Source organism: Pinus tabuliformis, chromosome Q (genome assembly GCF_031772625.1).
Source record: "Pinus tabuliformis cultivar Carrire ecotype Pingquan chromosome Q, CPIR1, whole genome shotgun sequence".
NCBI lineage: Eukaryota > Viridiplantae > Streptophyta > Pinopsida > Pinales > Pinaceae > Pinus > Pinus tabuliformis.
Window position 1 is genome coordinate 639791467 of NC_142296.1, and position 72089 is coordinate 639863555.

Sequence of the window (72089 nt, forward strand, 5' to 3'; positions counted from 1 at the left end):
TTATATAGTTATGTTATGAACTATAGTTATAATTATGTTAATTATACCATTATTATTATTATTATTTAAATATGTGTTATGTTAAATAGTTATAGAACTATGTTATATTATAGAATTTATAATAATTATATATATATATATAGTTGGAGTTTTTTTATTTTACAAATAATATTTTATTTAAGTAATTAATTTTTAAAATTAATTGTAACATATTTATTATTAAGAAATATTTAAAATATAAATTAATTTTAATTTAAAATAATAAAATGAAACATTTTTTTTTATTTGATAAATGGAGATTCATCACGAGTAATCATATTCATTATGTCAATTTTAAGTTCTTAATGTATTTATTTATTGGTTAAAGTTTGGTTGTTTTATGTTTTGGAGTGTTTTTGGGTATATTTTTTGACAAATTTGTTTGAAATTTAAAATGCATTTTAAATAATAATAAAAAATTGAAAATTTATTTTACTAAAAAAAATTTTAAAACCTAAAATAATTAGAAAATAAAGTTTTTACCATTCAAAGTTAGAAAAAATATATAATAAACTCGCTACCATTGCAAGTAAGAGAAAAATTAAAACCTAAATTATGGTTCTTTTGGTGGTTTTGGAGCATTTTATTGGTGGTTTTTTGTGTTTTTCTAGGTTGTTTTTGTGGTTTTCTAAGTTGTTTTTTTGTTGTTTTGAAGGTTTTTTTGGGTGGTTTTTTTGTGGTTTTCATGGTTTTTAAGTTTTTTTTTTTCAATTTTTTTTGCAAGAAAAAATAAATAAAAAAGACAAAAATGATAGAAAACCTACCTTGGCATGAACCTTTGGGACGTTGGAAGGGTTGTTGGGGAAGTTGTAATTTGTATCTTGTGGGGAGGCCCCCAATATCTAAAAAAATGAATTGGATCTTGGGGGGAGAGGCCCCCAAGATTTGAAAAACTGAAATTCCAAAAGCAAAGAGTAGAATACACAATAACAAAACCACAATGAAACTTTTTATTAAAACATATAATAACTGCAAAGGCTACATTGTGGTGGACAATCTGTCCTTTTACAAAATGTGACTTGTTACTTATAGAATTTTTTGGTTACAATACCACAGGTAAATTCCATGGATGGGTAAATACTATGAGTGAATGAATACCATGGGTTGATGTTGCATACAACACCATGAGAAAATACCATGGGTGAATGAATACCATGGATGGATGCCACTTACAATACCATGGGTAAATTCCATGGGTGGATGAATACCATGGGTATATGCCATTTTCCATTCGGATCATGTTGGTAAGGTTGCTCCATGGCTGGATCCCTTGATCAAGCTTCAAGATCCTTGGTTGAATGTTAAAGTTTCAGTCAAGCTCTCATTCAACACAAAAATGACTTGCGTAGATCGCGAGCATGCCTTTTAATACAACATAGGGGCTCGATCAAGCTTCTATTCTTGATTGAGTCCTAATGTCGGGTCAAATGATAACTCGATCGAGCTCTCTTTTTTCACCTAAATGCACCCTCCCTTGCCAAAAAATTTAACCTAGCTCCATGCTTTTACGAAGAGTATGGAAAATGCAATCAACACATAGAGAGAGTGAAAAGAAAGACAAGCATTAGTTGTAGTCAAAATCCTATCAAATCCCATGAATACCAGTTAGTCTATTAACCTATGAAAATATTATTTAGGTATCTTTATCTGAGAAGGTACACAACAACTAGTAGTTGGGAAAAAGGGAAAATGTGAATTTTCCCATCAACTGTGCTTTTACAACAATGGACAAGAAACATGGATATTTTTTTTAAAAGGAAATGAAAGGAGAAGTTGCTAGTTGGTATAGTGTGCTGGCCATTCACTACAACCAATTAAAAATAGCATCTAACAAATTGATAGCAGATATGAAAGTGGCACAAATTTCATTGACAGACAATATTGGATATCAGGGAAGTTGCCTCACCGATTCCCAAGGAAAAGAAAAATTGAATTTTGGCTAGGACAATATAGAGGAAGGGGAGGATGGTTTGAATTGCAAGAGAAAAGACAACAACAAGGGAGGACATTCGAATTGTTGAAGCAGAGGAAAAGAGAGTTTTATTTTTACCTAAGAACAACACAAAGAACATGAAAGAGACTGGAATTGCTGAAGAAAAGATTAGGTTCGAACTACAAAATAGAGAGAGAGAAAATTGAACTTTGTAGAATAACATTTCATTAGAGAAGCAAAGTAAAGTCATAGAGGGCAATAGAGAATCAATTTTTGGTTGGCAGGAAGTTTGGAAGAAAACATTTCAGGTGAGAAGTTATTTGCCTCTCGAATCGCCATGATCCAGAGGGTGGAGATGGTATTTCTCAGAAATCCCTGAGGGCTAGCGTGGAGGAAATACTCACGGGAATAGTCCTGAAAGGTTTCTAAAGGATCATTGTTGTATATTTCATTTGGTTTTGTTCTGAAGTCCCTAGATTTGGGTGGAACCACTGTGTCCATGTGCATTGGTTGATTGCAACTTAGTTAGAGGGAGGAGGTGGTAAAATCTTTGAGTGCCTGATTAAACTGGTAGTTGTGCAAAAATCCTTGAGCAAAGGACCCCCTAGTCTCTAGAATCTAGCTTGGGGGTGATAGTTGCAAGTGAGAACTGGTTGCAACTATATATGATTAGGTGGAGAGTCATTGTCCCCGAATCAATTTCCCACAAGATTTAAATATAAGTGTTCTTCTAGTGTTTCCATTGTAATGAATGTATGTGTTATGTTTATAATATGGAATGGATATATTCATGTATGGAACTTGATTGCGGCTTATGACCTACAAAATTAACTAATGTATTGTTGTTTCCCTTATTTAGAGGTGATGGAACAATATATGATTGTTTGATCATGATTTTATAATAAATGGCATGGAGATATTTGTACAATTACAATGGTAAAAATATTGAATTTGCTTTAAACTCACACTAGAACTATGCGTATTTCTAAATAATAATGTTGACTACTTCTTCCTTCTTGACCCTGAAGTGGCATGTCTAATCCTCGCGGATTTCATTCCAACTCTCCAGTGATGTACACCTTGGTTCTTGGGCCTATAATTCATTTCGTCATATTCAGGGATCAATAAACCTTACTTTCAATATAGTGAAAAGGGTCAATCCACATGTCTGTTACCCTGGTTTAATCTATTGGAATGGGCACGGTAAAAGTACCTAGGACATATCTATGGTGAGATTTGAATCTTCCATAATGAATGCTATGTCCTATACAAACACATATCTATATCTAGCAATGTTATAATGATGTGAAAGTATGAGTTATTAAACTCTGGCAGGTCCCTTGCCCTAGAAGGGTTGTTTTCTTTCATATGTTAAACTTGTTGATGAGTTGAGCCCAAAGGTAAAGGTTGACAATCATTGTTTAAACTACAATGTAGATTATAACTGTATGCGTTATGCTATGGCAGAGTTATTGGCATGAACATATATTGTATTATAATACCATGGTCTTATCCTTCGTGAAAAGTTAATAATAATAGGCTTCGTATCTGTAGTATTTACTGCATATATTCTTCCTCCAAGGTCTTAATTTTTGGAAACTAGCCATATATTTTTTAACAAGACTTCAAGATGTTGAATGAAATCTCCGTGCATTAACCAATTTTTTACATTAAAGAGCTTGGAAGTAAGGGGTGGGTTGTCATTATAGTCCTGAAAAAGTCCCGCAACGTGCTTGCATTAATAATAACTAATCCCTTATTATACCTGCTGCTGACAGGATATAACGTATTTAGTTTTTCATTGACTAAAGAAATTTAAAATCTATCCAAAGTTTAACATTATGAAATTAAATTTATTATTTTTGAATAAAATTTATTTCTATTTATCTCGAATATGATTGGTTGAAATGTCTCCCTTAATATTGTGATATGATGGCAATAATTGACTTTTGTGTACTATATTATTAGTTACTATGTACTAAATCACTAATTACTACATACAATAAATATAAATAATTTGAAAATATCATTATATATTAATTACTATGTACCATAAACACAAATGGTTTGTATTTAAATTCAAAAATTCCATTTTCACATTGGTGTAAAGTATTGAATAGACAATTTTTATGGGTTTTATTTTTTAATTTACAAAAAAATAATTAAAAAATATAAATTTGAAAAAAAAATGTAAAAATAACATGTGTACAATTTGTACAACTCTCATTATATCAATCTATACTCTAATGACATGACATGTGTACTATAATATGAGCATTATATAAAAAAATTGCCATCATTTAATATTAAATAAATAATTATTTACTTGTTATCATTTTTTTCAATGTCAATTATATATTAAAAAAATTAATTAAAAAAAGTTTTAAAATATTCATATAACTCATTTTACAATTTTGTTATTGTTTGGAGTACATACAACACATCATGACATTAAAATATTTTATTAAACTAAGCCGCAAGAAACACTAGCTATGCAGCTTTGTTTATCGTATCAATATACTCAGTTTTCGTTAAACTACTCAAAGGTTGTTGCCACACTTAATTCTAAGTTCATTGTCGAATGTAGTGTTGGGATGTGTTATCCACCGTGGCCAAATGGGGATTACTTCATTGCAATATAAATGTAAATATTATGGTGGCTAGTAGCATTTGGGGCGGGGTTATTTTCGTGTTAATACATATGCAAAGAGTGTATATGGTATACAAATATTCATATAAATACATTGAACGTCGCATATATGCACCATATTTGTGTACACCTCATCATTCACCCGAATTAATAGATGTTACAAGGCGTCATCACCTACAAGTAAGGGCATGATATGAACTAGAATGTCCACACCAGCATTGTGTCCCATGCGTTGGGCCACTTAGAACCGTGCAGAAATGTTGAACAATCACTGCTGGTCCTGTAGCGCATGTCAAACAACACACATATATATGTTGTGGTGGGTAAACACATGTTGTAAATATCGAGTACCAAACTTGGAAATATAATTCACCATGACCAAAGGGACCCAAGACTCCATGTTTCATTAGCGTATCATATAAATATATTTACATATGAATGCACTCTCGGGACTACGACATGTCGCCAAGTGAGGACACACACATATGTATATATAAAGGTTGTATATATTAAAAGAGGTCCGGGAACACTCGAGTTGTTGTGAACGACATTTGACAATGGTAAGCCCCATTACTTGATAGGTGTTATATATGTGTTCTATTTGTTAATATATATATATATATATATTCTTGATGAAAAGAGTTTTATTAGTTAAATAAAATTGTACAAAAGATATATATGATAGTTCTTGCTCTATTGGTTTCACCCTTATTGGATTTGTTTGCTAGAAGAACATAACAAAATTTGAGAATAATTTTTCAGGATTTACAAAATATCGACTAGTAAAGAGAGCATAAAGCCCAAAAAATAGAGAGGATGAGAAGACAACTGGTATGCATCAAGGTACAAGAGGTAAATCAAGACCATTACTAACTCCATGCACATGCAGGGGCCGAGGATCACCATGAGCATGAAACTCCACATGTTCTAAGCACGCCTCCATTTGGTTTATGCAATAATTGGTACGTCATTGGATCCTTTGTATGGAGCCCAAACAGTATAAGATATCCTACTGGTTCTGTTGCAGGTCGTTCAAGAAGGAAATGCCTTCGTTGTGGTCAACGTGCCTTTGTTGTTGCATCTCCTCCAGCATTGCTGGAATATACCTCATTTGAGAATTCAATTGTTCTAGAGTGGGAGGTTGGTCCACACAACCCAGGGAGAGGTCCCGGTCCTAAGCTAATTCCCTGTCGAAACTAGCCCTCACACCCCCATCATTTGCCATTGCTCCGCCACGTCCTGTTTGTTGGCCTCACGAGCCCATCCCCCATCGAGCTCAACCCCTATGCCTGAGCATTGCTATAGGCACACCAAACCACCGGAAAAGAGACCTCGCGGTAACACATGACCAAAAATTATGCTCGATAGCCCTAAACCACTTGACCCCAACAACAGGCTTAGTGGCACTCCTTGCCATATCTACCTGCATCACCAAAATGCGGCTCCAACTCTGCCACCTCCCATAAAGCACTGAACTCCTGCAAACTTCCCCTGGGAAGCCTACCTCGCCCCGACCAAACCCAAATAACACCGAAAAAATCACTACTCCCAGCACCACCTCCAAAAACAAGAAACAAAAGGGGTCCTTGGCGAAGGATCCCCTAATTCACTACACCCCACTAATAAACACAAGAAAATCCATACCAAAGACCCGTTGTTGGGAATGAAACCAAAATCAACAACCAAAGGAAACCAAACTGCACAAACATACTTACCTGAATGACTATGCATGAGCAAGAAAGCGTCACCAAAATCACCACTAAGAATCCCCAAAACGCCAAGAGTTCTAGCACCACTGTGTAACCCTAAGACGCTGAGAGTTCCAGTGTTCACTCATGCCTGGATCCCAAATTATGTGTCATGTATTTAACGCAAAACCATCGAGAGAGTCGTGCCTTAACATTGCAAAAATTTCCCATAAAAAACCAGAGTATCAAGCATGCACAATTTGACAACCTGTGCATACCCAACGACGTATTCGCTACCCTTCTGTTCTCCCATACCAACAAAACTATAATGTACAAGTATGAATAGGGCCATTGTATGAATTTAAATAAACAAAATTTTCAAAAGAGTAGAATTTAAAAACCATGAGTCCAAATTCGGTGAAATTAGAAACAAAAAGAAATTATCCTATTTTTCTAACCGTGCAAGAGAAATTGGATTAACAGGTGAGCACTTCATTGAGACAAGTGAGGTGTTTACAAGTGTTATTAGAGCTTCCAAGTTCAACACTTAGACAAGATGGGCTTTGCCATGGAAAAGTATCAACAAATCCCTACAAAGGAATCTCAGGGTGATTTAACAAAAAAATCTTGATTAACAAAATATGGCTCAAAAAACTTTAAACTTATCCTTTTCAAATAACTCAAAAAACCCTAAACTTATCCTTTTCAAATAATAACAAAACCCCCCTTTTTCTTATAAAAAACTTTTATAAACCTTTATTTTTAAAACTTTTATAAGGCCTTTTAATAAACCCCCTTTTGTTTTTTTTATACATTAAAAGTGAATCTCGTTGAAGTAGTGGTCATGTACTAATAAATTACTTTAATATGACTCAAAAGGCCCACATGACCCTTTTAACTTAAACCTTTTAAACCCACTCGACTTGTTCTAACCTTAATTTTTTTAAATTTTCCCGCACGACTCTTTAATGGAAGGAGGCCCGACACACCTTTCGATAGGAAACACCCGCGACGAAAATAAAAAATTCACCATCTGCTAACTTTCCCCAAAAGATTACAACTTTACTTGCTAGAGGAATGCAATTTTGCATTAAGTTGTCACACTTTTAGTGTTTTAGGGTTGCGTCGATCCTTGTTTGTGTTTCTTTAAAAAAAATATCGCAGATGTCTTCTTCTCACTACTTATTCTCTTTATTGATACGATGACAACTCTGCAATATGCTCACCTCCTTTTGGCTCCTTGGATCTTGTAACTCTTCCTCGATTTCGATACCAATTTGATGGAAAGGAAGAGAGGGAAGCACATATTTCACACAAAACACATGAGTTGTTGCTCTCTATTAAACACAAAAGCTTGATTGATCACAATTGATTCCAATATCAGGTATTTATCCTTTCTAAATAGCATCTTAACTAAAGCTCACTTAGACTAACTTCATAATGCAAACTCCAACTAACTTGACTTCTCTAAATTTAGATTGAACTCAAACAAACACTCTCTAACTCAAATTAACTCAGACTCTTTCTCTAGACTACACTACATGCAGGAGTAATTAGTTATTTTTAACACTCCCCCTTAATTACCACTGCTAAACTAAGACATGACTCATCGTAACTTAACATGCTTGTTGGTCTATGTCTCAGATAGGCTTACAACACCTAAGTTTCATGTATGTAACTCAAGTACATATTTTGCTAATGGCTTAGTGAATATATGAGTCAATTGATCACTTGACTTACAAGGCTCTAAATAAAATTCTCCATTGCTCACAAGTTCTCTTATAAAATGATATATTGTGTCTATATGTTTACTCTTTTGATGGAACACACTATGATTCTATAGTGCAATTGTTGAGGTGTTGTCACAATAGATTATTGTTGACCCTTCACGATTCTACTAAATTCCATCAAAAAGTATTCGCAACCATATTGCTTGACATGTTGTTGATGTCGTTGCTACATAATTTTCTTCTGCGAATGAAAGTGTCAATATAGGTTGCTTCATAGATGCCCATGAGATTTCTTTAGAGCCAAGATGAAACACATAACCAGAAGTGCTTTTCCTATCATCCAAACTTCCTGCAAAATCACTGTCAGTATATCCAACCAAATCTTTCTTTTTTGTACTTGCATACAATATGCCACAATTTGTAGCTCTTGCTATGTATCTCAAAATCCTTTTGCCAACTTTCCAATGTGACTCTTTTGGTGATTCCATAAATCTAGAAATTAGACTAACTCCATGCATAATATTTGGTCTTGTAGTTGCGAGATACATAAGTCTGCCAACCAATCTTTTGAACAAATTTGGATTAACATGTGGTCCTTCATCATTCTTACTTAACTTTGTACTTATCACTATTGGTGTAGGTGCAAGTTTACAACTTTCCATTCTAAATCTTTCAACAATTCTTTAGCATATTTATTTTGACAAATAAAAATCCTTTTCTCTGATTTCTCAACTTATATGCCAAGAAAATATTTAATAATACCAAGATATATCATTTCAAATACTTTCTTCATTGCTACTTTAATATGTTCTAGTTAAAGATCACCAATTAAATCATAACATCTACATACAAACAAAAAATTAAAATTTGACCATGCTGATTTGCTTTTGTGTTCATATTGCTTCTATTAAATCCATTCTTGATCATATAAATATCAATTTTGCTATACCGGGTTCTCAGAGCTTTTTTTAGTCCATAGAGCACTTTTTTCAGTGTGCAAACTTTGTAGCCATGATCTTCAACTTTATAACCTAGAGGTTTCTATAGATATATTTCCTCTTCCAAAATGCAATTTAAGAAGTCTGATTTGATAGCCATCTGATAAGCTTTCAACTTATTATGAGTTGTTATTGCCAAGACTACTCTTATTGTATCCAACCTCTCTACAACAACAAAAGTTTCTCCAAAGTCTATTCTTGGTTGCTGTGAGAACCCTTTTGCTACAAGCCTTGCTTTAAATCTGTCGACCTCTCCTTTCTCATTCAACTTCGTCTTGTAGGCTCATTTCACACCAATGAGATTTTCATCCTTAGGTAACTCAACAAAATGCCAAGTATCATTTTTCTCTATAGATTATATTTCTTCATCCATAGCGTTCACCTAATTCTCCTCTTTAACAACTTCTTCAAATGATGAGGGTTGAAACAATCATAATTCAAAATTTGAACCGATATCCAAATATTCATAAATATCCCGCAATCTTCTCATTTTTATCTTACCATTACTTGATTCATTACCAGTGACTAATAGTTGGGATTATTTCTATCTATTGACCTACTTGATGATCTAGAATATCGTGGAGTCCTTGTTGGTGTATCTTTGATTGGTGTCATATCTTGCAATGCTTGCTGCTCATTTTCATCTACATCTTCTTCTTCTATGAGTGGTACTATTGCATCAACAATTTTGTCTACACTCCCATTCCATGACTCTTGTTCCTTGAACACCACATCTTTGTTGATTATAGTCTTTTTTGTGACAGGTTTATATAATTTATATGCCTTTGAATGCTCACTATAACCAATAAATATACACTTTTCACTTTTATCAACAAAATTTCCTCTTAGCTCTTTAGGTACATGTGCATATGTTATGCATCCAAACACTCTAAAATGAGATACACTACAAGGCATACTTTACCATGCTTCTCATGGAAATTTATTCATCGCACTCTTTGTAGGAGATCTGTTTATCACATAAATAATGCATGCAAACCAATTCTACCTAATACTCATTTGACAAGTTTCTTCCTTTCAAAATTATCCATGCCATGTTCATAATCGTTTTGTTCTTTCTGTTTACTATACCATTCTACTGTGGTGTATATCTGGTTTTAAATTTCCTTATGATTCCATGTTGTTTGCAGTAAGCATCAAATGCCTACAAATCATATTCTCCACCACAATCTGACCTCAATACTTTGATTTTACGATCACTCTGGTTCTCGACTGGGGCTTTGAATTCTTTGAACTTTTCAAAAGTCTCATACTTCTACTTCAAAAAATAGATCCACATCTTTGCTTTATATGAAACTCCTTTTGAAAAGCTTTCACGATGTTGCTTTCCTAAGATACAACATTCACAAGTACTAAAGGGTTATTTGATGGGAGGTAATCCTCTAACCATTCCTTTCCGCTGCAAGGCTCTTAAACTAGAAAAATGAATTTTCCAAATCAAAAGTGTGATAACCAATAATCATTAACACATGCAACCTTAAAAATTGACCCAATTTTTGTAATTCATGATGAGAGGGAACAATATGTTCCTCGTCATTTGCTCATTTTCTATTAGTTTCTTGCTTGAAGGCTTGTCATATATGAGTCAATTTTGTCCTTCAAAAATAACTTTGTATCCTTTTTTGCATTTATTGACCAACACTTATCATATTATGTTTTAGACCGAGAACATCATATATCTCTGAAATTGTCTTCAGCTCCCCTTGCTTGGTCAATATGTTGATGACTCCTTTGCCATCTACATCAACAAAATTTTATGTTCGCAATTTTACCTCTGTCTTGACCGATTCATCCAAATATGCAACTTGATTCTTGTTTCCAGTAATGTTATTGCATCCACTTTATGAAAACCAAATATTATCAGAGGGTTCATGCATGGTATTACAAGCTAGGAACATGGATTTAGTATTTTCTATAGATATATTATCTCTCTACTTTCCTTGATTAGCTATCCTCTTCCTACAATCATGTGCATAGTGACGAAATTTATTGAAATAATAACATATTCCCTTTGATTTATCAATTATTTTATTATCTTTGAAGATTTTGTTATTGCTTCCATTCTCTTGTTCTTGATCTTCTTTTCCATCTATCTGACAACCATTTCTTCTTCCTCAACCTCTGCCTCTCGATATTCCTCTGCCTTGACCTTTGTCTCTTGAGATATAAACCTAGCTTTCAAAAGCATTTTCTATGGAGGAATCCTTATTTCTGTCTATCCTCACCTCATGGGATAGAAATTATCCCATCATTTCATCAACTCTTGGCTTCTTCAATGGCTGCTACTAAAGCATCAAATTTAGTAGACAAATATCTGAGGATGTTTTCAATCACTATTGGATCTTTAATGTCCCCACCATATATTTTTAACTGATTTACAGTGGTAAATTAAACCCAATTCATTGATGAGTTGATAATATTTGTTTTTCATCTATATACTTTCAAATTCTCTCTTAGTATTCTATAACTTAACAATATTCACTTTGGCCATACCTTGATAGATCTATTCCAATATCTCCCACGTTTTCTTTGCTGAAGTCATGGTCATAATTTTCTGGAATACTGCTTCGTCCACTGTTTGTTGGATAACTTGCAATGCATGTGCATTCTTATTTCTATTTAGCCTCAATTGGTCCCTATGTGCATTTGTGAAGGCTTGTTATGTTGTGTTATCTACAGGTTCAACAAATTCATTCTTGATGTAATCCAAAACATCTTGAGCACATAACATAGTTTCCATTTTAATAGCCCACATATCATAATTCTTCCCTGTGAATAGTGGAAGTTGCAGTTGGAAGCTCGTTGAAGCCATATATTCTTCTTTTTTTATTTTTTAAATCTCCAAAAATAAAAATTCTTAATTAACAAAATATGGCTCCAAAAACCTTATACTTCTCCTTGTCAACTAAAAAGAAAACGCCCTTTTTATTTATCAAAAAACTTTTATAAACCTTTATTTTAAAAAAATTATAAACCCTTTTAATAAACACCCTTTTTCTTTTTTTATTCAATGAAACAAACTCTTTGTTGAAAAAGTGGTCGCGTGCTAATAGAGTACTTTAATATTATTCATCTGGGCCCACATGATTCCTTTTAACTTCAACCTTTTAAACTTCCATAACTCGTTCTAACCTTAGCTTAAACTTAGGTACCCCCTGTAAAAAAATTAAAAAAAAATGTGTTTTTTTAACTTTTCCCAAAACACCACACCTTTACTTGTTGGAGGGATACACCTGCACATCAAATTGTTGCACTTTTAGTGTATTACATATACGTCAAACCCTGTTTCACAATTGTCTTCTGCTTATGGCTTCTTCTCCTTCTTGATACAGTGGCAACTCTGTAGGCTACTCACCTCCTTCTGGCTCCTTGGATCTTGTAACTCTTCCTTGACTCTGATACAAGTTTGATGGAAAGATAAGGGAGGGAAGCATAAATTTCACACAAAACACATGAGTTGTTGCTCTCTCTATTAAACAAAAAAACGTGATTACTTACAATTGAACCCAATGTCATGTTTTTATTTTTTCTAACTAGCGTCTTAATTGAAGCTCACTCAGACTAACTTCATCATGCAAAATCACACTAATTTGACTTCTCTAAATTTAGACTGAACTCAAACTAACTTGCACTAACTAAAATTAACTCAAAATCTTTCTCTAGGCCGCACTACATGTGGGAGTAATTAGCTACTTTTAACACTCCCCCTTAATTACGTTCACTAAACTAAGATATGACTCATTATAACTTAACATGTTTGTTGGTCCATGTCTCAACTAGGCTTACAACACTTAAGTTTCCACTATGAAACTCAAATACATATTTTTCTAATGGCTTATTGAATATATTAGCCAATTGATCACTCGATTTACAAGGCTCTAAATAAACTTCTCCATTGCTCACAAGTTCTCATATAGAATTATATTTTGCCATCTATATGTTTACTATTTTGATTGAATGCACTATGCTTCGATAGTGCAATGGTTGAGGTGTTGTCACAATAGTTTGTTGTTGGTCCTTCTTCTTTCTGCTAAAGTTCATTAAAAAGTCTTCGTAACCATACTGCTTGACATGTTGTTGATGTCACTTCTACATATTCTGCTTTTCGTGATGAAAGTGTCAATATAGGTTGCTTCTTAGATGCCCATTAGATTACTCCTAAACCAAGATTAAACACATAACCCAAAGCGTTTTTCCTATCATTCAAAATTCTTGCAAAATAATTGTCAGTATATCCAACCGAATTTTTCTTTGCTATCCTTGCATACAATATGCCACAATCTGTAGTTCTTGCTATGCATCTCAGAATCCTTTTGCCATCTTTCCAATGTGACTCTCTTGGTGACTCCATAAATCTATAAATCAGACTAACTCCATGCATGCTATCTGACATTGTAGCTGTGAGATACACAAGGTCACCAACCAATCACGTTTGAATAGATTTCGATTGACAAGTGCTTCTTCATCCTTCTTACTTAAATTTGTGAATGTCGCTAGCAGTGTAGGTGCAGGTTGACAAATTTCCATTCTAAATCTTTTCAACAATTCTTTAGCATATTTATTTTGACAAATAAAAATCCCTTTCTATGATTGCTCAACTTCTATGCCAAGAAAATATTTCATGAGACCAAGATCTATCATTTCAAATACTTTCTTCATTGCCACTTTAAACTATTTTAGTTAAAGATCACCAATATAAATCATATCATCTACATACAAACAAAAAATAAAAAATTGACCATGTTGATTTACCTTTGTGTACAAGGCTCTCAGAGCTTCTTTGCGTCCATAGAGTGCCTTTTTCAGTCTCTAAACTTTGTATTAATGACTTTTAACTTTATAACCTAGAGGTTTTTGCAGATATATTTCCTCTTCCAAGATGAAATTCAAGAAGTCTGATTTTACATCCATCTGATACACTTTCAAATTATTCTGAGTTGTTATTTCCAATACTACTCTTATCTTATCCAACCTCACTACTAGAGAAATTTTTTCTCCAAAGTCTATTCCTAGTTGCTACGAGAACCCTTTTGCTACAAACCTCACTTTAAATATGTCAACCTCTCCTTTCTCATTCAACTTCATCTTGTAGACTCATTTCACACCAATGATATTTTTATCTTTAGGTTATTCAACCAAATCCCAAGTATCATTTTTCTCTATAGATTCTATTTCTTCATCCATATCTTTCACCTAATTCTCCTCTTTCACAACTTGTTCAAATGATGAGGGTTGAAATGATAATAATGCAAAAATTGTACCAATATCTAAATCTTCATAAATATCTTGCAATCTTCTCATTTTTCACTTACCATTACTTGATTCATTACCTGACTGATAGTTTGGAGTATTTCCATCTATTGACCTGCTTGATGATCTAGAATATTGTGGTGCCTTGTTTTTGTGTCTCTGATTGATGTCATCTCCTACAATGCTTGCTGCTCATTTTCATCTACATATTTTTCTTCTATGAGTGGTACTATCGCATCAACAATTTTATCTACACTCCCATTCCATGGCTCTTGTTCTTTGAACACCATATCGTTTTTTATTATAGTCTTTTTGGTGACAGGTTAACATAATTTATATGCTTTTGAATGCTCACTATAACCAATAAATATACACTTTTCACTTTTATCAACAAACTTGGCTCTTATCTCTCTAGGTACATGTGCATATGTTATGCATCCAAACACTCTAAAATGAGATACACTACAAGGCATACATGACGATGCTTCTTGTGGAAATTTATTCATCGCATTCTTTGTAGGAGATCTATTTATCACATAAATAATGCATGAAACCAATTCTACCCAATACTTATTTGAAAAGTTTCTTCCTTTCAAAATTCTTTGTGTCATGTTCATAATCCTTTTATTCTTTCTCTTTACTATAACATTATACTATGGTGTATATCTAGTTTTAAATTTCCTTCTGATTCCATGTTGTTTACAGTAAGCATCAAATTCCTACAAATCATATTCTCCACCACGGTTTGATCTCAATACTTTGATTTGATGCTCATTCTGGTTCTCTACTAGGGATTTGAATTCTTTGAAATTTTAAAAAGTCTCAGACTTCTGCTTCAAAAAATAGATCTACGTCTTTCTCCTAAAACCATTAATAAATGTGAGGAAGAAACAACTTCCACCAATCGACAATGTTCACATGGGTCCACACAAGTCTTTATGAACCAAATCTAGTGGTTACTTTTCTCTATATGAAACTCCTTTTGGAAAGTTTTCACAGTGTTGCTTTCCCAAGATACAACACTCACAAGTACTAGAGGGTTCTTGGATGGGATGTAATCCTCTAACCATTCCTTTCTGTTGCAACAATCTTAAACCAGAAAAATGCAAATTTCCAAACCGAAAGTGTCATAACCAATAATCATCAACACATGCAACCTTTAAAAAAGTAGCCAATTTTTGCAATTCATGATCAGAGGGAACAATATGTTCCTTGTCATTTTCACCTTTGCTATTAGTTTCTTGATTGGATTCTTATCATATATGAGATAATTTTGTCCCTCAAAAATAAATTTGTATTCTTTTCTGCATTAATTGACCAACACTTATCATATTATGTTTTAGACCGAGAACATCATATACCTCTGAAATTGTCTTCGGCTCCCCCTGCTTCGTCAATATGTTAATGAATCCTTTTCCATCTACATCAACAATTTTTTCAGTTCCCAATTTTACCTCTGTCTTGATCAATTCATTCAAATTTGCAACCTGATTCATATTGTCAGTCAAGTGGTTATTGTATCCACTGTCTAATAACCAAACATATCAGAAAGTTCATGCATGGTATTACAAGCTAGGAACATGGATCAATATTTTCTCTCTGCTTTCCTTGATCAACTATCCTCTTCCTATAATCACATGAATAGTGACCAAATTTATTGTGATAACAACATATCACCTTTAATTTATTATTTGATTATTGATGAAGCTTATGTTTTTTCTTCCATTCACTTGCTCTTGATCTTCTTTTCCATCTCTTTGACCACCAATTCCTCTGGCTCTCGATTTTCCTTTGCCTCGACCTTTGTCTCTTGAGATAGAAACTTAGATTTTAAAAGCATTTTCTATATAAGAATCCTTCTTTTTGTCTATCCTTGCCTCATCAATTCATCAACTCTTGGCTTCTTCAATGATAGCCACTAAAGCATCAAATTTAGTAGACAAATATCTGAGGACCTTTTCAATCACTATTTGATCTTTAATGTCTTCACCATAAATTTTTAACTTATTTATGGTGGTCAATTAAACCCAATTCATGAATGAGTTGATATTTTTCATTTCTTTCAGCTATAGACTTTCAAATTCTCTCCTAGTATTCTATCACTTAACAATATTCACTTTGGCCATACCTTGATAGCTCTATTCCAATATCTCTTATGTTGTATTTGCCGAATTCATGGTCATAATTTTCTGGAATATTGCTTCGTCCACTACTTGTTGGATAACTGGAACTGCGCGTGCATTATTCTTTCTATTTAGACTCAATTGGTCCCTATGTGCATTTGTGAAGGCTTGTTCTGTTGTATCATCTGTAGGTTCAACAAATCCATTTTTGATGTAATCCCAAACATCTTGAGCTCATAACATAGTCTCCATCTTAATAGCTCACATATCATAATTATTCCCTGTGAATAATGGAAGTTGCAGTTGGAAGCTCGTTGAAGCCATATATTCATATCTTTTTATTTTTTGAATATCCCAAAAAAATAAATCTTAATTAACAAAATATGGCCCAAAAAACCTTAAACTTCTCCTTTTCAAATTACTAAAATAAACCTAAACTTCTCCTTGTTAACTAAAAAGAAAACATTGTTTTCCTTTGACAATTTTTTTTATAAACCTTTTTTTTTTTAACTTTTATAATCCCCTCTTAATAAACCCTTTTTTCGTTTTTTTTATACAATAAAAGAAAGTCTTTTTGAAAAAGTGGTTACGTACTAATAAAGTGCTTTAGTATGACTCAATCAGGTCCACATGACGCATTTTAACCTCAACCTTTTAAACTTTCTTAACTCGTTATAACCTTATATTTTCTAAACTTGCTCATGCAACTCTTTAATGGAAGGGTTACACTTGGGCATCAAATTGTTACACTTTTACTATTGTACGACTGCGTTGAACCCTATTTCACAATTATATTCTACTTATGGATTCTTCTCTTTTTTGATATAGTGGCAACTCTATAGGTTACTCACCTCTTTTTGGCTCTTTAGATCTTGTGACTCTTACTTGACTCTCATACAAGTTTTATGGAAAGGTAGAGGAGGAAAGCACAAATTTCACACAAAACGCGAGTTGTTTCTCTCTATATTAAACACAAAAACTCAATTAATTACAATTGAACCTAATGTCATGTATTTATCCTTTCTAAATTGCTTCTTACTGAAGCTCACTCAGACAAACTTCATCATGAAATCTCACACTAACTTTACTTCTCTAAGTTTAGACTGAACTCAAACTAACTTGGACTAACTCAAATTAACTCAGACTCTTTCTCTTGACTACACTGCATGTGGGAGTAATTAGTTACTTTTAACACTCCCCCTTAATTACGACCGCTAAACTAAGACATGACTCATTATAACTTAACATGTTTGTTGGTCTATGTCTCAGCTAGGATTACAACACATAAGTTTCCACTATGAAACTCAAACACATATTTTTCTAATGGCTTAGTGAATATATCAACCAATTGATCACTCAATTTACAAGGCTGTAAATAAAATTCTCCATCGCTCACAGGTTCTCTTATAAAATGATATCTTGTGTCTATATGTTTACTCTTTTGATTGAAAACACTATGCTTTGATAGTGTAATGGCTAAGATGTTGTTACAATATATTGTTGTTGATCTTTCTTGTTTTTGCTGAAGTCTATCAAAAAGTATTCGTAACCACATTGCTTGACATGTTGTTGATGTCAATTCTACATATTCTACTTCTGCTAATGAAAGTGTCACAATAAGTTTCTTCTTAGATTCACATGAGAATACTCTTGAACCAAGATCAAACACATAACCTGAAGCGTTTTTCCCGGTCATCCAAACTTCCTGCAAAATCACTGTTAGTATATCTAACCAAATCTTTCTTTCCTTTACTTGCATACAATATGCCACAATTTGTATCTCTTGCTATGTACCTCAAAACCCTTTTGTTAGCTTTCCAATGTTACTCTTTTGGTGACTCCATAAATCTATAAATCAGACTAACTCCATGCATACTATCCGTTCTTGTAGCTGTGAGATACATAATGTTTCCAACCAATCAAGTTTGAACATAGTTGGATTGACATGTGATCCTTCATCATTCTTACTTAACATTGTACATGCACTACCAATGTAGGTGTAGGTTTACAACTTTCCTTTTTGAATCTTTTCAACATTTCTTTAACATATTTATTTTGACAAATAAAAATCCCTTTCTATGATTTCTCAAATTCTATGCCAAGAAAATATTTCATAAGACCATGTTCTGTCATTTCAAATTCTTTCTTCATTGCTACTTTAATTTTTTCTAGTTCAAGATCACTAATATAAATCATATCATCTAGATACAAAAAAACAATCAAAATTTGACCATGTTGATTTACCATTGTGTACAAGGTTGATTCAATGTTTCTTCTGCCAAATCCATTCTTGATCATATAAATGTCAAATCTACTATCCCAGGCTCTAGGATCTTGTTTGAGTCAATGAAGTGCTTTTTGTAGTTTGTAAACTTTGTCTTCAGAACCTTCAACTTCATAACCTAGAGGTTTATGCACATAGATTTCGTCTTCAAGAATTTAATTCAAGAAGACTAATTTCACATCCATCTGATACACTTTCCACTTATTCTGAGATGTTATTGCTAGGACTACTCTTATCGTGTCTAACCTAGATATCAGGGAAAAAGTTTCTCCAAAGTTTATTCTTGGTTGTTGCAAGAACCCTTTTTCTACAAGCCTTGATTTAAATCTTTTAGCCTCTCCTTTCTCATTCAACTTCGTCTTGTAGACTCATTTCACACTAATGAGATTTTTATCTATAGGTAACTCAACCAAATCCCAAGTATCATTTTTCTCTATAAATTCTATTTCATCATCCATAGATTTCACCAATTCTCCTCTTTGATAGCTTCTTAAAATGACGAGGGTTGAAATGATAATAATGAAAAATTCAAACTGAGATCTAAATCATCATAAATATCTCGCAAAATTCTCATTTTTCTCTTACCATTACTTGATTCATTACCTAGATGATAGCTAGGAGTATTTCAGTATGCTGATCTGCTTGATGATAGAGAATATCATGGAGTCCTTATTGGTATGTCTCTAATTGGTGTCATCTCTTGTGGTCCTTGCTGCTAATTTTCAACTACATATTATTCTTATATGAGTGGTACTATTGCATCGAAAATTTTGTCTACACTCTCATTCCATGACTCTTGTTCTTTGAACACCACATCTCTATTGAGTATAGTATTTTTGGTGATGTGGTTATATAATTTATATGCTTTTGAATGCTCACTATAACCAGTAAATATAAACTTTTTTCTTTTATCATCTGACTTCCCTCTTCTCTTTAGGTACCTATGCATATGCTATGCATCCAAACACTCTAAAATGAGATACATTATAAGGCATACCTGACCATGCTTCATGCATAACTTTATACATGTCACTCTTTGTATGAGATTTGTTTATCACATAAATAGCACATACAACTGCCTCTACCTAGTACTCATTTGACAAGTTTCTTACTTTTATCATGCTCCTCGCCATGTTTGTAATCATTATGTTCTTTCTGTCTACTACATGATTCCTTTTTGGTGTATATCTAGTTTTAAATTTCCCTCTAATTCCATGTTGTTTGTAGTAAGCATGAAATGCTTTCAAATCATATTCTTCACCATAATCTAATATCAATACTTTGATCTGGCAATCACTCTGGTTCTCTACTAGGGCTTTAAATTATTTGGACTTTTCAAAAGTCTCAGACTTTCGCTTCGAAAAATAGATCCACATCTTTTGGCTAAAATCATCAATAAATGTGAGGAAGTAATAACATCCACCAGTAAACTATGTCCTCATGAGTCCACACGGGTCTACATGAATAAGATGTAATGGTTAATTTTCTCTATATGAAAATCCTTTTGGGAAGCTTTCATAGTGTTGATCTCCCAAGAAACCACACTCACAAGTACTAAAGGGTTCTTGGATGGGAGGTAATCCTCTAACCATCCCTTTCCATTGCATCAATCTCAAACTAGAAAATGAAAATGTCCAAAACAAAAGTGCCATAACCAATAATAATCAACACTTGCAACCTTAAAAGAATTGACCTCATTTATGTAATTCAAAATCAAAGGGAACAATTTCTTCCTCATCATCTGTACCTTCGCTATCAACTACTTGCTTGGAGGCCTGTCAGATATGAGACAATATTGTCCCTCAAAAATAATTTTATATCCTTTTTGCGTTAATTGACCAACACTTATCAGATTATATTTTAGACCAGGAAAATCTTATACCTCTGAAATTTTCTCAGGCTTCCCTTACTTGGTCAATATGTTGACCTCTCTTTTTCCATCAACATCCATAATCTTGTCAGTTCCCAATTTCACCTCTGTCTTGACTGATTCATTCATATTTGCAATCCGATTCTTGTTGTTAGTCATGTGGTTACTACAACCATTGTCTAATAACCAAACATTATTAGAGAGTTCATGCAAGATATTACAAGATAAGAACATGGAGTTAGTATTTTCTGTTGTTATATCTTCTCTCTTATTTCCTTGATCAACTACCCTTTTCCTATAATCATGTGCATAATGACCAAATTTAATGCAATAATAACATCTCACCTTTGATTATTGTTGAAGCTTTTTTTGTTGCTTTCAATCTATTTTTTTTTCTCTTCTTTGTCATCTCTCTAACCACCATTTCTTCTTCCTTAGCCTCAACCTCTCAATCTACCTTTTGCTCGACCCTTGTCTCTTGGGACAGAAACCTAGCTTTTAAAACTAGTTTCTATGGAGGAATCCTTATTTATGCCTATTTCACCTCATGGGATAGAAGTGACCCATCAATTCATCAACTAAAAGAAACGCCAAATCCTTGGCTTATTCAGTATCTGCTATTACAACATCAAATTTAGTAGACAAAGTGTTGAAGACTTTTTCACTCACTATATTGTTCTTTAATTTCCTCACAATAAATTTTTAACTGATTTACAATGGTTAAAACTAGATTCTTGAATGAATAAATACTCTTCATTTCTTTCATCTGTGGACCTTCAATTTCTCTCCTTGTATTTTGCAACTTAACAATATTCACTTTAGTTATACCTTGGTAGCTCATTGCTAATATCTCCCACACTATATTTGATGAAGGTGTGGTTGTAATTTTCTAGAATACTGCTTCGTCCACTACTTGTTGGATAAATCGCAATGCATGTGCATTCTTCTTTCTATTTAGCCTCAATTGGTCCCTTTTTTCATTTGTGAGGGTTTTTTCTGATGCATCATTTTCAGGTTCAACAAATCCATTCTTAATGTAATCCCAAACATCTTGAGTTTGAAACATATTCTACATCCCAACAACCTAGATATCATAATTCTTCCCTATGAATGGTGGAAGTTGCTGCTAGAAGCTGCTTGAAGCCATATATTATTCTTCTTTTTTGAATCTTTGAATTTTTTTTTCTTGATTAACAAAATATGGTTCAAAAAAACTTAAAATCCTCCTTTTCAAATAACTAAAAAACCCCTAAAATTCTCTTTTTCAAATGATAACAAAACCCCCTTTAAAAAAAACTTTTTTAAACCTTTGTTTTTAATACTTTTATAAGCCCCTTTTAATAAACCCCTTTTTGTTTTTCTTATACAATAAAAGAGACTCTGGTTAAAAAAGTGGTCACTCACTAATAAAGTACTTTAATATTAATCAAAAGGCCCTCATGACTCTTTTTAACTTCAACCATTAAACTTTCTCGACTCGTTCTAACCTTAACTTTTTAAAACTTTCTCACACTACTCTTTAATGGAAGGAGGCTCGACACACTTTTCAATAGGCGATTTGGTAACTTGTCCCAAAACGTCACACCTTTACTTGTTGGAGGGTTGCAACTGTGTGTCAAATCATCATACTTTTAGTGTTTTCGGGTTGCATCAATCCCTATTTGCGATTTTTTTGAAAAATATATGGCAGTTGTCTTCTTCTAACCACTTCTTCTCCTTCTTGATACAGTGGTGCCTCTGTGGGATGATCACCTCCTTCCAATTACTTGGATCTTGGAACTCTTCCTTGGCTCTGATACCAATTTGATGGAAAGGCGGAGGAGGAAAGGACAAATTTCACACAAAACACATGAGTTGTTTCTCTCTCTATTAAACACAGAAACTTGATTGATTGCAGTTGAGCCCAATGCCATGTATTTATCCTTTCTAACTAATGCCTTAATTGAAGCTCATTCAGACTAACTTCATCATGCAAATTCACACTAACTTGACTTTCCTAAATTTAGACTAAACTCAAACTAACTCGGACTAACTAAAATTATCTCAAATTGTTTCTACAGATTGTATTGCATGTGGGAGTAATTAGTTATTTTTAACATGGATTCCAAGATATTTCAAAATTTTCTATCAACATAAGGATGACTTCTAGCCTTTAGTTAGTGCAACATGTTATTATATTGAATCTGTAGACTTGATTTTCCAAAGAAAAATGGTGATCATAGGTTTTGAATCTGTAGGGGGCATCTATGGCTTCAAAGACTGATTTAAATGATGCTTTATTTCCATAATAAACATAAAAACCTCAAATGGAGTTAGGGATGGGTTGGTGACTTGTTTCTAAAAGGTTAGGGTTTGATTTGACCAAATATTGTGCTTTGAGATCAATGACTAGTGTAGTATGTACATTGATATTTTGATGAAAGGGTTTGGTTTAGGAAAATATGATCTAGGTGGATATTGGTTCCCACCCACCTATTCCACTTGGACCCCTTGTGTTGTTTTCTACAAGTTTCCTATTTTTCAACACAATTTCCTATTTCCACAGTTTTCTATTTTTGGCAGTTTTTGGGTCCTGAACTTCCAGAGCCGTTTTGTGGCTCTAAGCGATGCTTTTTTGGGAAACGAGAAAACGTGAGTTTTCAAATAACACTTGTAGTGGAAAATTGTTTTCCTCAGAAATAAATTTCTAATGAGCTATCGTGCATGCCAAACATAGATCATATTCCAAAGTTATGACCTCGGGAAGTTGACATTCCAACTAACCCCATATGGGCCCATACCTTTTGGCGCTTCATTTCCTAGGGTTATGTTTTTGGATGTTTATGATGTCTCAATGTTTATTCATGATAAAAAGGCCTCCGAGCCTCATTGTAACATAGTTCAAAAGACATGTATTCACCACATCTATTCTCAAAGATAAGATACCATCGCCCAAGCTAGTTTGTATTCATTCTACATGTAAATAGTTTCCAATATTTTCTATTTATTAATTGAAGTTCTATTTTGCTATATGTTTATGTTTTTGTTTAAATTTATATTTCATTTAGTTCCTTCATAAATCTAGATCAGTGGTATTAGATTGGTATGCTGTTTCTCTATTTACTTGTATGAATGTCTCCAATGAGGTCGGGGTATAAGGAGTTGGGACTAGAACTGGTTGAACCATTTCAAAACTAACCTGACTGACCTTGACGAGCACCAATGGTGGAAGAAAAAAAAATACGAGTGAGTGGAGATCCTTTCAAATTGTTTCTCAAGGAAGCCCTCAAGTGACAAAGAAATGATATGAGTGATAATTTTTCCCAGTTCCTTTCATGGATGCCAATGGACGAAGCATATTCACCCAACAGTCACTTTGGAGGTGCTGCCCCCTTGAAGATACAAGTTAAATTTGACATTCCTATATTTGAAGGCCAAATAGACATAAATGCTCTAAATAGATGGCTAAATTTGTTGGAAGGATATTTTTCAATGCATAATTTTTCTGATAGAGAAAATATTACATTTTTACTCCTTAAGGCCACCCCCCATGTAGAATTTTCTCTACAAATCAGCTAGCTCACTAATATCATGTAGAAATTTCACCTACAGATCCAACTAATATATGCAATGTACTAAATCATAATACTAGATCTACATCTACCATAAACTTTGCGGAAGCTAATCAACCATGAGAAACATCAAGCATGAACACATATAACTGATAAGAAGGAATCAATCACATAACACATAATATATCACTGGGGAAAGCACTAGCATAAAACCCCAACACTATATTATCAATTAAGTGGAAATCCTCAACAACATACAAAAAGAATCAGCTCAATAGCTATCCTACTCTCTCTGTACTCTGATGATGTAAATCATGGACTACCTAGGCCTCAATATATAGGTTGTAATTGGCCTAATCATACCTGTTGTCACCTCAGGTCCAACTACGTAGTCATAAAAGAAAATAGATTCCTTCCTCATGCAAGGAATACTTAATAGAAATATCCTAGCATCTAATAGTACAATTTCCCTCATCTGATCTCAACTAGGTCTTTGTTTGAATTGCCATGCATCAGTTATTCATGAGAGAATACTCAGTTATTTGAAAAATTATAACAGTTGTCACATGCATGCAATCATTAACAAATTGTATCTCATTAATTTAACAACTTGTTAAATTAATCTAACTGGACTTGACTAAGTTAAACTAAATCAACTGATCCTCTCAATATAGAACTGAACCTTATCTCCTTTAATCAAGGGATAAATTCCTAAATCAAGAGAGAAAATAATTGCATGATCTCACAAAGACTTCAAGTTTAATTTTCCATAACTAATTAACTCATGGAGATTAATTAATTAATATTTTAAACTGCTGGTAAGACCAAATTCGTTTTTACTTCCTATAGTTAGACCAGGGACTGCTAAAAATAGGAAGGGACCCAGAAATGCTATTTTTAGAAGTTTCTATTTTTAGCAGTTTCACCTCTCACCCAAGGTGGCCAAAATGCTCATTGGCCAAACTGTTATTTTTAGACATGCTATTTTTAGCAGATCTATTTTTAGCACTTTCTAAATTTAGCATTTCTTGTTGCACACTTTTCAACACTCCCTCTCAACAAGAAAGGCTTCCTCTCGAACCTGATCCTGTAACTCTGGAATGTTCTACATGCAACACATCTACCAAGTGCGATTGCTCCAGCAACACTCGGAACAAAAAAAATCCCAACTGACCACTTTGTTGGGCTAGAAACATACTCTAATGTTGAAGCTCTACCTACTGCTGACAAGTGCTCCCCCTTTGACCTCTGCGCTACTACAACATCTCCATGCATCTCGCACCATTGCACCCTTCTCTGTGCTACCCTGCACTGTGCAACACACTTGTGCCTCTTGCATTGTTGCAGCCTGCATGCTTTGCATTGTCCTAGGGTTTCCTGCACTGTAGCTCTCTCTACTGCTCCATCCGCATCTGTCTCTACCCAATCAGTCAGTTCCTGCTACTCCACATTGGGGCTCCCATAGCAAGGTCTCATCCAAGAGGTTGGGTACCTCAAGGATCCTGCCCCTCCTCCTTAGGATGATCAATCTATGTCGCCCCACCTCCTACCTGGAGGTATCGCTACATGTGATCCCTCTGCCCACCTAGCTTGAAGTTTCCCCCTATCTGAGGTCTCTGCATGAGTAGATGTCTCTACTTGATCTCCACTTAGCTTCCCCTATTGTGGCTGCTCCACAACCTCCTGAAGCTACTGCACCAATCGTGGCTCCTCCACAATCATCTGAGACTTCTTCTGGCGCTACATGTTGAGAGGTAATATACCCTCCCTCTCAACCACCAAGTCTCCATCAGTTGCCTTGCTGCTCAAGGCTTTGTATGCATCTTGAACCTCAAGAGCATACAAGTTCTTGACCTGTGAACCAATCTACTTCACCTGTTTACTGATGATGTGTCTAAGGAAAACCTTTCCCTTACTGAAGACTACATCATAGCTTCTGTCTTCCAGCATCGCGATCGACACCAAGTTTCTCTTTAGTCCTAGTACATACTTGACATCGATCAAAGTAAGGCGAGCTCCATGCTCCCTCTGAAAAATAGCCGTGCTTACACTTGAGACACTATACTTCTCATCATTACCCATCGCTATGAGTATATGGAGATCTTTCTCCTCCAAAGTACTAAACAAACTCTTATCGCCGGTCATGTGAAAAGAAGCTCCACTATCAAGAAACCAACCACTTCCCACCATGGATGAAACCATGCATGCGAAGAGTGTGAAATCCAACTCAAACTGTGAAGCAAGTGCCTCACCTTCAGATCCTTCCCTAGATCCCTTCTTAGATTTCATCAGTGGGCAATTTGTAGCATAATGGCCCACCTCATGACAACGAAGGCATCACACTTTGGATTTGTCAACCTTCTTCCCACCATTGGAAGAACTAGATTTGGAAAGAGAAACCTTCTCCTTCCCCTTCTTTGCCTTACTCGCTAAGGCACAGTCCTCCTCATCCTGCATGGATGAAGAACTGTCTCTAGTGCTCCGTCTGATCTCTTCCTGCATCAAATCCGACCATATTCATTCCCAATCTGGAAATTTCTCCCTTCCATTAACCAAGTCCTGGTAGCTATGCCAGCTCTTAGGAAGGCCAAGGAGTGCTAGACTCACCATATCATCATCAGCTGTCATGACCCCTACACTTGCAAGCTCATCCCTGCATGTGATGAGCTTGGTCAAATACATAGAGATCGTCTCATCCTTTTCACACTTGATCTTTCGAAGTTTGTCCTTCAGTGCCAGCTTCCTCTGATCACTGTTATTTTGATATAAATCTTTCAACGTTTTCCACATTGCATGTGTAGTCTCCTTCCCATGGAGGCTCGAGACAATGTGATCTCGCACTCCCTCCAAGAGAATTCTCGTAGCTCTAGCCACACACTTCTTCCATTCCGCCAGTTGAGTAGCATTAGTAGGCTTAGGGACATCTTGATAAATGAAGTCCTTAAGGCCGTTATCTTCCAATACTGCCTCCATGCGATCCTTCCAAGATATATAGTTTGAGCTGCCATCAAGGGCATACTCAACCCTCAAAACATAGAACGCCATCGGTGAAATAGATGTGATAAGAACTTGAGATCTATATCCTGAATAATAAACTTTGAATTCCTTCTTGTATACTGTTCTTCCTTGATCACCTGTGCTCCGATACCATGTAGAATTTTCTCTACAAATCAACTAGCTCACTGATATCATGTAGAAATTTCACCTACAGATCCAGTTGATATATGCAATGTACTAAAGCATAATACTAGATGTACATCTACCGTAAAATTTGCAGAAGCTAATCAACCATGAGCAACATCAAGCATGAACACATATAACTGATAAGAAGGAATCAATCACATAACACTGAATATATCACTGGGGAAAGCACCATCATAAAACCCCAACACTGTATTATCTATCAAGTGGAAATCCTCAACAACATACAAAAAGAATCAACTCAATAGCTATCCTACTCTCTCTGTACTCTGATGAGGTAAATCATGGACTACCTAGGCGTCAATATATAGGCTGTAAATTGGCCTAATCATACTTGCTGTCACCTTAGGTCCAACTACATAGTCATAGAAGAAAATAGATTCCTTCCTCATGCAAGGAATACTTACTAGAAATATCCTAGCATCTGATAGTACACAGTCCCTCATCTAATCTCAACTAGGTCTTTGTCTGAATTGCCATGCATCAGTTATTCATGAGAGAATACTCAGTTTTCTGAAAATAACAGTTGTCACATGCATGCAAGCATTAACAAATTGTATCTCATTAATTTAACAACTTGTTAAATTAATCTAACTGGACTTGACTAAGTTAAACTAAGTCAACTGATCCTCTCAATATAGAACTGAACCTTATCTCCTTTAATCAAGGGATAATTTCCTAAATCAAGAGAGAAAATAATTGCATGATCTCACAAAGACTTCAAGTTTAATTTTCCATAACTAATTAACTCATGGAGGTTAATTAATTAATATTTTAAACCGCTGGTAAGACCAAATTCGTTTTTACTTCCTATAGTTAGACCATGGACTGCTAAAAATAGGAAGGGACCCAAAAATGCTATTTTTAGAAGTTTCTATTTTTAGCAGTTTCACCTCTCACCCAAGGTGTCCAAAATGCTCATTGGCCAAACTGCTATTTTTAGACATGCTATTTTTAGCAGATCCATTTTTAGCACTTTCTAAATTTAGCATTTCTTGTTGCACACTTTTCAACACCCCATGTCAACGATTGGTGGTGATCTAGGGGATAAAAAATATGCTCAAAAATGAAAGTGATTAAAATCACCTAAAACTAGTGCCAAATTGTAGATATCGTCATTATGATTCTAGTGACACTTGAGTTGCCTCAATCTAACATGGTATGTGAAAGTTATCATGTTTTGAATTTTTTGGCAAGCAATTAAAAAGTCAACTTGTAGGGTTGAGTGGGTAGGCCGTATAGTGATGTGGCGTTGATTTTAGCAGGATGAATGGGTAGGTATGACAGGTGAATGGTCTAATCATGTGTTGACACATGGCATGACTGTACAAGGACAAATGAAAAATTGTTATTTGTTAATGAGGTTTTTGGGTGGATCAATTAGGAGTTGCCACGTGGCCCAATGAGAGGGTGCAAAGTGGACCTCGAAAATCATCCCAAAATTGGGTCAGTGTGTTGACTAGCCTCCACTGGGTTCAAACCCATGACCTGTTAATTAAAAGCCAACCATCTCACCATTAGACCATCCATGTTTCTCCTTAATGGTGGTGGAGGCAGATCTATTTAAGTTGTAATGTTTTCTACATTGGCGAAGGGGGTGGAGCACATGGCCCAAACCTCAGGTGCCATTAAGTTTATGGTCATTTTTGAAAAACTTAACTAAAATGATTAAGTTTATGTGCTTTTTCAATTTAGATCCATTTCCCACAAGACATAAACTAGTTTGTAAACTTTTTCAAGAAACCTTCAATTTTTAATTTCAGATCAATTTGGTATCAGAGCATGGTTGGTTTTAAGGTTTGACTATTTTTGCAAGTGTTTTTGAATGATTACAAGGTCTAATTTGAGAAGAGTGTTTAGTCAATTTAACGTCTTAAATTGCTCTACATAAATTATCAATCCGGGTATCGTAAACTGATGAAGTGTGGTGCACTATATGTGCTTAGTTAACCTTTCTCTTACTTCGTTGTTTTATAGTTTATGTTCAACTCTTCCTAAAACTCTGCTTCAAACACATGTGCTGTGTAAAGCACGATTAAGAAGTAGTCATAAATAAGTCCAAAAAGTAGTCAAGCTCTAAGGTGACAAGTAAGAAAAACCACTTTAAAGACCAGTTATAATGTTCAACTCTTCCTAAAACTCTGCCTCAAACACATGTGCTGTGTAAAGCACGATTAGGAAGTAGTTAGAAATAAGTCTAGAAAGTAATCAAACTTTTAAACTTGCAAAGAAAGAGCTTGAAAGAAATAACTTGAAATGAAACTGAAAGCAAAGAACTTGAAATGACTTGAAAGTAAATGACCACTTTCAATGGCACTAGACACCATTCATGCTGCTGCAAATAAAAGAAAAGAAAGTCACTTTTAAAACCAAAGATAAAGATTATCTCTCTCTAACTCGATGCTTCTAAGCACATGTACTGTGTAAAGCACGGATAGAAAGTAGCTTAAGTTGAATTAGAAAAGTGAGAAAAATCTGCTTTAAAGACTAATGATAATATTTTGCTCTTTCTAATTCTCTACTTCAGCCATATGTACTATGCAAAGTATGATTAGAAAGTAGTGAAAGATTAGTCTAAGAAGCACTTAAAACAAAAAATCTACTTTAAAGACTAGTAATAATATTTTGCTCTTTCTAACTCTCTACTTCAGCCATATGTACTATGCAAAGTATGGTTAGAAAGTAGTGAAAGAACAGTCTGAAAAGCACTCAAAGCCAGCTGCAAGTTAGTGATATTTTGATCTTAAAATATAACAATTTATGATGAAGATCATTTATGTGTTAGCAACTCTTTGAGAAATAAAATTAAAAATCAGCTATAAAAACAAAGGCAGCAGCTTGAACCTGTCAACTTCAAATACCATTAGTTTGTAAAGCAAATACATAAACATAAAAGCAAATCCCGGGAGAAAATAAAATGCAATAATTCAAACTGTACAAGGCAGGGGCCCCCTTCTACCTATGAAATCAAAGCATACTTAAAATTGCATGAATGAAAATCTAATCTACCTTACATTCTACAAAGCAATATTTACAAAATGAAATCTAATCTACTTACATCCTAATATGCTCCATGACATCTACTTCACATCTCCTTCCATGTTGAGAACATCAAAGCTTTATTCAATTTCTTCAAAAGTGCAAAGTACAACAAAGCTCTCCAAAGAGAGACTAAAAAGAGACTAAAAAGACTAACTAATGAAGGAGAGAGATCTCCTATTTATACAAAAAGATGAGAGCCATCTCATTAATGATAATCCATGAATCTCTCCCTCTACCTCTAGAGTCCTAATCAAAATAGGAACTGATAAGACACATGTCTTTTAGAGTTACAATACAATTAGGAGATGTGACACATATCCTCATGATCCCATGATTCTTTCCAACCAAATTCGAATTTGGCCTTAGAGTGCCACATAAGGGTCTTCTAGAAGTCTCCTTTCAACCTACACATGTCAACAAACTCAACCCATTTGTTAGGTATAAGCATATGCACATTATTTTCTAATGTTTAACCACAAATTCACTTAAAAGGCTTAGAAATAATAAATATTGGAAAAACATAAAGGTAGCCCAATGATAATGAAAGTGGGATGAATGTGGTGACATAGTAGTGAAATGGAGGTGAAATGGAGGTGATATAATGGACATAATACCGAAAGTGTAATGCAAATGAATGACATTTTCAAGACTCAACAAAGAGGAGAAGGAGTTCTTGAAGAACCAAACCCTCAAATTGGTTCAAGGAAGTCACAAACTCCAAAAACTCTGCCAATAATAGCACACGAAGAAGGATAGGATTTGATGTCTGAGGATGAGAGATATCTTGGAAAGTATTTCTATGATATGTTTGAGATGGTGAAAGTGTTGTATAATGAAAGGATAACAAGGTTGCAAGGAGAGAGTTCAAACCATCTAAAAGGTAATGGTGGTGATGGGAGAAAGCCTCTATCCCCTCCACCACCTCATCCTTCACCTCCATCTTTACCTTCATTCTCATCTCCTTCTTCACCTCCTTCAACATCTAGACATACTCCTCCTAGATCTCCAAAAGGACATGCTAAGTCTCCTTTGCTTAAGATTGATGTCAAGTTTGAATTGCCTATGTACAATGGAGAAGTAAATGCTGAAAGGTTGGATAATTGGGTTCGTCAAATTAAAGTCTATTGCTGGATTCAAAGAATTAAGGATGATGTTATAAATATCCAACTTTCTTCTCTTCATTTGGAAAGTGTAGCTCTCATCTGGTGGGAGGCCAGAACCCAAGAAGATTTGAAAAAAAGTGGTAAAATTATATCTTCTTGGAATGATTTTGTAGTTGCATTAAGAAGGAAATTTTATCCATTAGCTTATATGCAAAATGTAGTTATGGATTGGAAATTTTTTAGACAAGCTAAAGGTCAGAGTGCTCAAAGTTACACACAAGAATTAAGAAGAAGCCATTTAATCTTGGGTGTTGATTTGTCTTCACAATACACTCTCCTTAAATGCATAGGTGGATTACATAGTCATTTAAGACACACTATACTTATTTTTAATCCCACCAATCTAGATGAAGTATGTGTTTAGGTAACTCATTTAGAAGTAAGAGTCAAGAATGTTCCTCAAGAGACTAGTAAGAAACCATCCAAATCTAGAGACAAAGGAAAGGGGAAGTTTAAAGGCAAAGGAAAAAATAATGCTACATTCAAGAAAGATGGAGAGAAACTTACCTATAAACATTGTTCAAAAGAAGGCCATGATGAAGACCATTGTTGGAAATGACATCCATAAATGAGACCAAAGAAGTTCAATAACAAGGGGAAACAACATACTACTACTACAACTACACAAGATCTAGGATATGATTCATGTGATGGTACCAAAATCACAACCATGGGAATGAAAGGGAAAGCTTCTAAAGCAAGTACTAGTTATTCTAGTAAGCCTATTGGGTCTCAAAATGATAAAGAAAGAATTGAGTTTTTCATAGCAGGGTCATTACAAAACATACAAAATTTGATACGTTGTTTGATAGTGGATCCCAAGTAAACCTTATTTATGAAGCAATTGTCAAGAAACTAAATCTAGAAACTACACCTCATAATAAACCTTACCCTTTGGGTTGAGTATGTGAAGATGTCAAATTGTAAGTGAAGAGAAAATGTAAACTTAAATTTGCCATCACTGCAAATTTTATAGATGAGGTAGAGCTTGATGTTGTACCACTTGACATATGTGGAATTGTTTTAGGGAGTCCATACTTGTATGACCAAAAAGCCATATTCTATCATCATGAGAACAAATATATTCTTTTTAAAGATGGATTTGAGTATATTGTTAGAGCACATCACAAGAAGATGAACTTATCTCTTGTAAGTGTTAGTTAGATGAAAAGGCTTGTAAATTCTAGTAAGAATTTTGTGTTGTTGATGACTAAAGCTATAGATATAGTTGAATCTGAAGATTTCACATGATGTGATTCTAAAATCAAGCATGATTTGGTTGAAGTTGTTAACACTTATGATAAAATGTTTTAGGAACCTAAATGGTTTCCTCCTAAAAGAGGAATCCAACATGAGATTCATTTGTAGAAAGATAAACCACTTCCAGACATTGGCATATATAGAATGTCAGTTTTGGAGAAATCAGAAATCAAGAAGAAAATTCAATAGTTGCTTGACAAAGGGGTCATGAGGCCTAGCATATATCCTTGTGGGTATCCTATTTTTTTGGTTCCAAAGAAGGATGGTACATGGCGCATGCATGTGGATTTTAGAGCTTTAAACAAAATCACAGTAAAGAATTACTATCCTCTTCCTCACATTGATGATTTGCTATATCAGTTAAAGGATGTTGTTTACTTCACTAAGTTAGATTTGAGAAGCGATTATCATCATATAAATTTCTCAAATATGATATATGGAAAATCGTTTTCAAGACAAAACAAGGTTTGTTTGAATGGTTAGTTATGTTGTTTGGGCTTTGCAATGCACCTGCAACATTCATGAGAGTTATGAATGATGTGTTGAGACCATTCCTTGATGATTTTGTCATAGTCTACTTAGATGATATTCTAATTTTCAGTAAGACTCATGAAGAGCATGTCAAGCATGTGAAACAAGTTTTAGATGTCTTGAAGAAGGAGAAATTGTATTTGAATATGTCTAAGTGTGAATTTGGGAAAACCTCTTTGGTTTATTTGGGTCATATTGTAGGAGGGGGTGAATTGAAGATTGATCCCTCAAAAGTTGAAGTCATTGTGAATTGGCCTAAACCCAACAATGTAACAGAAGTTAGGAGCTTTTTGGGAGCAACCCAATATTGGAGAAAATTTATAGCTAACTTCTCACTCATTGCAGCACCATTACATGCTTTGACAAGTGTGAAATAGGTATTTTAGTGGGGATGCAAGCAACAGAAAACCTTTGATACATTGAGAAATAAAATTAGTACAACACCAGCTCTAGCACTTCCAGATCTTAAGCAACCATTTGAGATTAAAACCGATGCTAGCGATTATGATATGGGAGCAGTTTTGATGCAACATGGTAAGCCTATTTTTTGACATTCTAAAACATTTACCGATGCAGTAATTAACTATCCAACTTATGATAAAGAGTTGTATGCTTTGGTACAAAGCATGAAGAAATGGAAGCATTATTTGATGGGTAAAGAAACGATTATTCATACTAACCATCAACCTTTGCAATATTTACAATCACAAACCAATCTACAATAAGCTAGACATTTCAGGTGGATGAGATTCCTACAACAATTTCATTTGGTAATCAGGTACAAGAAAGGTATATACAACAAAGTTTTTGATATGTTATCAAGGCCTATTGTTAATGCATCTGTCATTCTTAAGCATAACTCAATTATGCATGAAAGTTATATTGAATAGTATGCTCAAGATGACAATTTTAAAGATGTTTATGCAACTTTGATTCAAGGAAATCATGTTGAAGATTTGGATTATCATGTTCATAACAAGTTGTTGTATCATCTTGGAAAGTTATGTGTTCCACAGGGTGAAAGATTCAATGTCATAAGGGAATCCCACACTTCTCTTATTGTTGGTCACTTTGGTGTAGGCAAAACAATTTCTCGAATTAATAGGTATTTTTATTGGCCTCGTGTGAATGAAATTGTTTCAAGGTATGTAAAGGGATGTTCCATGTGTGCTACTAGAAATCCTAGCAATAGGAAATTGGGTTTGTACACTCCACTTCCTATTCCTTCTCATCCTTGGGAAAGTATTTCTATGGATTTTGTAGGGGGACTACCAATGTCTAGGAAAGGTCATGATTATCTATATGTTGATATGGATCTTTTTAGCAAAATGTGTGTATTGTTTCCATGTAAGAAACAAGTTACAGCTGAACATACCACAAATATGTTCTTCCAAAATGTATGGGTTCACTTTGGGTTACCCACTTATATTATTTCTATCGAGATTCTTGATTTGTCGAGAAGTTTTGGTCAAGTTTATTGGAACTCATGGACACCAAGCTGAAAAAGAGCACAACATTTCATCCTCAAACCGATGGCCAGACAGAAGTGGTAAACATAACAATAGTGAATCTCCTTGGTCGATATTATTGTAAGCATTTACATCTAGCATGCCTACAATCCTGCCAAGCACTCATATATGCAAGTATCTCCATTTGAAGCTTGTTTGGGTTATTTGCACAAGTATCCTTTAGATTTCATCTTTGGTAAATATATTGCAGTAGATGGACATAGTGATGTGGAAAAATCCAAGAATTTCATTGAAAAAATTCAGATAGTTCATTAAAGAGTACAAGAGAAACTTGAGAAAACAAAGAAAAGTACAAAGCAAGACATGCCAATAATTGAGTTGATCATGATTTCCAAGTGGGAGATAAATTTTGGTTGTATATCAACAAGGAAATACTTCAAGGTGAAGGTAAAAAACTCAAGCCAATCAGATATAGTGCTTTCAAAATATTGGAGAATTTTGGTAACAATGTTTTCTGATTAGAGTTTCCACCTTATATGCAATTTTATTTTGTTGTGAATGTGGAAAACTTGAGATTGTATGAGCCTCCAATGATTGATGATCATGAATAGAATGTTAAAATTCCATCTATTGAAGATTTTGTTCCTAAATATTTAGATGTGTTGCAGGAAGACTCAATTCTTGACAAGAGAATCAAGATTTCACGTAGAGATAACGTGGAGTATATTCGAGTGGGGCTCAAAGGTACCAATCCAAGTAAAGAAAGGTGAATTTAGATCGCAAAAGTGAGGGAGTTTTACTCTCACTTTCCTGCTGAGTAAAAATAGACTTTTGGAGGTCCAAAAGTTTCCAGTGGGGAGGAATGATACAGGGGATAAAAAATATGCTCAAAACTCAAAGTTCTCAAAATTTCCTAAAACTAGTGCCAAATCGTATATCTCATTGTTATGATTCAAACAACACTTGAAACGCCTCAATCCGACACCATATGTGAAAGTTGTTGCGTTTTGAAGTTTTGGCCAAACAACTAAAAAGTCAACTTATAAGGTTGACTCGGTAGGTTGTATAGTGACATGGTGCTTATGTCAGTAGGTTTACTAGGTAGGTACGGTGGAAGGATAGTCCAATCACGTGATGACATGTGGCATGACTGTACGGGGACAAATGACTATTTTTTTGGTTAATGAGGTTTTTGGTTAAACTAATCGGGAGGTGCCACGTGGCCCATTGAGAAGGTGCCACATGGCTCTCGAAAATTGTGCCGAAATTGGGTGAGTGGGCCAAGTGGCCTCTGCTAGGTTCGAAGCCACGACCTGTTAATTAATGAACAACCGTCTATTAGACCATCTGTGTTTCTCATAAATAGTGGTGAAGGAAGATCTATTTAAGTTGTAACACTTTTGGCATTAGCGGAGGGGGTAGAGCACATGGTCCCAGCCATAGGTCCTATGGCATATGATGTGCTTGTGGCAGAATTGGAGGGGTTAGGAAATTAGCCTTTTCCCCAGTTCCCATTAATACAACAAAACCGTGGGCAGGGACTATGGAGAGGGCTAACGTGTGGCACCCAACCCATGACCATATGGAGCATAATGTGATCAGGAGCAACAAAGCTGTCAGGCATATGGAATCTGGCCCACTCTCCTAACACATGAACCTCCATGTGACTGTAACTAAAGGGAAGAAGTTGGTCCACAAGTTCCCAACTAACTGTCTGACATTTTTCACAATTAATGGTGGAATGCATAGCGAAAACACGCCAATTTGTTGCTTAGTGGATATTCCAAAGGAGGAAAATGTTGCTAGTTTTTCTAGTTTTGTGAATTTGCAGGATAGATAACAACAAAATGGAGGAGGCATAACTTCGCCATTTTTCAGCCTTTTTGAGCCCAAGAAGAGCCCACACAAAGGTTTTTGGCTGTGTTAGACACAATGGCAACATTGGTTTTGTGATTTGAGCATTTTATGTTGATGCAATGTACATTTTGAGCATACAATATAAAGGGCCAACATTGGAAGCTAGACCCAAAGACGTAGCCCAGGAGGGATGAACTCCATCATTGATGAGTAAGTTGTGCATGTGGATCCAACTAAGATCCAAGTCATTCAGGATTGTTTAGCCCCAATGATTCTAATAGAGTTGTGAAACTTCTTTGGATTTGATAATTTCTACCAGAGATTTGTGTTGGGGCTCTCTCATATCACTTCACACTTAAGGCAAATTACCAAGGGTGTAGAAAAAGAAAAGTTTTTTGTTCGAGCCACAACATCAGGAATTCATCGCACTGAAACACCATCTTTTCTATACACCAGTCCTCACCTTGTGAGACCTACAACAACCATTTGAGATTGAGATAGATGCCTTTGATTATGCTATTGGTGCAATCATCACTCAACAAGGGAATTCAATGTCCTATCATAATGATACACTCTCTAATATTGTTTGCAGGTATCCCACCTATAATAAGGCAATGTATTCTATTGTGTAGGCCTGCTGGTAATGGAAACATTACATTATGGGGAAGGAAGCGATCATACACATGGATCACCGACCTCTTCAATTTATGTAGACACAGGGAAAGTTGTAGAATGATTGCCATCAAAAGTGGTCCACATATCTACAACAATTCCATCTAAATGTTAAATAAAAGAAGGGGATCACCAATCTCATCGTAGACTACCTCAGTTTCCCTTGATTATGGTGTTGAGCACCGTTCTCAACTCATTTGGGCCTGGGACCTTTAAATGGCCACAATTATATGAAAATGGCTCAGAATTTTCTGCCACATACAAGATGTTGATGTCTAGAGAGCCAGTTCCAGACTTCCACCTTCAGGATGGACTATTGTGCTATATGGGACATCTTTGTATTCCTTCAATCGAGCATGCCAAACCGATTTGGGAGGCACATTATAACTGGGTTGCGGGAAAATTTGGTGTCGAGAAGACAATGGAAGTACTACTAAATTATTTTTATTGGCCAAAACTCCGATAGGATGTTGGAAAATATATCAAATCTTGCACTACCTATGTCATTGCCAAATTAAACATTAATAAGAAAGGCCTATACACCCCTCTCCTTGCCAGCCTTTGGAATCCATCTCCATGACTATATTTCTAGCCTTCCTTTTATCAAGTATTGTAATGCCTATGTATTTGTGGTTGTTGATAAACTTTCTATGATGGCCATATTGGTTGCTTGTAAGAAGAGTATCACAATAGAAGCCACTATCAAGCTCTTCTTCAAATAGGTGTGGGTAAATTTTTGGATCCCACAAACCATTATTTCAAATCAGGATAGTAGGTTCCTAAGTGCATTCTAGTTGAGCCTCTGGGCTTTGGTTGACACAAAGCTCACCAAGTTGACTACCTTCCACCCCCAGGCTAATGGGAAGACATAGGTTATCAATAGGATGAGAGTGCATATACTACACATGTACAACTCTAATCATCCATGGAAATGGGATGAGAGTCTCCCTTATGTTCAACACAACTACAACATATATCTCCATAGCTCAACTAGCCACAACCCCTTTCAAGTTGGCCCAAGATTTCAACCATTGTGTCCCATTGATGTTGCAATGCCTCTTGCATCTACCTACGAAAATATTCTCATGTTCAGTCTAAGGTTGATAAAGCCATCAATTTTATTGAACACATTCAACACATCCACCAGTAGGTTCATGATATCTTAGATAAAGGTAATGCTAAGTGTTATACAAAATCTATGACTGCAAACAAAAGTATGTTCCCTAGACCTAGTGGAATGGTATAGAACAATAGAAAGAAAATACTATAAAGTTCTCCTTAGAGAAATTGGAGAATGGAAATATGCTTACTTATGATCTGTCGTAAGCTCTTATCTCCTCTTGGCTTGTAAGCTCCAACCATAACTCTAATCACTATAATTAGAACCTGCACAAATAATCAACACAAGCCAAAGGTATACAACATATATGTAGCATTATCCGATTACTCTATTCAATGGATTAGCATAAGATTGAAATATATGAATGTAAACATAACATAACACATATAGGAAAATAATATACTCTTTGTATTAATATGAAATGGAGAGAGTTTACAACCAAAAGTGGAAGCTGATCTTGTAGAGATCTCCCCAAGTTGACTTTTCCTTCCTTGTCACAATATACACATCAAAGTCACCCTAATGCATGGAAATGATAACTCTCTTTTGATCAAAGAAACAACACAAGGGTATGTTTAGTCTCCAAAATCCAACCCCTAGCTTATGGATGGCAATAAATATATAAGAGAGGATGGTAGTTTAGGAATTCTTATCCATTTACCAATCTAGGCTTGAGATCCACTCTTGATGGGAGGATGAGCTCAAGGGATAAGAGGTGAAATATCCAAGGTAGGATGAGATAGGATTTGAAGTTCTTATCCAAGGTAAATGGTTGTAAAAACTCAAAGAAGTTTCTGGAAGAGGAAGCTTTAGGATTCTTTTTATTTTTCCTGAATTTCTAGAATCAACGCACCCTCAACAACGAAAAACCTGCTATGATCAAAGTAGGTGCAGAACTGAGCAACCTGTTGCTAAACGTAGATCCCTAAAGGGTCAGGGTGCACTGGGCCCTAAATTAGCACTAGAATGAAGTAGTCAAGGTCAGAAACTCAGGGATTTGGGAGATTCATTCATAGGGATTTGTGTGGGATGATGACAAGGCGTTCATGGATGTTGATTTATCTAGTTTGTAGGCCTATTGACTAAATGCGAAAAAATGGCCTATAAAAGATTTCCCCTTAAAGCGCAAAGTCAGAAATGGAAACTGATGACTCGAGTGCTTTACCTTGTGACAAGCTCAGATCAATAACAACTTGTGCAATCATCTGTAACACCCTCCTCCCACATTTACCAAATATAACTAGTCCACCGAGGTAAACATGTGATTAAGACTTAATATGATATAATTCAACTCCCTAAGTGGAGTTAAGTAAGTGGAACCGACAAACCAACACTTCAAAAACCTCCCTCAGGTGATACAGGACCCCCAGAAGCTAATCCAACCTCTAGGTTCCTAACCCTTGAGTTAACCTAGCATTTCAATTAATTAAACCCCTAGTCACTCCCATGACATGGGCATGCATGCACCTAGGACTCTCCATTCACTCCCACAATGCATGCAAGGGAGAGACTGCAGTCATTTCAAGCCAGCTTTGTGCCAGAGACTACGAGCTTTAAGCCACTTTTTGACGGCTAGTCTGCAAACCACTACCTGGAACTTGATGACACTTTCCAAGACAAAAAAATACACCAAGGCAAAGCCTCTAACATAAAATTTGATTAATGACTTGACCTAACCAAGCCCAACCATGATAGTCATTCCATCAAACATATCACAAATATGAAATCTATAGGTCATAACAACACATATTAGCATATGAGTCTCATACTTATCTTAGAATCACTAAGAAGCATTGTTTCCTTCTCATATTAGCTTCATTATCATCTATTAGGTCATATATTCATTGTAAATTCATTTACAAATCAAAACATGATGAGAGCCATAGATCATCACTTTCATAGAACTTGCTCATAACCAGAATATAACCAATAGAAATGACAAGGATATAATAGCCATAAAAGATACATATAAACAAGTATATTTACCCATTAAATACAATAGGAAAGAATCTTTTACTAACATATGAAAAATGCAACCAGATCTGGGACTTCCATGAACCACCCGACCATAGACTAGGCCGAATCAAATATTTCTTTCAACCAGTCACCCTTGTGCCATATTCCAAGCATGAATGTGGGATCTCATGGAACACTTCCAAAAAAACAAAACTAGGGATTTAAGAGGCCAAACCACCTCAACCCTTAACTAGTGATTCCACCTCACAGTCGGACATCACTAACCATCACCAGATTGGTCTCTACCCAATATTTCCATGGCTCCAAAACGTTTGTTCCAACCAGAGCTTCCATGATTAGTAACTCAACCCACAACTGTTGTTGGGCTTCCAGAGCATTTTTCCAACCAGGGATTCCAGGACTAGTAACTCAACCCACCGAGGGATTCCAGAGTGTTTTTCCAACCAAGGCTTCTAGGACTAGTAACTAAACACAAGCTATTACAGGGCTTCCAAAGTGTTTGTCCAACCAAGGCTTCCAGGAACTAATAACTCAACCCACGACCAAAGGCACAAAAAAACCAACTAGAAAATAAAAGTAAGACCCACAACACCATGGTTATCCAGGAAATGGAAAGGCTAGGAAAAACCACTGTCAATCCAAGCAATCCTCCATGCCAATGACATATTAGAACCAAATAACCACATGTATATGCAACGCATGCCAAAACTAGCAAGGAACTCATACATGCAACTCGGCACATACAAGAAAAATCCATTGTAGTTATTGATCATGATGTTCACTTGCACTTTCCTGCTTTTCCTTTGACTTCCTGCTCCAAATCCCAACTATGCCACACTCCTCCAAGAGTTCTCTAGGAAAACTCTAAGTGTCCAAGAGTATGAGAGAGAGAGAGCTGCAAAAATGAACCGACAAAAGTATGAGAAATAGATTTCCAACTAATCTTGAGAAGCCTTTTTATTAATAAGGCTTCTATTTTCTTCATTTTCCATTATTTTTCTTCAATTTCCTCCTCACATGAAAACTGTGACCTTTCACCTTCCTTTTCTCCTATTTTCCGTTATTTTCATAGATAAATGCCAAATAATTCCTCTTGCCTTTCAAAATCCTTTTCCATTTCCTTTTCCAATTTCCTTGTCCATTAGTAAACCGAATGAACACCCACACTAGGATGTTTTACCCAACATTTAGCTTTGAATACGCATCCCACGACCATGGTCTTATATTTTTTTACATGGATTTTTAACCAGAGATGTTACAGAACCCTTCCCCTTGGGGGAACACTGTCCTCGGTGTTTAGTGACACCTACAACCAACAAGACTGTTGAAAGCAACAAATACTTCCTGTGGAATTGTTGGCTTGATTTGGGTAGACCCAAGTTCAATCTATATTGTGCACCAACAAAACCCTTGATCACTAGCCATTTCGGCAATGACGTGCAAGCAGATTGCAGTCTCACCCAAAGTGATTATGGGAGGATGCAGAACCAGGTTTCTGTAGCCTTGAAGGACTAGGAGATGTGGTATTATTATGTTATCTTATTCTTAGTATTATAAATCACTTCACCGCATTAGATTAATCACTTAAAATTTCCATATAAAACCATAAACTATCACCGTGCTGAAGTAAAATGCAACTGTAATAACTGCTACTCTACAACATATAATAAGAAAATATACACATCAAAACACCAATTTAACGTGGTTCACCCCAGTGTAGGGCTACGTCCACAAGAACTGTTGCTTAATATAATGAATCTTTGAACAACAACTAGTTCTTGGCCTACACACTAAGGTGCAAGTTGTCTGCGCACTCAACGGCAGACTCTTTTCCAGGTCTTTGTGCACTCAGTTGAAGAGCCTCTCCTTTGCTACCAAATTACAAGTCACAATAATAACTAACCCATAACACCGATCTGGATCAAAATTGATCATTCTCTTCTTATAATTTTACCCTATATATTATTACATTGTAGGGCTACATCATCAAATTACCTTGGTCCAAATACCATGGACTCCTTAAAACAAGAAATTATGGCCCCAAAACCATTGATCCCTTACAAAATCATGAGATTTTACAAAAATTAGGGGATTCGACCCACCTTGAAGCCCTTATGACACCACATGGTATATTTAATTCCCCAAAATGTGCTCCACTGCACACTCTAATGTGCGCTCCGCTCCACAAAATGCAGAGTCTTTGCCAAAATCTAGGCCAAGTTGGGTTGTGCCCAATAGGCCCCCAACACTCACATGTGACTCGTCCCAAGTCACTTAGCCAATTTTCCTATGATATTTGTTGCAATGTTGTTGTAGGCATTGTTGAACTGCTACAGAATGTCTGTGACCTGCTTCTCTTCACTGCGCACTTCCTCCAACAGTACTTTTGTTGCTGGTTCCATAGCCTTCTGCATCACTTCCTTCTCTCTCTATCGAAGCTCTTGAAGCTTCTCATCCATTGCTTGGGACAGTTGGAGAGCCTCATCCTACCATGGTTAAGTTCTCTCTATCAAAGTTTGCTCTTCCTTCCTCATCTCCTCTATCTTCTTTTGGAGGGAATTTACCTCATTGACCTTTGTGAGCTTTTGTGAGATTGGTAAGGTTCTCATAGTTGCCTGAATATCCTCTAGCTGTAGCTACTTCTGATAAATATCCTCTTGTAGTTTCTGTGCATTTGGATCTTCCTGTAGAAAATTCCAAATCTATAAGATCTCATCCAATAGCTTCCCATAATCTTCCACTGCTATGGAGATGTTGGCCGTTGTGGCCTTCAGTTGACCTCCCTATGCTCTCGCACTTACTTTGGTGTGGTTGGTTGTAGCTTCATATGTAGCAAGTTGATCTTCATCTCATATGTAAATTGCACATCTAAGATGTTATCCTTGTATCCTTTTACTGCAAGGTCGAGCTTTGTGACCTTATCATCCACTGGTTCCTCTTCTTGGACATCAATGTTCGGAACCTCACGGCATGTTGCTTCGACCACCTCCTTCAACTTCTGCTGCTGTCGGTGGCGATGTTGCTGCGGGCATATCATATGATGCTTCTATGAATCCGGCTAATCCCTTCTCACTAAATAGAGGAATAAATTCTTCAGGTGTCATACGAAAACAAAAATTTTTGCAACTTCTCTGCAATAATAATACTCAAACTCTGAGGACAACAAAGTGCCAAATCTGGGTGGGACACTATTTTTTATAACAAACCTGAATTTCTAACCTTATCATTAGCTCATATTATGTTCATTAATTTGATATCTATCGTTAGATCTGATCAATCTATCCTCATAAATGCATCTTTTTGTGTGTTTCAATGACAACTTTCCTTTTTAATGGTCATATTATCCCAGCAAACTTTGACGCATCCCATATTGTAGCGAAGTAACCCATCTTATGTTGAGGCTCCTATGAACTTCGACATAACATAGAATGTAGCGAAGTAAATTCCTATGTTGAAGCTCTATCTGCAACATAGTTTATAGTCCAATGCCCACTTTCAACTGCAAGTGGCACTAAGACTTTTCTCCTTTCCTTAGACAGAAGCTGTAGGGGCAGGGTAGTCCCTGTACAACTTCAACCTGTTGCCATTTACTCTTCCTTGAACCAATTCTCCATTTAAATTTTCTAATTGACTTGCACCTCCACCAGTAATATGCTTGATAATGTATGGTCCCAACCAATGCATCCTGAATTTTCCTGGAAATTTTAGAAACTTATTGTCATAAAGGAGAACACGGTATCATACCTGAAACTTCTTCTACTTAATATGTCTATCATGCCAGGCCTTTTATCTTGCTTTTTTTTTCCTGCTGATGGAATCCTGCTATAAATCTATCTTCCTCCAAAGAAAGAAACTGTGACATTCTTTCCTCCATTATATCAGGGTTTGCCATATCTGTAAAAGTTGCAATTCTCAAGTTAGGCATGATGTACTCCATGGGCATCACAACTTATTTCCCATAAACTAACCTGAAGGGTGTTTGACTTGTCAACTTTTTACATGTGGTCCTATAAGCCCATAACACTGCTAGAATTCTAAGGTCCCAATCATCTCTATTCACATTGCATATCTTTGTAAGTGCATTCTCCAAAACCTTATTAAATGATTCTACTGTTCCATTGGCGTGAGGGTGATAAGAGGTACTCTTCTGATTATAAACTTGGAACTCCTCAGTCAATGCTTCAATAGTCTTATTTCGGAAGTGTGAACCTTGGTCACTCATCAAAATCTTTGGACATCTATATCTAGATAATATTTAATCAAAAATAAACTTCGTAGCAGTCTTTGCACTGCAGTCCCTTATTGGTTGTGCTTTAGCCCATCTTGTCAAGTAATTAGTTGATATAGTTATGTACCTTTCACCTGTCCTCTTTCCAAGTGGGTTGATGGGTAAAAAAAATCAATGGCCCACTTATCAAAGGCATGCAATGTAGCATGTGGTACGAATGATATCTCATCTCTTCTAGAAGGCTTCCCTATTCCTTGACACACATCACATGCTCGACAGTACTCCTTCACATCTTTATGTAATGTAGGCCACCATAATCCTTCTCTCAAAATATTTTGCACAATAACTTTTCTTGCATAGTGTCCACCAGTTGCGCCCCCATGAGCTTCTACTAGAATCACCCGTCTTTCATGTTCAAGAACATATTTGCGCAGTATCTCTTATGGTCCCATCTTATATAACTGAAAATTCAACTACCTTAACCACTAATTCTTTCTTTTTCTATGTAGTATAATTCGAAGGAGCCATTCCTGCGGTAATAAATTGAATGATATCTGCAAAATGGTCATATGCCACTTTGATTGCAAATAATTGTGCATCAGGGAGATTATCCTCTATGCTGGTTGGCTCATCCCTTGTTTCCATTCTTGACAGATGGTCAAGTCTTGAATTCAGTCTCCCTAGTTTAACAATGATATCAAAGTCATATTCCTAGAATAACATTAACCATTTACAAATATTTCCTCCTAAGATAGGCTTATTAACCAAATACTTTAGTATAGAATGATCTGTAAACATTTTAAAGTGTGACCCCAACAAATAGTGTCTAAACTTCTGCAAAGTATATACCATGGCCAACCCTTCCCTTTCTGTAGTGGTGTAATTATTTTCTACTTTAGATAAATTTCTACTTGCAAAAGCTATAAGATGATCAATCTGTCTTGCACTAGGTTGTCCCAGTACCACTCCCAAAGTTGTACAAGAGGCATCCACATGGACATGGAATTCCTTATTCCAATCAAGGAACACTAGTATAGGTGCAACTACCATTTTTTCTTTCAATATGTCGAGGCTCTTTTGACATTCTTCATTCCACTAAAAAGTTACATCCTTCTTCAACAATTTCTCCATAACCGCAATGATCTAAGCATACCCCTTGATGAAATTCTTGTAATACCCAGTATGTACCAACGTAGTGTGAATTTATCTTACTATCTTATGTGGAGGCAAGTTCATAATGATAACAATCTTAGCAGGGCCCACCATTAGTTCTTGCTAACAGACAATATGTCCCAATAATATGCTTAAAGGTACAAAAAATATGCACTTCTTTAGGTTCAAATATATCTGATATTGTCTACATGTGTCAAGCATAAGTCTTAAACTTCCAACATGTTGTCTCAATAATCTAAATACTATCGAATCATCAAAATATACCTATAAAAACTTGTGGATGTATTCCTTAAAAGTTTTGACCACCACCCTAGAAAATATAGTAGGGGCACTTTTTAATCCAAAAGGTATTACTGTGTATTGATATGAGCCTCATTCTATAGCAAATGTGGTCTTATGCTGATCTTTAGGTGTAATCCTAATATGATGATAACCCGAGAATCCATCTATAAATGATTAAGCTTTGTGAACTCCTACATTGTCTAGCACTTCATCTGTGAAATGGGTAGGGAAGGGACCATGTAAACATGCATCACTCAGCATTCTCAGATCAACATCGATCCTATTTTCTCCCTGAGTCTTCTTCTCTTGCACCACCATAGGAATCACCCATTCCGATTCTTCTACAGGTTCAATAATTCTTGCTGATATCATCTTATCAATCTATACTTTCACTTTCGCCTTATACTTTGGGTTCATTATGTAAGGTCTTTGCTTGACTGGCTTTGCATCAGGCTTAAGGGGAATCTTCTTGACTCCTGGATATCCTATTATACCCTTCATATCTGTAAACTTGGTGGGAAATAGTTCTTGATATTCATGAAGTAACTCTATAACTTGACTGATTGTCTCCTCATCCCAGTAGTCTCATATTGTTGCAAACTTGGGTTCCTTATCTGATCTTATGTTCACCTTCTTGATCTTCAGTGGCTTCATTATGTTTGGTATCTCTAGCTCAGGTCCAGTTACTTCGCGGTATCCTTCTGACTCTTCTATTTCGATGTTGCGAGGATCTTCTTCTTCATCTATAGTAAGGTTATAGCACTCCAATTCTTTTTCTATCTGTGCAACCCAATCAGGTTGCTGCCATGTTAGTGGGGTTACATTCTTAAAGATCCTCTTCTTGATTGTTTGAAGGGAAAAATCTATGAATGGGAAATCATCCTCAAAGTTGAATATTAATATGGAGCCATCAACCATGTCTTACCATCTTATGATACCATGTCAAAGTTCTGTTTCTTGGTACCAGCTCTTAGGGATTGTCTCTAATGTATGAACGAATATTGTAGTGCATAGCTGGATATGCTTCCTAGTATTAGTTTCACCATCATATTTAATATCCATCTCTATATCTATCTATCCAAACCTTATCTCCATCAGTCTTTGACATTCATGCCAACCTCCTATATTATTCTTGTGTGCATTCCACCATCTAGCAGGGGTAGTTTTTAGGGCTATATCCAAGGCTGAAAACCATTGATTTTCTAGAACATGTTCTTCATAATAATTAAGAAAGGTATTTACATCACCTAAGCCATCATAAGAAGGTAGGTTACATACTTCATATATCATACAACGAACTAATTTGGTAATTCTTGCACAACACATTTTTAATACTTCATGCAACCTATTCTTCTAGTTCTCCAACTCTTCTTCTGAGTCTGAGGTACAAGAAATATCACGCTCCCAACTCAACTTGCCCTCTACAGTAGGGTTAACACAATCATGTTCCTTCATTATCATTTGATAGATATTGTCTATGTCAGTTGCACAATATTCTTCTTTGACTGGTTTTGTATATATTACTCATTCCGATAGATCCAAGGGAACAATTAATCTCATATTGTTTCCTTTAAATATCATCTATCTCTTCTTCATATTAATTATGGCCATATTGTCAAATGGCCAGTCAATTCCAAGAAATTTAGGATAAGAGTTTTTTTCATTGACGATCTCTATTACTTCAAAATCAGCAGTAGTGTGAACTCCTTCAATATCCACTCTGACACCTGGTAGTCTTCCCAGAGGGAAGATCTTTTGTTGATTTTCCATCCTTCTCTGAATAGGTGACCACTGTAGCTCCAAATTACCCATTAATTCCCATGTCTGCTTCGTTAAGACATTAGCATCACATCCCAGATCCAAAATAATTTGATCCATCTCATATTCTTCTATCTGCTCACTAAGCCTCATCTCTCTTCTGGTTCTCTTCTGTCGATGCAAATTATTGACTGTGCACATCTCACTTCACATTGTTTCTTTGGATGCACATGAATTTATCAACTCCTAAAGCCCTTTTGCAACCTTTTGATCTCTTAACAATTTCATACAAGTATTTGGAAAAGAATTTAAAACACCTACTTGATTTGTTGAATCTTGGTCTTGTGTCGAAGCTCAATCCTGTGTCAGAGCTGATGATGTGTCGCAATTATTTTTCTAATCAGGCTTTGGCTGTGCACTAGAGGTCGAAATTTCAACATCCATAAAACTTTGCTTTGATTCCATAAATACTTCTTTTTCTTTCTGAATATAAAAAATAGGAACTTTCTCAGTAGTCTTTCTGACCCATGTAGTTTCATATTCTTTCTTTTCATCCACTTTATCACCACCGGTCGCAACTCCACTTCTAGTGACAATACTAATTCGAAGTTCGTCGGTCCTGCTTTCAGTAGTCATCATTTGAATATTTTGTGTCAGTCCTTGATTCCTTTTCTCTTGCATCTTCGCCATAAGTACATGGCATTCTTCAATTACATGATCAAAGGATTTACAATACTTACATGTCGTTGTGGGGTTTCGGCAGTCTCTCGCAAAATAACCTGGTTGGATGTAGTTATAGCAAATGATCTGACCATGTCCTCGACTAGCTCCACCACCTCGACCTCTTCCATGGTAACCTCCTCAACCACCATGCTGCCCATTTTCCTCATGTACATACTCTTCTGCTTGCATTCTATAAGCGTTAATGCCACAATCCATTATTAGTTTGTAAGTCTGACAATTATTCTCAAGTTGTCCTATTGATTTACCTAATTTTCAATATAGATTCCTCAGATTCTATACATATATATGTAACAAGTAACAATATTCTGAATGATGTTGGCCTCTAGTCTTATAGATTTCACACCATAGGTTGGATCCTGCATTCAAGGCATTCGATGCCCCACCAACGATGTAATTCCTAAAGATAGGGCACTATTCTTTATAATGGCCCTTCGATATGCACTTCATACACCATACTTATTCTCTAACTTATTTTCTTTTCTTGATCTCTTGTATCTGTAGGGTTAGCTTCGTTAGTTGATTCTTAATCTGTTGCATTCCTACATTAGTATCTCCTGTAGGCGAAGCTTCCAATTTCATCGCAATCTATAGAGCTTCGACTTGACTTTCTATATTTTGTTGCATCAATGGCAATTTGATATGCGATAGCAGCGCAACTACAACCCATTCTTGATGTTGTTGTGGAGTGTAAGCTTACTTGATCTAATAACACCTTAAATCTTTGATCAAACTCCCAAACAGACTCAATAGGTTTCTATTTGATCTCTTTCAACTTGGTGATGCACTGCGACTAAAACTTTAGTTTCTTAAACTCTCTTATTAGTGTTGTTTTAATATCTGCAAATGTTTTGTTCTAGTTATTTGAATACTTCATATACCATGTCAATGCTCTATCTTATAACGTCGTAACGAGCTACGCTTTCTTTATATTCTCATCATTGATCTACTTCGCTGTCCATACAAATTCACATAAAAATAAAAAATGTTTTGGATCCTCTAATCTAGTTCCTTTGAAAACAAGTAGCTTAATATCGTTAGCCATAATTCTTCTTGGAGGGGAAGGGGGATGGGGGGTAGGAGGGGCAGGTGGGGGGGGGGGGGAATCCAAAAAAACCCTTGCTATTACTAGATTTTGGCTTCTACAAACTCTCAGGCTGGGAGGGTGAATAATGCGAAGTTACCTAGGGGTTATCAAGGTGGTTTTCTTCTCTTTTACTTTCAGATCCACTCAAAGGAGGACTATAATAAGTCTCTATAAAGGTATTTGGGTCTTGTCCACAAGATCTCTTTGTAGTATCTACTCTATATCTCTTTCCACTTCGTGTTACTCCGATATCTTGTTTAGATTTATTCCCTCTTCTTCCAAACATAAGTAAACTAGCAATTTGATTGCATCCATAAAAATCCCTTTTCACACAGAAGCATCTTAATCCAAAATTGTAGAGATTTTAAATACTTACCTCACGATCTTTTGAAGACTCGTGTTTCCACTTCATTACAGGACACGATTGAGTCTAAAATGAACTTAGTAATGAATCCTCCCAAGATGTTATCAATCTAAAATTGACAACCCTTGAAATCCTATTGCCAGTGCTCTTTAGTCGTTATAGCAGTTCAGGAGTCCACAATGTAGGTTCTTCACTCTTAAAACAATTCTTCCTTTAAGTCAACCTCAATAACCACTTGTACAACTCAATATGAGAAGAACTGAAAAAATCTCGTATTGATCTGTAAAAATATACTTCTATAACCAAGCTTCAGATGTCAGATGAGGGTTTCTGTTCTCTTGGTTTGCAAATTATCACTCTTTCAGGTCTATCCATCCTTGAATGTCCTTCTTCGATGGGTACCACATCCACATATCCTCCAAACATATCCCAATCCCAGACACGGAACCATTTGTTTGCTTGATTTGGGATGACTCGGGTTCAATCTATAATGTGCACCAGCAAAATCCTTGATCACTGGCCCTTTCGGTAATGACCTACAAGCAGATCACAGTATCACCCAAAGTGATTATGGGAGAATGCAGAACAAGGTTTCTGCAACATTGAAGGACTGGGGGATGTGGTATTATTATGTTATGTTAGTCTTAGTATTTATAAATCACTTCGTCGGATTAGATTAATCACTTAAACATGCCATATAAAACCATAAACTATCAGTGTGTTGAAGTAAAATGAAACTATAATAAATTCTACTCTACAACAGATAATAAGCAAATATACACATAAAAAAACCAATTTAATGTTGTTCACCCCAGTGTAGGGCTATTTCCACAAGAACTGTTGCTTAATATAATGAATATTTGAACAACTACTAGTTCTTGGCCTGCGAACTAAGCTGCAGGCTACCTGTGCACTCAGCTGTAGACTCTTCTCTAGGTCTCTACGCACTCAGCTACAGAGCCTCTCCTTTGCTACCAAATTACATATCACGATAATAGTTAAACCATAACAATGATCTAAATCAAAACTGATCATTCTCTTCTTATTATTTTACCCTATATATACTATTACATTGTAGGGATACAACATCAAAATACCATGGTCCAAATACCATGGACTCCCTAAAACAAGCAACTATGGCCCCAAAACCATTGATCCCTAACAAAATCATGCGCTTTTACAAAAAGGAGGGGAATGACCCACCCAAAGCCCTTACGACACCACACGGTATATTTATTTCCTCAAAATGCACTCCGATACACGCTCCACTACGTGCTCTGCTCCAAAAAATGCGAAGTATTTTCCAAAATCTAGGCCATTTGGGTTGCGCCCAACAAGATCTTTATAACATAGCTCATTGCAATATTTACAATGACCATTGCTGAAAACATGAAAAAAATTCCTCTTATTGGAGCTTTATAACATAGTTGATTACGATATTTAGAATAACAACCACATATACTCATTCACATTTTCTTCAACCAACAAATAACCATACTATCTATGGAGCTTTATAAATCCAGCTAGATACAATATTTACAATAATATACACATATACACATATGCACATTTGCTTAACCAGAAAATAAAGGATACGATGCCTGCATCAATGTTAGGCCCCTATAATACTAGTGTATTCCCTTATTATTATTGTTATTCTTGTGCCCGTGTTGTCCCCATATTGTTATTATTTTGCCCCATAAAAGCCCACTATTTTTATTGTTGTGCCCTTACATTATTATTGTTATGTCGACTTTGACTATATTGTGACCCCTTAGACTCCTATATATAGAAAGGAGGTTTTGTCATTTGTATCATCCAAGAATTGTTCATTTTTGTAATGTAAAGGAGGTTTAGCCCTCGAAGATGCTGATTTTGAAGTCGTTTCTCTATCTTTTCTTCTATTTTGTGAGCTCGTTGCATAACATTTGGTATCAAAGCTTTGGATTCTAGGGTTTCGCTGCTTCAAACAGGTCATCGTGGAGTTTTTGCTATAACGTTTTTTATACAATGTTTCAGAAGATAAAATTAAAACCTGTTTGAGGAAAAATCTTGATGAGCCTTGGGTACAAATTTCATATCTTTTCGCACTATAGGTTCGGAGATATGATCTAGGGAAGTTAGGGTTTTTGCAGGCTCTCGAATTATATCTCAAAAAGGTGACCTGGGGAAAATCGCCATAAATTTCTCCCTGAGCATCAAATTGAAATTTTGTAAAAATGTACAAAAAGAGGACAAAATCTAGTTTTGTTTTTATTTGTTTCAGCTCCGAAGGTTGAAACAATGACATGTGGAACGTCGTACAAATTTTCTCTACTAAACTAGTCTATAATTAGGTTACTGTGGGAGATTTGGAATAACGTTTCCTTGGAGAATCCAATCTTGATCAGACTTGTGAGGTTGGAATGAAGACTTAGAGAGCTACCAAAGGAAGAACTGATAGACCTTTGAGATCCACAATTACAGATATACAACCGATTCAATATTGAGCTCCTACAAAACCAAAAAAGGTGTGTAGTCATTTTTAAAAAATTCATATGTTTGGTTTGCAAAATTAGTTTGAAGGAATTCGAAGGACATAGTGAAGCATAAATATTATTAATTGATGCCCTGAAGAAAGAAAATGGAAACACCTAGTAAGAAACTTGAAAGCTCTAACATGACTCATGAAGAAGAGGAATAAATGCAACATGATATATCAAAATTACGAGACCAAGTGCAACAAATTTCACTCTCACAAAAAGTAATAGAAGCTAAGATGGATGGTTTAAAGAAAGGCATGAAAGCTAAGATGGATGGTTTAAATAATGGCATGGAATCTAAGATGGATGGCGTGGAAGCTAATATGGATGGCATGGAAGCTAACATGGATGGTATAGAAGAAAAACTTAAAGGCAACATGGAAGATTTGAAGATAGATTTGACAAAGTTGCTATAAGAAATGCTTACTAATGGCGAAAGGGTAGTAAAGGAAACTCATGATGAGAACACAAGAAATGTTAATCATGATTTCATAGACCCTAATATTAGATTGAAGACCCACCATGTTCCAAAGATTGAAATGAGTAATTTTGATGGCAAGGATCCCGTAACATGGATACTACAGATGGAGGATTATTTCGATCTCCATAATGTGCAAAACCAACAAAAGGTATGCATTGCAACTTTATATTTGGAACCCAATCAGTTTGTATGGTATCAATGTCTTTTCTCTCATAAACAAATTGTCACTTGGGTAACTTTTACAGAAGAAATGATAGTGCATTATGAGGATAAAAAAATAAACACCTTTTTTAGCCAATTGATAAATCTCAAACAAAACCGTTCAATCATGGAGCACATTGAGGACTTCAAAAAATTGAATATAAGGGTAAAATATATTCCAGAGGAGCATAGGATTGATGTGTTCATAGGGACATTAAAGGATATCATCTAACATGAGGTTCGAATTTGAGAACTTGATTAATTGGAGAAGGCATTCATGTTGGCAGTAAAAATTGAAAGCAAAATTATGGCAATAAGGAAGCCTACGAATCACAACTATAAAGATGGAAATGTTGTTGCCCCTAGCCTTCCACAACATACAAGGTTGACACCACAACAATTGGAAGAAAAAATATCAAAAGGGCTTTGTTACACTACAATAAAAAAGAGAAAAAGGGCTTTGTTACACTACAAGAAAAAAGGTCCTTGGTGAGGGTCATGCATGTAAAGGTCCGTCACCAATGTCGGATATGGTGATGGTCCTTTAAAAAACATCGTTGTAAGTGCATATAGTGATGGTCCTTTAAGGTTTGTCACCAAAGCCATTTTAAGTGACACTTTTGATGAGGGTTGTGAAAGGCCTGTCACTAATTCTCTTTTTGGTGACACTTCTAGCGATGATTTTTTGTTGACCCTCACCAATGCTCTTTTTGGTTACTTTTGGTGACGGTCAAAAAATGTTCCTCATCATTGATCATTCCAATGAGTTTTTTATGAGTCTATGTGCATGTTACTATATTTTTTGTCAAAAGATAATGATTTAAGACCATAGTTGTGGAGTCTTTTTCATTATGTGTCGAATGCCATAGTGGTTAGAGGTAGTCAATTTTTTGAGAAGTAATTAGTGTGTGTCATTTCCCTCAAGTAATGAGAATATAGCTCTCCTATGAGTCAATATACATGATTCATATTTATTAAGTTTATTACCTAACAAATTTCCTTTAGATAAAGTTCCACTAGTGTGTGTGGGAACTATATTATTTAATACATAATCAAGCTATGTCAATTCTATTAATAAGAGAAACCTAACACCCCTCAACACTCTTGGCACACACTTTCATTGGCACCTCATATGTCTTGGAGGATATTTATACCTAGAACATATTTCCATGACTAGGAAAACCAGGAACATGTTGGTAGGCCCTATCATAGCATAGCACTCTCCTAGCATGTGTTGGCATGCCTTGTAGTCCCTACCATGCCCTAGAATAATTTGGCATGCATTAACATACATTAGCACTTGGAACACATTGGAACTTGGCATGTATTGGAACCTATAATTAGTGTGCATAGCATGCCCCTTTTGAAAAAGATAAATTCATGGCTTATTAACCCTCTTATGTGTTCATTTCCTTGCATTTTAGCTTGGTTATTCTTTTGTTGCCTTGAAACTCCTTGAAACATATTGGCATACTCTAACACCATGCACATCCTAGAATTCCTTAACATTTGGCATGTCTTGGCATGCCCTAATATTCCCTATCATGCCTTATTAGTGCTTAACATAAATTGTCACTCCCTCCTTGGCATTCTAGCTAGAACTTGTTGACACTCCATGACACACTCTCATATTCATTCACTTCCATGCATTTTTCCCTAGCACTCCCTAACACTCCTCAGCATGCATTAGCACTCTCTGACACACCTTAACACTCTTTGACATGCCCTACCACTTCATAACATGTGTATCACTCCCTAACACACATTAGCACTTGGCACATGTTGGCACTTGGCAAGTATTAACATGTCTAGCATTCATTGATATGCCTTGGTATGCTTTGGAATGGTTTAATATTAAATTTATTTGCGATCAATTATTGGAAAGTAGATGAGAAGTAACAAAGGAATTTGGCACTTAGAATACACTAACACTTGGATCTTGGAACCTAGTGTTGGTGTTTCTAGCATGCCCCTCTTGGAAAAGGTAAATTGATGACTTATTAACCCTCTTATGTGTTCATTTCCTTGTAGTTTAACTTGTTTCTCCTTTTTGTTGCCTTGATAATCCCTGGCATGCATTGTCACACCCTTGCACATCTTGGCATGCCTTAGCACTTGAGACATCTTAGCATATTTGACATGCCTTCGAACTATCTGGCACATGTTAGTGTTCTCTAGTACGTCTTGACACTCATGCCCTCACAACTAGCCTTACATTTTTTCACAACTTGGGAACCCAATCAATTCCTTAGCTACTGTAGTTCATGTGACATTGGCCTACTTCAGCCGCACCAACTTGACTAATTGCACCTACTACAAGTAGATTGTGGATTGTTCACCTAAGAAATGCCTATAACTCATCTTAGACCACTCATGTCCAAGCTCAACTTGTCCCACTTAAGAAATTACCAAGACAAGGATCACATCTAGCCATGTCCATAAAACAACTAAGCAACATAGCTTACACAAGAAATATTTCACATGTATGTCCAGTTCATATAAATAGTAAAGCATTAACTGAGAGTTTGCAAGAACCACAAGATGCATAAGGCACACAAGATATAAGTTGGCACAAGTTGAGTGCCCCAAAACTTATACACAACAATGTACAATATGAAATTGTCTAAAATAGTTTAAAACATGAGCATTCGGCCAAAGTGTGCCACATGTCATATAAAAATAATAGATAAAGGAAAAACAATGTTGTGCCCAACACAAAGTCTCCCTTTGTCTAAAACTTCTTTGTCGAGCCCCTTATTGCAACCGTAGGCTTGCCTCTTGCAATCCTATTATGAACTTCTTCTAACACACTTCATCCTTGGCACACTTGAATTCATTGACACTCCCTAGCACACACTCTTATTTGTTCATTTCCATGCATTTTGACCTAGTTCTCCCTTGTGATGTCTCAACACTCCCTAACACTCCTCATCATGCATTGACATTGTTTGGCATGTGTTAGAATGCCTTTTCATTCCTTGGCATGCCTCGACCCTCACTAGATATCATGCCCTCACAACTACCCTTACTTAATTTGCAACTTGGGAACCCAACCAAGTCCTTGCTTAACTACAAGAGCTTGAACAAGTTATGATTACTACAACTAGACTATGCTGTTTAATTGTGTAGCTTGGGAGGTACTCCACAATCCTAGTGAGATGGGTTTCTGATTTTGGTCACAAAAGGATTTGTGGGAAAAGAACCCAAGTGAGGGGGTTTTCGACCCAAGATGGGGTTTAAAATCTAAAAGAAAACTAAAAAAGAAAATTAAGATTTCCTAAGGTCTAAGTGGATAAAACCCGTAATTTCTAGAGCGTTCCTACGAGGCCTAGCTAGGAAAATATATTTAAGGAGGCCTTATAATGAAGGCATGAACATCAAGTGAGAAGGAACTCATTTGATCAAGGAGGCAAGGAGAGATGTAGTCCTAAAGTAGGTTGAGTTATAGGGTTGAGTAAGGGTTGCTAAAAGGAAGCCATGATTATCCACCAAGAGCAAGATCATCATGGGAGGGTTCACAATAATGTCATATACCTTAATGGTTTCGAGTTAGGAAGTAGGATGCGATACTGTTGGTTCCCTTTTGGTAGATCGAGCTCAAGAAAGGCGGCTCATGATAATTTGGGCATGCGATTTCAATGGTGTTTCTGTTTGAAGGCTACATCAAATTATGAAATATCAGAGAGGGTTGAGACCCTGTGTTGTGGTGGTTAGTAGGCCACAAGTTTTGTGATAAAGACAAACACAAAAGGAGGAGGCCCTGCATTAGAATTTAGGGCTAGAACAAAAGTAGCCACAGGTGTAATATTGACTAAGGTAATCGTAGTTTGAGGGTTGTAGAGATCTAAAGTACAGGTCAAGATTCAGTCAAATAAATTCCTAGAATCTATGGATCCATATGAGCTAGGTCGAGTCTCTTATGGAGGCAAGAGTTGTTTTTTCTATGGGTGGATAGGGTTTGTTATAAAGAAATTAGAACACAAGTATAATGTCTTAGTTAGGGTGGTTTCCTAGCATGTTCAGACCATAAGGAACGTCCTTAAGACTGTGATAAATCTGGGTAGAAGAAGAGGGGTCATGACCCTTAGATCAATGTTTATATCTACAATATAGAACACATATTTGGAAGATGGTTTGTAAAAGTATGTGTGGAGATAGCAGACCCAAAGGAGGGTGGAACATCAGTAGAAGATTAAGCAGAAGAAATATTCCATATGATGAATGGATTGACATGAAGAGGAGTTGATTTTGGTGGACTATCCATAGAGTTTTGGAAAAAGATATGAAGAAGCCTGTAAATAGTTAGTTAATGGACTGTTAGTGGATTATTTGTGACCCTAGTTCAGTCATTGACAAATTGTTAGAAGGGTGATAAGAGGAGTAGTTTAGATTTGTTTATAGATCGGACAAAAAAGAAATTTATACATAAGAATAGTGATTTTGAGAGGATTCAAATCACTATTAGGTGGCATATTTGAAGAGCCCTATATGAGGGCAATGTTGTGGGCCCTATATCAGTAAAATAATTGACTGTGGTTGGGAAAATTGGTGGAAATCCAAGTACAGTTAAAGGGTTGTTAGATGATTGTCAAAGAAGAGCCCTAAGTCCTATACTTGTGAAGGATAACAAAACTAGTAGAAGGGTAGGTATTGGGCCTAAGGACATGTAGACTTTGAAAGACTAAAGTAGTAGTCAAGTGGGATAGAAAACTAGCCCTAGTTCATTGTATTGTAGAGGATTGAGTTAGTGAGAAGAAGGGAAACCTCCATAGCCCTAGACTTGTCATCTCGGAGAAGTAGTATGGAAAAATTGGGTAGATCAAAGAGTTATTCCTTTTTTTTTTTTTTTTTGATATCTAGTTGAATCAGCAACGATGGTGGTATCGTACTCACGTTACATGGGGTAGAATCCCACCGGCTACCACTATAACAGCTAGGAGGAACCGCCCAGCCCGTAAGGAACAACCCCTTAGGGTAAGACGAGACCTGAACCTGTGACCTGCACAGTGGCACGAATGACTTAGAAAATCGTTCGCTGACCACGAGACCAAACCCCTACGGGCCAGACCAAAGAGTTCTTAACAAACAAAGTTGTGAACAATTAATAAAAGACCCTAATTGTTGCAGAAATTGAAGGAAAAATGAGGTAGCTAGAGGGAATTTTTTTTTGAGCCGAGTTCAGTGACCTAAAGGAGTTGATTTCATTGATAGAGGCAAATTGAGGAGTTGTAGAATGGGAGGTAAGAGGACCTACCAAATGTGTTCAGGATATGTGGACTGAAAGGGCTATGTGTTGTCAAGTGTTGTCTTGTTCAAGGTAGATTGGTTGTCAAAGGATTAACACCAAGTCCTATTTGTATTACTTGTATCAGTGTGATTGTAAAGGACCATGATCCCTGGTACAAGAGCTCTATCCTATCTTAGTATAGTTTGTAATATAATGAAGAAGGGTTTGAAAAAGTTAAAAATTGTCATGTGCACTAGTTGATCCCCTATGTGTGTATATTTTGTTATGAAAAGTATATGTGTTGGGGCACTTGAGTGTGTTCACATCAAAGATTCTAAGCCCAAACCCAAATTCTCATGTGTCATGGAAATTCAACGTATGCCTTGTTCACCTAAGAACTACCTATAACTCATCTTAGGTTACTCATGTCCAATCTCAACTCATCCCACTTAACAAGTTAACAAGACAAGGCTCATCACATCCAATCATGGTCGTAAAACAACTAAGAAACATAATTTACATCTTGGCATGCCATAGCACCTGGAATGTCTTAGAATTCTTTGGAACTATGTGGCATGTGCTAACATCCCCTACATTACTTGGCATGGTTTGACACTCCCTAGCACATTGTAGCACTTCCCGACATGCCTTGGTAGTTTAACATACCTTGGCACTGCCTATCATATAACCTTGTCACTCCCTCAACACACCTAGAACTAGTTGAAACTACTTATCAAGCACTCTTATTCATTCATTTCCATGCATTTTGACCTAGTTCTTCATTATGTTTCCCTGACACTCCCTAACACTCCCTAGCACACATTGACACACCCTAGCACCTGACACGTCTTGGATTATTGCCCTAACACTCTAGCATTCCTTAGCACTACCTAGCATACCTTGCCACTCTCTCCTTAGCACACCTAGAGCTTGCTGACACTCCCATTCACAAACTCTTATTCATTCATTTCCATGAATTTTTACTTAGTGCTCCCTTGTGTTTCCCTAATACTCCTTAGCACTCTTTGGCATGTTTTGGTACACCCAAGCACCTATGACATCTTGGCATGTCACCTTGGCATCTAGCATGCCTTTGCACTACCTAGCATACCTTGTCACTCCCTCTTTAGCACACTTGGAACTCACTAACACTTCTAATCACAAACTCTTATTTGTTCATTTCCATGCATTTTGACGTAGTGATCCCTTGTGTTTCCTTGACACTCCCAACTAACACTTCCTTGCATGCGTTGGCACATCTTGGCTGCATGTTTCCCTAACACTCTAACATTCCTTAGAATTTCCAAGCATGCCTTATCACTCCTCCTTAACACACTTGGAACTTGCTGACACTCCCTATTACACACTCTTATTCATTCATTTCCATGCATTATGACCTAGTGCTCCCTTATGTTTCCCTAGCACTCCCTAACACTCCTAGCTCACATTGGCGCACCCTGGAACTTGACACATCTTAGCATGCTTTCCTAGCACACTATCATGCCTTGGCACTGCCTAACATACCTTGTCACTCCCTTCTTAACACACCTATAACTTTCTAACACTCCCTATCACACACTCTTATTCATTCATTTCCATGCAATTGAAACTAGTCCTCCCTTGTGTTTCCCTGGCAATCCCTAGCATGCATTTGCGCTACATCCTATAACCTAGCACATCTTGGCATGTATTGGCATGCCTAACATTGTTTGCAACTTTCTAGCATGTGTTAGCACTTCATGGAATTCCCTACACACCTTGGCACTCCCTAGTTGTCATGCCCTCATAGATAGCCTTACTTTTTTTGCAACTTGGGAACCCAACCAAGTCATTGAAAAAATAATGTTGTGCCTAGCCCAAAGTCTCCCTTTTCCTGAAACTTCTTCGTCCATCCCCTTATCGCAATTGTAGGATTTCATCCTACAATTCCTTTTCTGAAATTCTCCTAACACACTTTTTCCATGGAACACATTCAATTCACTGACATTCCCTTGCAAAATCTCTTATTCCTTCATTTCCATGCACTTTGACCCAGTTCTCCCTTGTGATGCCCTGACACTTCCAAACACTCCTCAACATGCATTGGAATTATATGGCATGTGTTAGCATGCCTTTTCATTCCTTGGCACACTCAGGCACTCCTTAGCTATCATGCCCTCATAACTACCCTTATTTTTTTTTAGACTTGGGAACCCAACCAAGTCCTACCTTGACTACAACAACTTGACCAAGTTACATTTACTACAACTAGAATATGTCATGTTAACCTAAGAATGGCCTATAAAACATCTTAGGTTTCTCATGTCCAATCTTAACTCACCCCACTTAACAAGTTATCAAGCCAAGGTTCACATCCAATTATGCCCATAAAACAACTAAGCAACAAAGTTTACATCTTGACATGCCATAGCATCTAGCATGTCTAACAATACCTTGGAACTACATGGCACATATTAGCATCCCTTACATCCCTTGCCATGCTTTGGCACTCCCTAACACACCCTACAACTCCCTGACATGCCCTGACACTCTAGCATGTCTTAACACCACTTAGCATATAACCTTGTCACTCCCTATTCAGCATAATTGGAACTCAATGACACTCCATATCACACACTCTTATCCGTTGATTTCCATGAATTTTGAACTAGTTCTCCCTTGTGTTCCCATGGAACTCCCTAACCCTCCCTAAGACACATTGGCACACTCTAGGACTTGTCACATTTTGGCATGTTGCCCTGGCACTCTAACATTCCTTGACACTACCTAGAACACCTTATCACTCCCTCCTTAGCACACCTAGAACTCGTTGAAAATCACTGCCACACACTCTTATTCATTCATTTCCATGCATTTGAAACTAGTGATCCTTTGTTTATCCCTGGCACTCCATAACTCTCCCTAGCATGCATTGGCACACCCTAGCACCTGACACATCTTGCCATGTTTCCCTGGCCTCTAGCATGCCTTAAAACTGCATAGCATAACTTGTCACTGCCTCCTTAGCACATTTGGAACTCACTAACACTTCCAGTCACAAAATCTTATTTTTTCATTTGCATGCATTATTTTTTTCTAGTGCTCCCTTGTGTTTCCCTAGTACTCCCCAACACTTCCTAGCATGTGTTGGCACACCATAGCACCTGACACATCTTGGTTGCATGCTGCTTTGGCATGCTACCATGACTTAGTGCTGCTTAGAATACCATGGCACTTCCACCTTACCACACCTGGAACTCGTTGACACTTCTTGTCACACACTCTTATTTATTCATTTCCATGCATTTTGACCTAGTGCTCCCTTGTGTTTCCCTAGCACTCGCTAACACTCAACACACATTAGCAAACCTTGGCACTTGGCACATCTTGGTATGCTTCCCTAAGACTCTAAAATGTCTTGGAATTGCCCAACATATCTTGTCACTCCCTCCTTAACACACTTGGAACTCATTGACACTTCATTTTCATTAATTTGAAACCAGTGCTCTTTTGTGCTTTCCTGACACCTTGCCCTAACACTCCCTAGCATGTGTTCATGCCACACCCTGCAATTTGGCACATCTTGGCAAGCCTTAGCACTTGTCATGCCTAATATGTCTTGGAACTATCTAGAATGTGTTAGTACTTCCTAGCATTCCATGGCACACCTTAGCACTCCGTAGTTGTCATGCCCTCATAGATAACCTTACTTTTTTTGTGGCTTGGGAACTTGACCAAGGCATTGGAAAAACTTTGTGCCCAACCCAAAGTCTCCCTTTGTTTGAAACTAATTTCTCTAGCCCCTTATCATAACCATAGGCTTATCTCATGCAAGTCCTATTATGAACATCTCCTAGCACACTTCGTCCTTCGGACACCTAGAATTCACTGACACTCCTTGGCACACATTCTTATTCGTTCATTTCCATGCATTTTGACCTAGTTCTCCCTTGTGATTCCCTGAACTCCCTAACACACCTTCGTATGCATTGACACTATTTGGCATGTGTTAGCATGCCTTTTCATTCCTTGGCATTCCCTAACACTCCTTATCTATCATTCCCTCACAACTACACTGATTTTTTGGGGACTTAGGAACCCAACCAAGTCCTTCCTTGATTACAACAACTTGACCAAGTTACAGATACTACAACTATACTATGCCTTGATCACCTAAGAACTGAATATAACTCATATTAGGCTACCAATGTACAATTTCAACTTATCTCACTTAACAAGTTACAAGTTTCAAAGTCAAGGGTCACGCCTAACCGTGGCCATAAAAAAACTAAGCAACATAATTTACATGTTGACATGCCATAACACCTTACACGTCTAACAAGCCCTTGGAACTATGTGGCATGTGTTAACACCCTCTACATTCCTTGGCATGATTTGGCACTCCCTAGCACACCCTACCACTCCTTGACATGCCCTAGAAAGTACAATTTCTCATCTCCCAAGGTGAAAGAGAAAGGTTTTGTCCCAGCAGTGACGAATCCTCCCATCCTTTTTGCAACTATCTCGACTTCCCCTAATTTCTTGAAGACTCCAACTCCAGTCCTCACTATGATTGTTTCTATCATCATTGACAGGGCTTCCATAGAGCATATATTTTATCAACCACAACTCCACTTAGCCACTACTCGACGACGCCGCCCTCAGGTACTCTCTCTTCATTTGTTTCTTTATCTTCTATTGTTAGTTGCATTTTGGATTTGGGGAAAGATTGGAATACAACAAAACATGCACTCCCTGTATATATGTTATTGAAAGAAATTATAATTTTGTGTGGCTAGGGTCATGTGGTAGATATCAACTTCTTCAATGAGTCCTAGAAGTCACATTCCTTGGGTAGGTGACTTCAAGAAAAAACCAAATCTACTTTCCATTGTAGCTAATAATTGGGCATGGTTAGCTTGATAGGAAAAAAGGTATTGTAGGAAAGTCTTATGCATTTTTTATATCATGATTAGATCCATAAATGAAATTCCATTTGTACATGTTGATGTAGAACTTTGATGGTGATGATAAAAATGTCTTGAAGTTAAAACATAAAAATTCTATTGAGCTTAGATAACCCAATATGGGAGTGTCATCATTTTGCTAAAGTTCATGATTCTAACAAATAAAATGCAACATATGAATATCCAAGATGAATGTTGAATCCATAATTTGAATATGTTTATGAAGACACCAAGTATATTCATGACCCTAGAAAAATATGTAGGGAAAATTCTTTAGTCACATGTACCATTAGTTTTTGTTGATTATTGTAGCCTTGCAATGAAACATTTTTTGATGTAAAGGGAATTATTGGGTTTGCTTGATATGGCGTGTTGTAGCTAAAATGAAAATATAACAAGAGGTTGTATCTACTCTAGTTATTTATTGATGAAAGGTTATTTAATGAATGTGGTGTCATAAGTCCTTAGATTAGTAGGTATAGAGTGCAAGACCAATTTGGATGCATTCATTCTCTGTAACATTTTCCTAAAGAAATAGTGTGAACATTATTTTGGTACATAAGTGTCTTGATAGATGGAAGTATGTTCATAAAATTCACTATTATTCAATGTTTATAGTTATGTTGATGTTAGACCCTATAATACAATAAGTGCTTGGTTATTTTGTGTGGTCCCAATGTTTGGCCATAAAGTTTGATTGGTCTCCAATTCGTATGTTGTTTGAGATGAAAATCCTATGAGTAAATCATAATGGAGGAGCATATATGAAGAATTTTTTTTGTAGAGATGCTAGAATGTTTCTACAATGAATAACTAGTGGTTGGTTATTTAAGTGGTGAAAGATGAATTGTAGCAATATTCTTTTACTCCCGGCGTTAATGGTAGATATTTCTTAGTCAGAATTATGAGTTTTCAACATGGAGGACATAATGATGTTGTAGATATAATAAAGAATTTTTTGAATTTCATGCAAAAGCATGGCAATGATATTCCTTGTGTTAGCAATGGATATTAGTTGGAGATGGATCAACAAGGTACACCTTTTGTTATATTGAATCAAAACCAAGACCTTGTGGAAAGATGAATCACATCTTATATTTGGAGGAAGTCAAACATGTTGTGTGTAGATTATGAATATTGGTCATTGATGTTTTTGAGCTTAATCTTAGCTAGAGTTGGTAATTGGGAGGAGTACTGTAATAACACATGACATTATAAAATCTTGTACTTATTGCTTGCATGATATGGAGCATGTAAATAGTATGTAATCATATCTATCTATGCATTATGTAAAGAGTGTATCATTGTATGACTCTTGTAAGAAGGCATACCCATTATCCATGTGTTCCTGATGACTGGGATAACTTGTTTAATATAGTGCACAACCTTTGATAAAGTATGGGCCGTGTGTTCGTTGGATTCTCTGAGTGGATTATGTTGGTTGTAAAATATATGGGGCATGATAGGTCTAAAAACCTGAAGTTTCCTATACATTTAGGTGGAGTTCATTGATAATATGAATGAGCCATGTACTCGAAGGAGATCTTAGTGGGTTAGTAGTTGCAATAGTTAGGCACCCATGTATTTTGGTGGATTTCCACTCCCATATGTGGATGATAGCAATTTGGTAATGTCTACATGATCGAGGAATGAGATAAAAACGTCAAGTTATATCATATATACTTTATTGATCAAGAATGTCTATGATGAACTGAACCAATGGAAGATGATGATGAAGACTTACCTAACAAAGATAAAGACATGTCCAACTCACTAAGGGTGAAAGTTGGGATTATTAACTCCTACATATTAGATAGAATATTTCGTGATGCTTATGATCATACATGAAAGGGTTGTGGTTTGTTAATGTGTTCATCATTGTGATGTAGATTTGGCCTCAACATGTGTATTCTTCTTATGTGTTTTTAGGAGGTTTTTGGATCATGGCTTGATGAAATATTTTGGTCAACAATTTTTTTTAGTTAGCGCATAATTGAAATTTCATCAACAAGTTTTTTATCTACGAAGATAACACGTCTATCTCAAAACAAACTATTATTTATTTATATATTTACTATTACATTATTAAATAAACTGAACACACGCAATTTCGGTGTATAAAATATTTTCACTCTTTTATTATTTAGATTAAAATTTCAAATATTAAAAGTATTTTTTTTAATATATATATATATATATATATATATATATATATATATATATATATATATATATATATATATATATATATATATATATATATATATATATATATATATATATATATATATATATATATATATATATATATATATATATATATATATATATATATATAAAAGACAAATTCATCTTACATGAATTGCATTCTATCACATGAACCCATAGGTTATTCATCCATAGTACTTATGCAAACCCATGAAAAGAGAACTCTATGGTTAGGTATGTCACGATCTAGACAATTTTCCTCATCACTGCTCAAACAAGCCATGTTGGGAGAAATAAGTGGGAAACAATTAGGGTAAGCCCACAATCCACATGGATCCATATGTTTATCGAGAGTGTTCACTTTAACATATTGATGTCACTTCTAGAGGTGGTGTATCAACTACCCTCTATAGAATAGAGATTAAAAATTTAACCACCCATAAGTTTTTTATTGTTTTATCTAGATGAGAAAAGAGAAAAATGTCATGCATGAAAAATAGTATGTAAGTCTCTCTACCATAAAAGAGACGTGTGGACAAAAAGAAGTAGAAGAAAAAACAAGTGCAAGTGATATATGGTTGCTGCTAATGGTGCAAAGGCTAAGAGTAGAGGTGAATATGCATTATTTTCACCTACGATCTCTCCTTCCTCTACTCTTATGAACTTTTATTTACACCTTTTTATATAATTGCTAGTTTTAGTAGGTTAAAATATTTGACAAATAAACACTATAACAAATATTTTGACTCACATCAAGATGAAAAAAAATTGTATCCCATTAAAAGGGAAAATCATCCCCCTATCTTAACTTTTTAATGAATTTTTTGAAACCTTCGCATCTTTGATCCAATTCATTGCGGTAAACATTTTTTTCCCTCCTATCACCTACTTTCAAACCCTTTGTTTATGTCATTATAGTTTTTATATATGGTATATTTAGTAAACTGTGGATTCCTTTTTATGGACACTCAACAACTGAAAATATGAAAATATTCGCTCTATCTTCACTATACTACACCGGTATTGTGTTTGATTATAGATGAGCCTAACAGAGTAGGTGTCCTCAACAAAAATCACGCATATGCTGGGGTTCTGAACACCCACAGTGCCCGGTAAGCAAAAGGAATCTGATCTCTCTCTTGCAAGTCCTGCAATTCCTTCCACTTCTACAGTCATTGGTTCAACTAGCCCGGCTAGGTAGTTGAGGTTGGTGTAATGCGTTGAGCAGGGAAGTTTAGAATGGACCTGAGGCCTCACTACTCTTCAACTAGTCAAAGGGTGTATGGGCATCATTTCTGTCTGTGGCCGAGTGCTTCAAGGGAAGAGCTTCATTTTAAATCAGGTTCATGGAAAAATCCACCAGTCTAGTGGTGGAATAATTTAAAATAAAAACTCCACTGCGTGTTGCCAAGGCCTTCAGGGATGGAACATGAGGTATGCATTCAATATGCTTGTTTCTTTGCACTTTTCTGCATGCTTTTGGGGGGGTTATATATATATGAGATGGGCATTGTATTTCAGAATTTTATAATTTGGATTTGATGGCCTCCTATTATCTATTACTGGTGATGTTGGTATTTATTGAGGATGTTACAATTTTTTTATCTGTTTGAAGGGTGGTAGAAACATCAAATCATATCAAAGAAAGACCATATAGGGATTATACAAGCCACAAAAAGAGATGTATGATAAGACTAATATGTTGAACCATCAAGATCATATGAGCCAATATTATGATGCTAAGACAGAGACACACTGTGTTATGATGTAATATGCTTGAGGTAGGCTTAAGCAACCGAACAATGTGTCATTCCACCGATCATTGTTGAGAGAACTAGATGAAGGATGCAAATCTATCAATGAATATGAGAGACAAATCGAGAATAAGCCACCGTTGCTTGAGACATAAGCCATTCTGCAATATCTTGAGCCAGTCTTACAGGTCAATAGATTCAATTTATCAAAATCAATGTTTCAGGCCTTAACACAACTGCAATAATTTCAGTTATGAAGGGGACCCTTCTTGTACTGAAACCATCTTGAAGTGACTTTCACGAGGGTCATGATGCAGGAAAAACATCACTAGGTACATACTGCCAACGTTATTACCATATTCCATTTCCTATAGGGTATACTCTTGTATCACTTGATTTCAAGGAACATGTCAATATTAAAGTGATGTCTAAGGTACTGCCACTTAAGTTTACTGTTATGACAACCCATTCTAGATATGCAAAATACTTTAATATAAAGTCAATATGTTTAGATTTTCATATGGATTATTGTAACAAGAAATGTTCCACCAGGTTTCGGGGATGAGGCCGTGAGGGAGTGGGGATACACAGGAGCAGCCTATGCAAAAAATATCCACCAATTTTTAGGAAACATGGGGGGACATTGGGGTCTTAAAATCTTATAAATATAAAATATAAATCAAGGAATCATATAAATGAAACAAATTTAAAATGAAAATCATGATCATTGATATCATTATCATATAAATTATAATCATACATCATACATGTAATTTTGTAACTGTACAGTGTAACTACTAGTCTACTAGCTTACTAACAATGCACAATGAAAATAAATTATAAAATTATGAATTTTTAAAGTTTTAAACTTTAAACTTTAAACCATATTGATGTTCCACTTCCAACTATGAACATTGAATATTGAATAATATAAAAGTCAAGTCTAATACATCAGTGGCAATGTTCCATTCAATGAAGGAGCAGATAGAAGGATGCTTGGCGATGGCGACAGTGTTTAGTTCAACGAAGGAGCAAACAGAAAATGAAATGTGAAATGAACATAATGTAAACTCTTCCTAGTTGGTCAACAAATATTAAAAATTACGATTTTTTTGTTTCATAAAAAAAATTGTGAATTCTTTCTAGTGAAATGACCCCTCAAGATCCCTTAAGATTCCTTTCGCCTAGGAAATGACCCCAAAAATGAATGAAATGATCCCTTTCAAGTTTCCTCGTGTACCCTATTTTTTGAGAGCATGGAGAAACGTCCCCCTCTTGTCCCCAAGTCGCTGGAGCATGAGGGAGCTAGGAAACTCGACCCCGAGGTGGGGGGACGTGACCCCATGGAACACTGGTAACAAGTCATTGTTACAAGAATTAATTGGAAGCTATCATATGGAAACTTCCATAGCACTGTTGTATAGTAAATTAGACCCAATATAACTACAATAATTGTATATTTGAGTTAAAGTACTCCTTGCAACTTGAAATATCTTAGCGTGGCTGAAAGGTAGGACATTGAATCAGAAGGTAACTCTTATAAAAAGTTAGACATGTTTCCAAAATTACTAAAGCCATTAGCTCCCTCTTCAAACATTTTCCTAGACATTTCTTCAATATAAATAAATGTTAATCAATAACGTATGTATAAACAAAAGAGCAAATATCACGGTACTTATCTTAATAGAGAAGGAAGCAATCAACTCTCACTTAACCATATAACAAATGCATATGGATTGACAAGATTTCATATCCTTCCAGTGATCACATTGATTCTTATTATAGAATGACCCAACTAGGGTTTCTTAAAACAATTACTGATCATGCCCTATTCCAAATCCTAACTTCTTGAAGCGTATTCTTCCTACACCCTGATGGTCCTCTTGATCACATGCTCATTCAAGAGTTTAGTGAACAAATCAAATATTTTTGTAGGAAGAACAAATCTCGATAAGAGTAATGTCATCAACACAATAATTTGGAAATAGTTTCCTACCGGTTGTAGGAAGCTATCTTCTCCCTCTTGATCCTGCCTTCATAGAACATTACTAGTGATCACATGTCAACTCTATCATGTATTATGATTTCATCAGCAACCAAGACCTACTCATTAAATTATTGATCTTGATTATACCCTCTCCTAGGGTTTCTCTGAATTATATTAATAGCTCAAGGGCTGCTTCCCGATTCCTTCTCATGTCATGCCTTACATCAAAGGTTACTCCTAGGGTTTATGTCAAACCCTACACAAGTTATCTCTTGAAATCCTGACCCAGTATGAAAGATCATGATTTCTCTCAGGTTTCCTTCAAACCCTAGCTTTCTTTTAGGTCTCTACACTCTGCCTTCTCCTCTAGGTTGTCTGCTGGGGCGATCTTTGTTGACTTTTATTCACCAACTCCCAAGAAATATAAATGCAAGTCCCGTCACCAACTCTGGCCTCTAGAGTATTGGTGTTTGGAATTAATTTGCAGTAGTCCCACCTGTGTTCAAATCTCTGGAGGCGTCACCCATACACCCGTAGTGTAGGATGACATAAGCAATATAAATGCAAGTCCCATCACCAACTTTGGCCTATAGAGTTTTGGTGTTTGGAATTGATTTGTAGCAATCCCACCCATGTTCAAATATTTGGAGGCGTCACCCATACACCCATCGTGTAGGAGGATATAAACAATATAAATGCAATTCCCATCACCAACTTTGGCCTCTAGAGTTTTGGTGTTTGGAATCGATTTGCAGCAGCCCCACCCATGTTCAAATATATGGAGGCGTCACCCATACACCTGCAGTGTAGGAGGATACAAGTAATATAAATGCACGTCCCATCACTAAATCTGGCCTCTAGAGTTTTGGTGTTTGGAATGGATTTGTGGCAGTCCCACCTGTGTTCAAATTTCTAGAGGCATCACACATGCACCCATAGTGTAGGAGGATACAAGCAATATAAATGCAAGTCCCATCACCAACTCTGGCCTCTAGAGTTTTGGTGTTTGGAATCAATTTGCAGCAGCCCCACACGTGTTCAAATCTCTGTAGGCGTCACCCATACACCCATAGTGTAGGAGGATACAAGCAATATAAGTGCAAGTCCCATCACCAACTCTGGCCTTTAGAGTTTTTGTGTTTGGAATCGATTTGCAGCAGTCCCACTCATGTTCAAATCTATAGAGGCATCACCCATATGCCTGTAGTGTAGGAGGATACAATAAATATAAATGAAAGTCCCATCACCAACTTTGGACTCTATAGTTTTGGTGTTTGGAATTGATTTGTAGCAGTCTCACCCGTGTTCAAATCTCTGGAGGTGTCACCGATACGCTCGTAGTGTAGGAGGATACAATAAATATAAATGCAAGTCCCATCACCAACTCTGACTTCTAGAGTTTCGGTGTTTGGAATTGATTTGCAGCAGTCCCACATATGTTCTAGCCTAGCTCCGATGCCATGTTAATTTTACTGAGAGTGGAATTGTTCTTTTCTTTGATAATTGTATTTACATCATTTACATATTCATATACCCCATAACTTTGTTAGCTACATATGAAATTTAATATAAAGAACAACATTATCAACATTGCAGTGGAAATAAAAAGGAACATCAGAAGAAAAGCACAAACATTGAGACACTAGGATTGGTCAGAGACCAGGGCGAAACCCCACAAGGGGGAAAACCTGAAATTCTTTCTTCTTCTTCTATTAGATTTCATCAATAGTTCAACTGAGATACAATGTATCGATATCATGAGACATAGTCCTACTAACCAGATTACCTAGGGCCCATATTTGACTTGTTCACAGCTTCGCTTGTGAACAAGTCATATCGACAGAGCTGCCATGTAATGTTGTCATCAATAACATGTCATATTAAGATTGGGACTGCAATAAGTAGATGCCATTATTACTCCTGTACTGTAAAGATGTCAAGATACTATGAGAGTGCAAAGGTCAATATTATGAGTCAAGCCATAATTTTCCCATTTCTTCATATATAATGATTAGGGTTTTTGTGATTCCATACAATAGTAGTGCCATATATTGCAATTGAGATGCCCGTTGCCAAACACAATTGTGATAACTGTGAATACAACCGAGATTTACATGCCAAACATAGCTGAAATCCAAGTGCCAAATATAGATATGAATACAATTGAGATTGAAGTGCCAAACATAATTGAGATCAAAGATGACTACACATATTATACTGATAAACTGTAGCCAAGAACCATAACTATATGCAAAATACAATGTAGGAGTTTCATCAGGATTTCGACAAAAATCTATACAACGTGAGGCCAATTGAAATGAAATACAATAGTGTTGTCATAGAGTGAATTGAAAAGATGCTCTAGAGCTACCATGGAGCGTACACAAAGATACCATAGTGAGGATGAAAAGACTACTGTGATAGAGAGAAGGACTATTGAACCATAAATAAAATTTGCTGAGACTGCAAGATGTGAGTTGTAGAAGTTAAACCAAGATAATTGTGCCGAGGAATATGAATGTTTGAGTATAGTGGGAGAATCATAGTGATGCCATACTATGCGAGAGAGAGAGAGATACTATGCCATGTGTGTGATGAGCCTCATCATTGAGTAATTATATGGGCCTTAATTGTCCTTAATTCACCTCCTAGCTTAGTCAAACCAACTATTCCCACAACTTATTGCATGCTTTTGATTATATTT